General features: G+C 36.1%; 1 protein-coding gene and 1 long non-coding RNA gene across 2 annotated transcripts; both read left to right on the plus strand.

The window, feature by feature from the left end:
• Positions 1 to 8,312: 8,312 nt before the first annotated feature.
• Positions 8,313 to 45,102, plus strand: LOC113175232 (uncharacterized). Its single transcript, XR_003299941.1, has 3 exons — positions 8,313 to 8,392; positions 11,634 to 11,756; positions 45,072 to 45,102. It is a non-coding gene; the product is annotated as an uncharacterized LOC113175232 (long non-coding RNA).
• Positions 45,103 to 45,224: 122 nt separating this feature from the next.
• Zc3h12b (zinc finger CCCH-type containing 12B) lies at positions 45,225 to 59,566 on the plus strand. The gene is made up of 5 exons (XM_026379493.1): positions 45,225 to 45,829; positions 53,484 to 53,623; positions 55,610 to 55,844; positions 56,506 to 56,612; positions 57,741 to 59,566. Exons 1-5 carry the CDS (start codon positions 45,225 to 45,227, stop codon positions 59,159 to 59,161), a joined length of 2,508 nt encoding a protein of 835 aa, XP_026235278.1. The 3' UTR covers positions 59,162 to 59,566.
• Positions 59,567 to 66,330: the final 6,764 nt, after the last annotated feature.

The following is a 66,330-nucleotide window of genomic DNA, read 5'->3' on the forward strand; positions in this document are numbered from 1 at the left end:
AGACATGTGTTTTAGCTCACAGGTTCAATCCATGATCAGTTGGCCCTATCACATTGAGCCTGTTGTGAGGCAAAACATTTTGGCAGAGAGCATGTGATAGAGCAAAACCGCTCACCTCCTGGAAGCTAGAAAACAGAAAAAGATCAGAGTCTCAATATCCCTTTCAAGGGCATGTCCTCAATGACCTAACTTCCTTCCACTAAGCCCACCTCCTAAAGGTTCTTCCATCTCCCAACAGTACCATCAGCTGAGGACCAAGCCATCAACACATGAACTTCTGGGGATGTTTAAGATACAGACCGGGCTGGGGATGTGGCTCAAGCGGTAGCGCGCTCGCCTGGCATACGTGCGGCCTGGTTAGATCCTCAGCACCACATACAAACAAAGATGTTGTGTCCACTGAAAACTAAAAAAAAAAAAAAAAAAAAAAATACTAAAAAATTCTCTCTCCCTTTAAAAAAAAAAAAAAGATACAAACCACATTGGGCATGGTGGCAAATGTATGTAATCCAAGTGATTACTCGGATTTTTTGCTGATATGACCAAAAGAACTAACAATATTAGAAGAGGAAAAGTTTACTTGGGGCTTAGAGTTTCAGAGGTTTCAGTACATAGATGGCAACTCCAATCTTCAGAGCCTGAGATAAGGCAGGACATCATGGCAGAAGAGTACGGTGGAGAAAAGTGGCTCAGGACACTGTACCAGGGAGCAGAGAGCAGGCTATTCCCCCACCACTGTCAAAATATATATCCCAAAGGCATGTCCCCCAAAGACCTACCTCTTCTAGCCATGCCCTACCTCCTACAGTTACTATGCAGTTAATCCCTATCCGTGAATAGGGATTAAAGCTCTCATAACTCAATCATTTTACCTCTAAACTTTCTATCGTTGTCTTACACATGAGTTTTGGGGAACACCTAATAATCTAAACTATAACACCGAGTGACTGTAGAGGCTTAGGTAGGAGGATTACACGTTAGAGGACAGCCTTGGGAAGTTAGCAAGACCCTTTCTCAAAATAAAAATGAAAAGAACTGGATATGGGGCTGGGGTTGTAGCTCAGTGGTAGAGCGCCTGCCTTGCATGTGTGAGGCCCTGGGTTCGGTCCCTAGCACCACGTAAACATAAACAAACAAAAATAAAGATATTGTGCCCATCTACAACTAAAAAAAAAAAAAAAGTTAAAAGAGCTGGATATGTAGCTCAGTGGTAAGTACCCATGGGTTAAATCCCAGTGTCAAAAGAAAAAAATATATATATGAGCCATAACACCTTCCTGGATTTGGTTCCCTTCTAAATTTCAGTTGCATCTTTGAGGAGTTTGAGGATTTTTAACCTGAAATGCCCTTTCAAGGGCATTTAAATATCCCTTTACTTAACTTGAAAGTTAAAGTATTTAACTTGAAAGTTTGAGTTCAAGTTTGGAAAGAGTTTTTCTGCATCTCTCACCCCTTGTTTAATATCAATTTAGTTTTTAAATAAGAATATATGTCTTCCTTCCTATCAGCAAGGCATTCAGTTCAAATTTTTTTCTGTGCTCTCTTCTTCCCTCCCAGGGGCTATTAGTGGTATCTATTCAGGCATAATTGGTTAGGACTGGGGAACAATAGCTAGTATGAAAATGAAGCTAGCCCAGACATAGATCCTACATGTTACCTTAGTTTAAATAAGAACCATGTTTGAACCCCATGATTTCAAAATGTTTTCAATCACCTAATCCATTTAAATCTTAGCATGTGTACTAATATTCATTTATTTGTATTTAAATTTATAAATAATAAAGTTAATTTATAAATGTACATTAATATTTCATACATTCACAAATATGAGTTTATATATGAGTTGTACTATACTAAATATTATGTACATTATGAAACAAAATAAAAATGGTCAAAGGATGATATAAAATGCAAAGTTTTATTGTGAACCTTTGAGTATCCTAGTGGACTACCTTTTAAATCCTACTTTGTAAACTCCTTTTCTAACCAACAATTAACCAACATAAGAATTATTCTCTCTTGGTGAACATAATATTTCTTTTCTTTCTATGAAAATAATTTCTGGCTAGAGCAAAACAAAGGAAACAAGCAGGGAAGGATCAGATAACATAAAGATATAGGGAAGACCAGTAGCATAGAACAAGATCCAGAGGGAGAGAAGAGAGATGGGAAAGGGGAGGAAATGCAGAATAATTTTTTAAAAATTTTGCCATGTGCATATAAAAATATACTACAAGGAATTTCACCTTTATGTAAAACTAGAAAGAACCAATCAAAAATAAATAAATCAGCTGGGTGCAGTTGCACTCACATACGATCCCAGTGACTCTGGAGGTCTGAGGCAGAAGGATTTAGAGTTCAAATTCCAGCCTCAGCAACTTAGGGAGGCACTTAGCAACTCAGGGACACCCTGTCTCTAAATAAATTTTTTTTAAAAAAGGTCTGGAGATATGGCTCAGTGATTAAGCATCCCTGGGTTCACTGTCCAATACCAAATAGATGGATGGATGAATAGATAGATAGATAGATAGATAGATAGATAGATAGATAGAATCAATTGATGAGCAAAATGAAGAGCAGTAGAAGAGAGGAATGAGAATAGGAAGAGGGAAGAGGGGCAGGAGAAAGGGGGAAACATGAACTGAAATTCAGTTCCATGCATGTACAAATTTGTCAAGATGAATCCAACTACTATGTATAACTATAATGCTCTAATTTAAAAAAGAAAAGAAAAAGAAGGATAAAATAGCGTTTGTGCTCCAGTAATAGGGTCAACCTTATGACCTGATTAAAGGTCTGATAAAAAGCTGAAAAAATTAAAAAGTTCTTATAATTTTTCCTGTTTTACCTACTATTTATCAGTGCAACAAGAATATGTGGAGGAGGGGCTGGAGTTGCACCTCAGTGGTAGAGTACTTGCCTCACATATGTAAGGCCCTGAATTTGATCCTTAGCACCACATTTAAAAAAATAAACAAATAAAAATAAAGATATTGTGTCAACCTATAACTAAAAAAACATTTTCAAAAAATAGAATATGTGGAGGGGTTGGGGATATAGCTCAATTGGTAGTGTGCTTGCCTTGCATGCACAAGGCCCTAAGTTCAATTCCCAGCACTACACACACACACATACACACACACACATACACAAATGTGTAAATAAGCACCATATACTGCTGCAAATCTACTTGTGTGTCATCAGTCTTAATATAAAATAGTAACTACTTTCTTAGCACAGCAATTATTCACATGTTAATAATTTTTCTTGATATTTACAAGTATATAAAATTGTGAAAGATTACATGATAAATGTGAAATAAAGTATATTTATTGGCAAGTTTATTAGTTATTTTCTTAAAGCAAATGTAGGAATACTATTACAGAGTGACTAGGTATAGAGTCTGTTTTTTTTTTTTTTCCATATAGGGTTCCATGTCATCCTGAAATAGAATGCTAGCTAATAAAATGTTACACCTGGATTAACATATGAGGTAGGTTCTCATATTATTTCAAAAACCAATTTGGTCTTAAATGTATCCATTTTCTAAATCAACAAACCTCACTATGAAATATGGTCTTCATAGTCACACAAGATTTTATGATTATGCATGCTAGTTAGTTTAAAACAAAAGACCAAATCCTGTATGGTTAAACTGAAGGACTTTGTAAGCAATTCTCAGGCAACTGAAAATTGAGTTGATGTTTCATTTTGATGAGCTGGGGCTCTAATCATTTGAACACGATTTGAGTTAAAGTTGCTTTCTGTTCTTTTCCAATATATTTTGTGCCAGTGAAAATTAAGTCCAGTGACACATCCTGTAGAGTTAGGAGATTACTCATTTTTTCCTGGCCTATATTCTGCTGAGTAAATTAAGTTCAAGATGATTTATAGGGCTAGGGATATACTTCAGTGGAGGAATTCATGCTTAGCCCACAGAGGCCCAGGGTTGAATCCCAGCATTAAAAAAGGATAATTTATAAACTGTTGTTGACCTTCAGGAATTATTTCATTTCATTCTACAATCTCTAAAGTGCTTGCCTCTCCTTATCATATGGGTCTGGACATAATCTAGTTATTAGGACTTGGGACAAGTAAATTGGTCATAACAAATGAAATAAATTGGATTTATATTATTGGTAATCCCCATGCATACACTAATTGTAAAACACTGGATCAAATAACCTATAGGATAGGACTGATCAGAACCTACTTTAAAATTACTGAAAAATGATGCAGTTTTCCTGAAAAGTTAAAGTTGGAGGGGGGTAATTGTCCAGAAAAATTTGAAAACCACTGTTTCCTGCCTGAAAAAAAGGAAAGATAGGGCTAATGGTAAAAGAAAAATTATATATAAATTGAAAATCATCAAAATTAAGGACTTCTGGGGAATGGGGATCAGAGGTAAAATGTTTACCTCACATGCGCGAAGTCCAGGGTTCAATCACCAGCCCTGGAAGAAAAAAAGTAAGAACTTTTGCTCTTCAAAAGACATTGCCAAGAGAATGAAAAGACAAGCCATAGAAAGGGGTGAAATGTTTTAAAGGCACATATCTGATAAGGTATTTCTATTTGGAATATAATTAATAATCAAAACTCAGTAATAGAGGAAGTGGCATCCAGTGGGTACAGATTTCTTTTGAGGATGAAAAAATATCCTTTTGGAATTAAAGGTAATGTTTTCAAAACTGTGAATATACTGTAACTTATAAAAATGTATACCTTCAAATGGATAATTTGACAATATCAATTTTTGCCTATCAAAGAACATTTTTACAATGGCTTTATAGCCAAAAGCAATCTATAGACTGAATGCAATCCCCATCAAAAAGACCAATGAAATTCCCCACAGAGCTAGGAAAAGCAGCTTTTTAGGAAAAAAAATAGCAGTTTTAGGAAAAAACTCAAGGAGGAATAAAAGACCCCAAACAGCCAAAGCAATTCTGAGCAATAAGAACAAGGCTGGAGGCATCACAATACACAACTTCAAGTTATACTCCAGAACTTTAGTAATAAAAAACATGGTATTGGCATAAATACTGGCTTGAGGATCAATAGAATAGAATAGAAAACAAAGAAGCAAATCCATTCAGATATAGTTATCTTGTCCTTGATAAAGATGCCAGAAACATACATTGGAGAAAAGACAGCCTTTTAAACAAATGGTACTGGAAAAACTGAATATACATGGATGGATGAAAATAAATTGTTGTCACCCTGCACAAAGTCCACACAAAGTGGACCAAAGACATAGGAATTAGACCAGAAACTTTGCAACTGATAGAAGAAACCAACACTCCAATATATAGGTGCTGGCAACAACTTCCTCTCTGGGAACCTTTGTAGGAGAATTACATGCAAATTACATGCAAACCATAGCATATGGTTAATATTCACTAATTCTGCTTCTTATTACCCCTCCACAAAGAAGTAACCTAGATAACAAGTTTCAATATATCACTGCTTAATTTAAGGATCATGGTCTCACACGTGATACATGTAAGGAGAGATAATGACCACCTATTTCCTTCATTTTTTTATCACACATTTCCTGGTATATGAGTAATGGCTCCTCTAGGATACATATCCACATTTGTACCATTATGTGGCTCACTCTATCTGCTCCCTCAAAACATTGCTGCCTGTCCTGCTTGCCCATAAATATAAGTGTCAACTCACAGAAATAGCTGCTATTCAGTAATGAGTAACAAAAGAAAAACTTGGAAGGTCAGGAAAATGCTTCCTTCCCTGAGGATCTTATTAGCTAATTAGCAGATATTTATCAAGCATCTACTGTATGTGAGGCTTAAAAAATGGGACATAGGGATGAATAAGTCTCACTCTGTCCTCAAGAAGCTCGGTATAACAGAATGAAAGGTACTAGAAACTTTTTCTTAGTGACTTTCTAGAGGTAAATTGCAATCCTTTATTTGGCTCCATACAGTGTAATCTTACACTAATTACTAAAACAGTAGAATGTGAAGGGGACCTCTCCGGAGCAGATGTAAGTTGACAAGTTCAACCCTTTCATCATCATAGCTATGAGAACTAAGAACTACAAGTAACTAACAGCATGTTTTTTTTTCTGTTATGTCCAGCTCAGATTCTAATGCCTGATGATAATCAATTTCCCCAGAGTAATGATGCCAAATTGGGCAGTAATCCTTTCTAAGATTATATAGGAATATATATATCTATATTAATGCATACAGATATATACAGTATCAACTCCAAACAGCTGCTTATGCTTGAATATGTTTCACATCAATAGAGTGTCATAGGTACATTTACATAAAGCTTCATGTCATTTGTTTGAAATTCACTTATATCTAAATGAACTGGAGAATTTATTCTCTAGTGATTTCAGGCTAAATACTATTGTCAATTTATTCTGTCTTGAGAGAAGGACGTTTATTTGTTTATTTTATGGTTTTATTTTTCCAGACCTAGATAGAATATTTGAAACAGGAAATGGCTTAGTGAATAAACATAAGTCCATACAACTATGTGTCTACATTTAATGCATAAACATCTCAATATATACTAAATCAATGAATGGCAAGAGTGTAAACTGCTTATGTCACTGGTGCTTAGAATTCAGGATTTTATTCTGAGTTGCTATAGGCTCCAGAAGCCTCTTCATTTCTCATTCTGCAGCTATTGCACAGTACATGCAGATGCATGCCTGATGTAAAGTCCTATCCAGTGGTGTGAGACTGATGTCCACTCCTCTGCTCCATTCCCAGTTCAGGAGCCCCTATGTTCTAAGGTGACAGAGGCTGGCCCAGGCTGTTGCCATGGAAACCATTACAGTAAGGGAGGTGAGAGAATGGAGAAGGGACAGAAAGTGCACTAAAGAGAAACAAAATGTCTATTCCTCTTCAGTTGTATTATGTGCAGATTCTAAATCCCAACGTGGCTTATAGTATACCTTCAATACATGTTGGAAAACCAAATGAATGCACCTTCAGAAATCACCCTGAGGGGCTTCCTCCATCATAATAAATAGACTTTTCCAGTATCAATGACTCAGATGTCCTATATTCACACAGTAACCAAGTTTTCCCAAACATGATTAATTACAAATATTCTCTCTCATTATCCTTCTAAACCACCAGAATGTCCCAGAAATTTCAAGTTTTTTAACATACAAGTTATATTTCCTGAATTACATCTGCCATCATTTATTAGATTTTAGGAATTGATTGAGAGTTTGGAAGATATAATCACTATATACTACTAAAGTAGTATTCAAGAAATGGGGAAAATTCCAAAGATAGGGAATAGGAAGAATGATAAGACTGTTTAAAACCTTTGGTAGGCCACACTTTGCACTTCCACCTGGTAAGCATGGTTTGAAACACTTAAATTATAGAGCATCAACTGGTGATTCATTGAAATGATTTATACTGTATTTCACCACATAATTGTCACAAATTCTATGCCAAAATTTTTGCAAAAATAGCAGGTTATGACTATTATGTGAAGCTTTTTAAAACAATTTGCTGGTATTACTTAAAAATCACTTATCTCTAAACTGTTTCATGCAATATAGGAATGCACAGACTATTCATGAATATACATTAATATGGTGGTGATGATTATATGGCAAACTACAGTATTTTAATTAAAAATGGTTTATTCATTTATTTTGAAGAGGTAGAAAACCATGTGTAAAAAGGTTCAAGGCTTTATTTATCCAAGTGTTTTTTAATATGTGTGTATGTTAATATCAACTGTGTAAATTGCACATATTAATTTTATTGGATCACCAATGAACTTATGTATAGAAAAGTTTTCTTAGAGTAGAAATCTGATACTTTTCAAGTGGTTAAAAATTTAAGTTTCTTCTAAATGTAATCTTTTAAGATTTTATGGTCTTATTTTTTTCATGAAAAGTTAATAAGAAGAAATGGTTATAAATAATGTGCAAATTCAGCATAGGGTCTACCTAAAAACACTCTGCTGAATTTGTACATTATTTATAACCATTTCATCTTTTTTCTTTTTAAAGTTGCTTTGTTTATGATCTATATAAATATAATTTATAATTATAAATATAATTTTTGCTATTATTATTTTAGAATGTCTTATCCACAGTTACAAGATAAGTTTTCTTAAGTCTGGGATATTCTTCATATCAGTTTGCATTCAATATTGAAAGAGTCCTATAACTCTTGCCTTCTACTCATGCGACTCTATTGGGATTTCCTTTTCCCAAGGATATGGGCTGTTTTTGATATCTGTGCCTCAGCAAGAGTGGATAAAAGCCATGTTGAAATGGATAAACCACACAAGTAAGAGCTATAGATGTGGACTACAGGCCACTGAAGAAGAACTGAGCTTGCTGAGGATCTATACTATACTTTGGAAATATCTGAGATGTTAAGAGGTGAGTACTTTGGTGGTTGGTGTGTGTGTGTGTGTGTGTGTGTGTGTGTGTGTGTGTGTGTGTGTGTGTTGGAAAGGGTAGACTATAGTGAGAAGATGATCTGTATAATATAATAAGCTTATAAGAAATGTAAGATTTTGGAATTCCAGAAAGGTTCAATTATCAAATAGTAGTGAAAATCAGAAGAAAGAGCTAATAAAATTATCTTCTTAGGTTGAAAACAGGCTTTTGAAATCAGCATAGAAGGGGGTGATTGCAAAATAACTATCATTATTGAGTTTATTGATCAAATACCAAAACTTTATGTTATCCCATTTAATACAGCAATCTTGTGAGGTAGGAATTATCTCCATTTTATACATAGAAACCTATCTTCAATGCCTTTATGGCATTTGCCAGTAAACAGATGGTTCTGGAGACTATATGCTAAGTGAAATAATCCAGTCCCCAAAAAGCCAAGGGTTGAATATTTTCTCTGATATGTGGAAGCTAACTTACAATAAGAGGAAGAGGGGAAGAATAGAAGTTTAGTAGATTAGACAATGGAAAATGGAGAGAAGGGAGAGGGAATAGGAAAAGGAAAGACAGTGGAATGAATCTGACATACTTTTCCTCCATATATATATATGAATGAATACATCACGGTGAATCCCATAATCATGTATGTCCACAAGAATGGGATCCTAACTAGAATAAGATACATTTCATGCTTGTATAATTATATCAAAGTGGATTCTACTGCATGTATAACTAAAAAGAACCAATAAATAATATCCATTAAATGTGAAAAATAAAAAATCTTATATGGGGAAAAATGGGAGTTCATAACCCACTTGAATCAAACTGTGAAATATGATATATTAAGAACAGTGTAATGTTTTGAACTACCAACAATAAAAAAAAAATCTTGAACTTGTTATTTGAATTGCATAAGACCATATAGCTATTAAGTTCATTTTACTTCAGATCCATGTCTCTCTGGATTCTAACACTTATTGAAAATAATATTCAAGAGAAAATTATGACTATATATCTTATTATTTTTATGAAGATTTGTGCTTTTACTTCTTTTTAATTTTTCAGAGAAAGTTTTTCCCTGTGGTATGTTCAGAAAATACATCAGCAACCCCAGTATCTACAACTTGAAAAAAAAAGTACTAGAAAAAAAAAACCCTCCTCAAATGAAAAAAAAAAAAATCTGTCTAGCTGGAGGTGTGGTTCAGCAGTTGCCTAGCCATGCACAAGACCCTGGGTTCAATCTCTAGCATGGCAAAAATCAATAAATAAAAGGGCCATGTATGGTGGTACATGCCTCTAATGCCAACTACTTGGGAAGCTGAGGCAGGATGATCACAAGTTGGAGGCCAGCAAAGGTCTCAAAATACTACATGCTTACATACATAAATACATACTTGCATACATATATACATATATGGTTCTAACATTTTCCTTTTTTCTTCTTCATTTTTCTATACATTACATGAATGGAAACCAGATTTTCCAGAGAAGGTATATAATTTGTAAGTGTAGAAATGAGTCTTCAATTTTAAGATGTTTATTTAGCTAAAAGCAGCAATGCAAAATTTATCCTTACTGACACTTGACTAATATTACGTACTTTTGACAATTGGTTAGTCTAAGGAATTGAAGCCTCTTTTGTTTTGTTTTAAATTTAGAAGTGTTTAGGTAGTTTTGTTACTGGGATGGGGCCTTCTGGGAAACTGAGGTGTGTGATGACCCCCCCTTCAAACCCCAGTTCTTATGATCAAGTCAGAAAGATATCAGACATAGCACTCAGAGAAACAGGCAATTAATTTATCTGAAGGGATGGAAAAGGGGACACTCTCAAGAGAGTGGGTCCTCTCAGAGAGGAAAGGGACACTGTTCCTCTTCTGCACTCCAGTTTTATTGAGGATCCCAGAAGTGTTTCCAGAGGGTCCCACCCAGGTCCATCTCTTGACTTTTTTAAAAATAACATTATTTTAATTAATTAATTAATTTATTTATTTATTTATATGTGGTGCTGAGGATTGAACCCAGTGCCTCATACATATTAGGCAAGTGCTATACCACTGAGCCACAAACCAATACCGATTTCTTGATTTGACTGATAGCAGAATGACTTCAGACTTTCAAGTCCCCACTGTCATAACAACTCTAGGTCATTTTGGCCCATACTGACTGGTTCTAATTGGATTCTTCTTCATAAATTTTTGGAGATTTTTGGTTACTAGAAATAATTGATATCTCCCTGAGTTTCAGGATCTTATCTATAAAAAGGGTCACAAAATTCTCCCCCTTCAGCATAACTTGAGTTCCTTTTATCAACATGATTTCAAGCCTGCATTTCTCCAACAGATAACAGGTAGCTTTCTGAGGAATAGGACATATCCTGTCCACTTAAGCCAGGCAGGACTGCAAGTAAATTGCTTCTTAGAAAACAAAGCATGTAGGAATCAGCACAGTGGGCCCATTTTATAGAATTATTTCCTTAAGCTCATATTACCACTACTTGCATCTGTCTGTCCACAATCAGTTTCAAGAAAAGTTAAGATATAGGTCTGTTTTTATCAAGTTGCAACCCTAAGATTTAGAACAACTTCTCATGACATTTATTAACTTATTTTGTAGTACCAGGATTTGAACCCAGGGGCGCTCAACCACTGATTCACATCCCCAGCCCATTTATTTATTTATTTTTTACTTTAAGAAAGGATATTAGAATAGTTATATAACCTAAAGAAAGGATTGCTTAGGGCCTCACTAAGTTGCTGAGGCTGGCTTGATCTTGTGATCTTCCTGCTTCAGCCTCCTGAGCCACTAGGATTACAAGCATGCACCACTGCATGCAACACACTTATTAACTTCTAATCACATATTTAATAATATTTTTCAGAGTTCATTAAGCATACCATAACTATAGGCAATTGCAAAACATTGACAAGAGCCCTTTATGTGAAGTCAGAGAATCTTAGTTGGAATTGAAGTTTTGTCTCTTACTTAGTGACTATATATTTGGGCAAATATTTTACTTTGTCTGAGCCTCAGTTCTCTCACACATAATATGATAATAATCCTTATGTTCTATGAGTTTTGAGAATAACCTGACATAATAAATATGAAAGTACTTTGTAGACAATTTCCATAGTAATGTGAGGAGACCAGAAGTAAAATAAACAAAAAGTGAATGTGCTAGTAGCTGTGCCAGTTTGGTAACTTATTTTCTCTTTGTTTCTCCCAGCAAGACCAAGGCCTGCATATCCCTAAGAAAGAGTAATGCCCTCCCACCTTGAGCCACATTTCCTGATTCTCCTACCTTTTGCCTCAGGAGCAATGCAGTAGTTGACAACATACTGACAGAAAGGTAAAAGTATATGAAAGACTTGCCTTCTAGGTCATTCTCTTTGAGTAAAGTGATTCCTCCTCAATAATAAGCCTAATAAACACTTCATATCAATATCCTGGTTCAGACAGTGAAGGAAAAGTTAAGGCAGAATGGTAATTTCATAACAAAGCCCAACAGAACCGTGGAGTTAAGGCATTGTAGTAGAGTAGGAAAGGCACTGAACTGGAAGAAAGGGAACCAGAGTTTATACTTCTGATTTCACTACAGAATAATTATATAACCTAAAGAAAGGGTATTTTTCTTTCTTGGCCTCAAAGTTTCACACTATACAGTAGTGTAGAATAGAATAGATTATCTCCAAGGTCTATTCCAACACTGATATTATGTGATTCTATTTTAATTATAATAAAAAGATTTCAACTTTGTAGGCTTTAAGAAGGCATTTTATACCTCAAAAGAAAAAAGGAGGAAAATCACATTAATTATTTCTCTATTGTGAGTTATAATAAGCATTTACTTTCATTAATAACCTTATTGGGGTAAAATTAACATAAATCTTTGCATTTTCTTTTTTAATGTTCATTGTAGCATTTATTGTTTATAATAACCAAGAACACAAAAATACACGGGAATAATATTCAGACATTAAAAAAATAAAGAAATCCTACTGTTTGAGATATCATAGATGAACTTTGGGGGCATGAAATTATCCAGGAAAAAAATTAAACAGTGAAAGCTCTTACTATATGTGAAATATAGAGAACCAGAATCTCATAGAAAAAGAGAATAGAATGGTGGTTGCCAGGGGCTAAATATGGGAAGGAGGAGGTGAATAGGAAAATGTTGGTCAGAGGGTACTCTCAGCTCTGAGAGGGATATGTTAAAGGTTTCTGATGTACAACATGGTGACTATAGTTAATAGTACTTTTTAAAAAATATTATTTATTATTTTTAGTTATACATGAGTAGAATACATTCTACTATATATTTGACATATACACAAAGTGTATAACTTCCCATTTTTTGTGTTTGTACATGATGTCAAGTTACACTCATAGTGTGTTCACATATGAACATAGGAAAATTATATTTGATTCATTCTACCATCTTTCCCATTCCCATCCCACCTCAATCCTTTGCGTTTTCAAAATGTGATTTTTTATTTTGTTTTCTTTCAAAATGGGATCTTCCTATGTTGCTTTGTTTACCTTGAACTCACAATTCTTCCACCTCAGCCTCCCAAGTTTTGGGGATTATAGTCTTGTACCACTGTGCCTGGCTCAGAGTGTTTCAAAAATATAGCAGTTCATATGAGTCCTACAGTAATTAACATTTCATCACATGATGAACTAAAAACTGAGGCTGAAGTTCAAAAGGTTTGCACAGAGTCACAGCTAGTATCTAAAATTAGGAGCTAGAAAACCAATTTCAATCTATCTCTAAGTTCAGTGATTTTCCACTACAGTAATTTACCTAGATGATTTCACCCAAGCTTAAAATACATGGAATTTATCTGGAAAATGAATTAAAACTGAACAGTTGCTATTTTATATGTAGCTATAAGTAAAAATAAGGACAATGTTTATATCTCTTTTAAAAATTCTTCACATTTGAAAGTAGAGCTGTGAACCACATATAAGGAAGTATACAAACAAAACATAAATGTATCAGAGCACTAGGGATTTTAAAAGATTAAAAAACAGCATTTGTAAAGCATTTTAAGATCATTTGAAGAAAGTAGCTACTTAGATATAATATTTAGAGCTATAACCATCAAGCACACAATAGAAAGGGAAATAATAAAGGATGGGATATAAGAAGATGTCTTGATTTAGGGATCATTTAACACATTTGCTATGTTAGTATAGACTTTTTTGTCAACTGCTGCACACCCTATTTTTTTCTTATGCTTCTCCCTTTACCCCCAAAACAAAAATAAGTGCAATCTTCGAGAACTTTAAAGTACACTATCTCTGCATAGATATTAATATAGTGACTGCTTTTCCTGATGTCAGAGCAACCAAAATTCACCTGGAAGATTGTGCCTAGACTTGTTGTTAATAATCACTTTAGAAAATGTATAGTTTCTCTGGTGACTTGCATTAAAATCAAATAAACTCCATGTTCCTGTTTAACAAATAAATTATTTGTTATTATAGAAATCATTCACTTGCTTATTAGCATTTTGAGGTTATAATCAGATCCAGCAAAGGTTTTTGCAATGTAGAATGTATTAGATTCAAAGACACTGGACATAGGCTTGTATTATGAGTCTATATGGAAATGATAAGCCTATATGAAAAAAGCTTAGTATTAAAAAAATGCATCCCAAGTCATTCTAGTCCATGGAAAAGTAGGCATCAAATACTATGGATCCAACTCTGTGAGGAAAGCAATAGAACTTTAAGATATTGTCACTGCCCTCATGGAGCTTGCAGCTTAATTGAGGACACAGAAAGATACCTTATATCCATTTCTTTATTTGATAAGCAAAGCTAGTTTGTGAGGTAGAGAGTGTTATTCTCATTTGCCAATGGGGGTACTGGGGTTTTGAGAATTTAAGTAACTTGTCCAAAAATCACAGCCAATAGGTAGCACGATTGAGATTCAAACCCACTGATGATAAAATATATGCTTTTCTTTGTATTTTGATGCATTGTAATACACAGGAAAAAACTGGCAAAGAAAATATAGCAATTAGGAATACCAACTTGCATTTTTCCAGGGCCTCATGAACACTGGGCAAGCACTCCGTCACTGAACTACATCCCCAGGACAATATAGTATCTTAGTACTAAAATATATACAAGTAACTTATATACAAGTAAATATATACAAGTAAATATATACAAGTAAAATATATACAAGTACAATAGGAATTCAGTGAAAGTTGATGCTAATTCATGTGTATCTTAATCAGTCCGTATTTTCCTAAGACATAGAAAAACATAGTTCCTCAGTTGGTCCTTATAGATTATCTAAATAAAGAAAAAGGTGTGGGAAGAAGAATAAGCTATCTGTGTCTGTTTGTTTATTTATAAAATAGGGATGGTGCCAGTCACCCACAGTACAATTTTTTTTAAGATTGAATAAGATAGCATATATAAAAGCATTTTGTAAATTACCAAGAATTCATTGATGTAAACCATTACTGTTACTTGATGAAGTATGAAAATAAGTATGTATATGATGTGCATACATAGAGTTGACATTGAGAAAGTGCTTAAGCATGAGCAACTCAACTACCACCAAATCAGAGAATTATAAAATCTCAGGGTAAGAGGGGACCTCAAAGGTTATCTAATCTAACTTCCATCTGGAGTTTGTCAAAAGGGGCTGATATATTTTAAGCGAATTTATCTGTATCTTGTTATGGTTGTTTCCCTCCCAAACTCTCTTTATTTTAGTCAATAATCCTACAGATTTTTTCATCAATCTTACAAATTGACTTGCATTTCATATTTTCTTTTATTTTTAAATATTTTAATGTCAACTAAAATAAAACTATAATATTTATTTCAGTGGAAAATCATCATTATTTCAATTAACATCTTCCACAGATATGAGAATCAGAAGACAAAAAACAGTCTGCTTAGTTCTCATTTTTTTTTTCTGAACTGTGCTCTTAAAAGCAGAGTTCAGGGTCTCTGCATTCATAAATAAAACCCTGACTCCTTGGGGAGATATTCTAACACAAAGGACACAAAGAGGAAGGAAGAACTTACAGTTTCATCTTTCGTCTCACTTAATCTAGACGTGAATCTCTATGTAGGTGCTAATTCATCTCAAGGAAGATCTGCCACTTATTTGATAGTAGGTAATCATTTCAAGGTGGTCCTCAGTATAGGAATTAATTGCAAAGGTTATATTAGTCATTTTTCTGCAGCTCAAAACATACTTTTTACAAAACAACAATAATGCAAATAATAGTAAACTAAAACATATAAAGGTCTTTAGATGAGTAAGACACAAGTGACATCTATTTTCTTCTTGATGTTTTTCTGGTTTCCAATTTTTCTATAGTAAGCACATATTATATATTTCTATATATATAATTTTTTTCTTAATTTGTTCTTTTTAGATATACATGACAGTAGAGTGTATTCTGACATATTATACATACATGGAGTGTAACTTCCCATTCTGTGGTTGTATATGATGTGGAGTTACACTGTAGTGTATTCATATATGAACATAGAAAAATTATGTCCAAATTATGTCTTTCTTATTCCCATCCCCACTCCCTTCCCTTCATTCCCCTTTATCTAATCCAATGAACTTCTATTCTTCTCTCCCTCCCCTTATTATGTGTGAATATCAGAGAGAATAATTTTTAAATTATTTATTGAGGTGAAATTTACAATAACATAAAAATAACCATTTCAAAGTGGGCAATTCAGTAGTATTTAGTACATTCACAGTATTATACAACCACTTCTATCTAGTTCATAAAATTCCATCACTCCACTATTAAACTCTTTACCCATTGAGCAGTTTGTCCAATTTCCTACTGCACTTAAACCCTAGCAATTACCAATCTACAATCTGACTCTATGGTTTTATCTAATTTGAATATTTCATGTATGTAAAATCATATGATATGTGATGTTTTTGAATCACTTCAACATCAAAATGTTTTTGAGATTCTTTCAACTTCTAGCATGTATTACTTCATTCCTATTAAATCTAAATAATATACATTTGTGTATCCATTCATTCTTTAACATTAACATTTTGGTTACTTCCACTTTCTAGCTATTTTGAATAATGCTGAAATGAACATGTGTGTTCATGTACTTGTTTAAGTGAACATTTTCAGTTCTTTGGGCTGATATATGTAAGACTAGAATTGTGAGGCTATATGGCAATTCTCTTTTCAATTTTTTTAGAAACCACCAAAATGTTTTCCATACTGACTGCCCAGTAGGATACTATTTTGATTACTTCAGCTTATGCCATATATTTATTTATTTTTAATTTTGAGACAGGGTCTTGCCAAGTTGTTTAGGATCTCTTTAACTTACTGAGGCCGGCCTTGAACTTGCAACCCTCCTGTACAAGAGTACCCTTTTCCCCACATCCTCGCCAGCACTTGTTATTGTTTGACTTCATAATGGCTGCCAATCTTACTGGAGTGAGATGGTATCTTAGGGTAGTTTTGATTTGCATTTCTCTGACTACTAGAGATGGTGAGCATTTTTTCATGTATTTGTTGATTGATTGTATGTCCTCCTCTGAGAAGTGTCTGTTCTCTATAGGTTTAATGCAATGCCAATCAAAATCCCAATGGCATTGCTTGTAGAAATAGATAAAGCAATCATGAAATTCATATGGAAAAATAAAAGACCCAGAATAGCAAAAGCAATTTTGAGCAGGAAGTGTGAATCAGGTGGTATAGCAATACCAGATTTCAAACTATACTACAGAGCAATAGTAGCAAAAACAGCATGGTACTGGTACCAAAACAGGCGGGTGGACCAATGGTACAGAATAGAGGATACAGAGACTAATCCACAAAGTTACAACTATCTTATATTTGATAAAGGGGCTAAAAGCATGCAATGGAGGAAGGATAGCATCTTCAACAAATGGTACTGGGAAAACTGGAAATCCATATGCAACAAAATGAAACTGAATCCCCTCCTCTCACCATGCACAAAAGTGAGCTCAAAATGGATCAAGGACCTTGATATCAAATCAGAGACTCTGCGCCTGATAGAAGAAAAAGTTGGCTCCGATCTACATATTGTGGGGTTGGGCTCCAAATTCCTTAATAGGACACCCATAGCACAAGAGTTAACAGCAAGAATCAACAAATGGGACTTACTTAAACTAAAAAGTTTTTTCACAGCAAAAGAAACAATAAGAGAAGTAAATCGGGAGCCTACATCATGGGAACAAATTTTTACTCCTCACACTTCAGACAGAGCCTTAATATCCAGAGTATACAAAGAACTCAAAAAATTAGACAATAAGACAACAAATAACCCAATCAACAAATGGGCCAAGGACCTGAACAGACGCTTCCCCTGTTTTCTTCTACTAATTTTAAAGGCACAGATCTTATATTGAGGTCTTTGTTTTTGAATTGATTTTTCTTTTACCAGGGATTGAAACCATGGGTACCTAATCACTGAGTCACTTCGTTAAATTTTTAAATTTAGATAGACTCACTAACTTGTTTGCTAAGTTTCTGAGGCTGACTTTGAACTTTTGATCTTTCTGCCTCAGCCTTCTGAGCTGCTGGGATTACAGACATGTACCACCATGCCCAACTTTGAGTTGATTTTTCTATAGGGAGAGATATATAGTCTTTCTTCAGTCTTCTACATGTGGATATCTAGTTCTCCCAACACCATATGTTGGGGAGGCTCACATTTCTCCAGTTTATTTTTTGGCAACCTTGTCAAGAATCAGTTTGCATAGATGTGTGGATTTATTTTTGGTCTTCTCTTATGTTCCATTGGTTTACATACCTGTTTTATGCCGGTATTATACAATTTTTGTTACTATGACTCTACATTTTAAAATAAGATACAGTGAAGCCTCCAACTGTTCTTTTTGCTTACAATTGCTTTGGCTATTCAGGATCTTTTGTCTTTTTTCTAAATTTGTGATGAAAGACATATTTTCATTGGTATTTCATTTAATCTATAGATCATTTTCTTTTATGGCCATTTTAACAATATTAATTCTCCCAATGAACATAAATGGTATTTCCAACTTCTAGTATCTTCCTCAATTTTTTCATCAGTTTTTTGTAATTTTCAATATAGAGGTTTTTATTTTCACCTCCTTTAGTTAGGTATATTCCTAAATATTTTTGAGACTATCATAAATGGTATTTACTTCCTGATTTCTTTCTCAGCAAGTATATTATTAGTATACATAAAATCTACTGATTTTTGTAAGTTGATTTTGTATGCTGCTACTTCACTGACTTTGTTTATCAGTTCTAAGAGTCTTTTGGTGAATATTTAGAATTTTCTATGTAGAATCATATCATCAACAAATGGGGATAACTTGACTTCCACTTTACCTATGTATCCCCTTTTTTCTTTCTTTTGCTTAACTACTCTGTTAAAATTTCTAGTACCATATTGAATAAGACCAATGAGAATGGACACCCTTATTTTGTTCATGATCTTAGAGGAAATGCTTTCAGTTTTCCCCATTCTGTATTCACTATGGATTTGTTATATGTAGCCTTAATTATGTTGACTTATAATCCTTCTAAATACCTCATTTATTCAGGGTTTTTATTATGAAGGGATGTTAAAATTTTTTTCAAAGATGTTTTCTGCATCTATTGAGATGTTATGTGATTTTTAGCCTTGATATTATTATTGGTTTTGTACTGAGGATTCATCCTAGGGGCACTTTGCCACAGAACTACATCCCCAGTTTGCAGTAGATGTGTGGATTTATTTTTGGTCTTCTCTTATGTTCCATTGAACTTATTTATTTATTTAGAAACAAAGTCTCACTAAGTTCCTGAGGCTGGCCTCAAACATATGATTCCCCTGCCTCATCCTCCCAAGTTGCTGGGATTACAGGCATAAACCACCACATCCAGGCTTGATTCTATTTCTATACTGTACTAATTTACAATCCTCCTACCTCAGTGTTTAATCTTTTAAATGTGCTGTTGGATTCAATTTATAAGAATTTTGGTGAGGATATTTTATTGATTCTTTTTAGTTATACATCACAAATAGGATTCATTTTGACATAAATATAAAAGCATGGAATATAATTTGTTCTAATTCAGTCCTCAGTACTTCCCCTTCCCCTCCCTTCCTCCCATCTCCTGTTCCCTTCCCTCTATTCTACTGCCATTTACTTACAGGTTTTTTTTAATTAGTGTCTTTTAGACATACATGATGGTAAACTTCACTGTGGTATAGTCATATATGTACATAAGATTGTTAGGTCATATTCATTCCACTGACTTTCTCTATCCTTTCTTCCTCCCTTCCCTTCATTCCCCTTTGTCTACTCCACTGGTATTTCTTCTGTTCTTTTTCTCACCACCCCCATTTTGGAGTATTTCCACATATCAGAGAAAACATTCAACCTTTGATTTGGGGGAACTGGCTTATTTCACTTAGCATGATGGTCTCCAGTTCCATCAATTTACTGGAAAATATCATAAAGTAATTTTCTTTATGGGTGAGTGATACTCCATTGTGTTTGTGTGTGTGTACAATTTTCTTTACCCATTCATCTGCTGAAGAACACCTAGGTTGGTTCCATAGTTTACCTCTTCTGAATTGTGCTGCTATAAACATTGATGTGGCTGTGTAACTGTAATGTGCGATTTTAAATCCTTTGAATATATACTAAGGAGTCAGATAGCTGGGTCACATGTGGTTCCATTCCTAGTTTTTTGAGAAATCTCCATACTGCTTTCCAGAGTTGTTGCAACAATTTGTAGTCCTACCAACAATGTATAAGGGTACCCTTTTCCTCACATCCTCACCCATATTTGTTGTTACATATATTCTTTTTTTTAAAGAGAGAGAGATAATTATTTTTTAATATTTATTTTTTTTTTTTTTTTTTTAGTTTTCGGTGTACACATCTTTGTTTGTATGTGGTGCTGAGGATCAAACCCGGGCCGCACGCATGCCAGGCGAGTGCGCTACCTCTTGAGCAACATCCCCAGCCCCTACATATATTCTTGATAAATGCCATTCTGACTAGAATGAGATGAATTCTCTATGTAGTTTAAATTTGCATTTCTCTAATTGCTTAAGAGGTTGAACATTTTTTCATATATTTGTGATCATTTGTATTTCTTCTTTTGAGAATTGTCTGTGTAGTTCCTTTGCCCATTTGTTGATTAGGTTATCTGTTTTTGGTATTAAGTTTTCCTGGATATTAATGCATTATCTGTGGAGAAGGTGTCAAAGATTTCTCTCCCATTCTTTTGGTTCTCTCTTCACACTTTTGATTAATTCCTTTGCTATGAAGGAAGCTTTTTAATTTGATGGCATTCCATTTGTTGAATTTTTGAAAATTCTTGTGCTTTAGAAGTCGTATTAAGGAAGTCAGTTTCTAAGCTGACATGTTGGAGTGTTGGGCCTACATTTTCTTCTAGCAGGAACAGGGTTTCTGGTCTAATTCCAAGGTCTTTGATCTACTTGAGTTGAGTTTTGTGTAGAGTGAGAGAGATGGGAGTTAAATTTCATTCTACTACATATGTATTTCCAGTTTTCCCATCATCATTTGTTAAAAAGTCTCTTTTCTCCAATATATTTTTGACACCTTTGTCTAATATCAAATAATTATTTATGTGAGTTTGTCTCTGTGCCTTCTATTCTATTTCACTGGTCTTCCTTTCAATTTTGGGGACAGAAGTATGCTGTTTTGTTACTATAGTTCTGTAGTATAATTGGAGGTCCAGTATTGTAATGTTTCCTGCTTTGCTTTTCTCACTAAGGATTGTTCTTGCTATTCTGGGTCTCGTATTTTTCCAAATGAATTTCATGACTGCTTTTTTTTATTTCAGTGAAGAATGTCACTGGAATTTTTTAAAATGTATTTTTAGATCTTGATAGATGTTTATTTTATTCATTTATTTATATGTGGTGCTGATAATCGAACCCAGTACCTCACACATGCTAGGCAAGTGCTCTATCACTGAGCCACAACCCCAGCCCTGTCAGTGGAATTTTGATGGGAATTGCATTGAATCATATAGCTCTTTAGGTAGTATGGCCATTTTGACAATATTAATTCTGCCTATACAAGAAAATGGGAGGTGTTTCCATCTTCTAAGGTCTTCTTCAATTTCTTTATTTAATGTTCTGCAGTTTTCATTGTAGAGGTCCTTCACTTCTTTTGTTAGATTGATAATCTTATTGAGGACTTTTGCATCTATTATCATTAGGGATATTGGCCTGTAGTTTTCTTTTATTCTTGTGTCCTTATCAAGTTTTGGTAGCATGATAATAGTGGCTTTGTAAAATGAGTTTCCTTCCTTTTCTATTTTATGAAATAGTTTGAGAAGTGTAAATGTTAATTCTTTTTAATGGTCTATTTAAAATTCAGCAGCCATTCTATCTTGTCCTGGGTTTTCACTGTTGGGAAACCTTTTATTACTAATTTAATGTTATTACTTGTTATTGATCTATTTAAGTCTTTTATGTCCCCTTAGTTACCTTTTGTTAAGACATATATGTCCAGAAAGTTTCCCATTTCTCTTAGAAATTCCAATTTATTGGCAGATAGTTTTTCAAAATATTCCCTAACAGCTCTCTGAATTTTCATGGTATTTGTTTAAATGTCTCCCTTTTCACCTCTAATTTCATTTATTTGTATCTTTTATTTCTTTTGGTTGGTTTAAAGGTTTGTCAGTATTATTTATCTTTTTGAAGAATCAATTGTTTTCTTCTGCTATTATTTCATCAAATATATTATCTGAGCCCTCTGCATGTAACTCTTCTTCCTACATTATGCCAACAGTATGGATGTTTGACCTTTTAATGGTATTCCAGAGATCTGTATGTTTCTTCCTTCTCGTTTTTTTCTTTGTTGATGTCTAGTTGCAATATTTTGGCAAAGATCTCTTTAAGCTCCAATATTATTTCTTCTATTTCAACTAGTCTGTTGTTGAGGCTTTCAACTAGTGTTTTTAAATCTCACTTATTGAGCTTTTCATTTCTGAGATTTTTAAATTTTTTTTTAGTTGTTGATGGACATTTATTTATTTATTTATAGGCAGTGCTGAGAATCAAAACCAGTGCCTCACACATGTGAGGCAAGTGCTCTACCACTGAGCTACAACTCTAGCCCTCCAAGATGTTTTTTTTTTTAATTTTTGAAAATTTGTTATAATTAGTCCTCCAAGATTTTTATTTGGCTTTCTCTCAGAAAATATTGTTTCATATCTTACATTATCTTCCTTAATTCATTTAACTGTTTATCTGTATTCTCCTAGATTCCATTGACCTTTTCAAACAATCATTCTTCTTAATTTTTTGTCTGGCATTTCACCCATTTTGATATCTATGGAATCTATTACTATGGCATTATGAACTTTAGGAAATATATTGTGTATTTTTTCATATTTTTTGTGTTTCTATGTTGAGATCAGTGTATCTGTTGAAATGTGTATCTCTTCCACTTTTATATCTTCTTAGTGAGCAGCCTTTCCTGATGATGTATCTTAGAGTATCAGTTTGCTCTGTTAAGTCCAATTGGTCTTCACAGTGTAGATTCCCTGTTGCTTATCTGACTGTGGTTGGTTGGTTTTGACTCAATGCTTACTGTGTTGGAGCCTGAGGAACCTGCTTTTTCTGTCTCACAAAAGTTGGTTCTCTCTGGTGGTTCAGGCAGATATGGTATAGACAGCAGTGTAAATAGAGTGTATCCTCTGTGGTTACTCCTTAAAATGGTATTGGAACTCCCTACCAAGTGACAGGGATTTCCTAAAGTATTGTTGACATTAGTTTTGTTACTTAAAAACAATTCTGGCACTGTCTGCTCTAATTTATGTGAAGGGCCTAGAGCTTTCATCTGCTGTTTAGACACTGCTGTAGATCATGTTGTTTCAATGGGGAGATGCAGGGACTTGAATCACAGCTCTCCTTCTGTGACACTCACATGCAGTGTTGTTGTTATCATCACTGTTAACTCTAATAGGGTATGGGAACAACTAATGCTAAAGACCTTCATAAATGTGGTATTCACATCAGTTGTTATTTCTTTCTGCTGTTGTTGTGAGGGTGAGTAAAATGGGTCACCAAATGTCCCCTAGACATGCACATGGGGACAAATTGTCACCTGGAGCCCTACCCCTTTGTTTTTTCTAAGTTGGGGTATCCACTAAGGTTTGAGCAGGACTAGGTCATGACTGGAGCAAGGTGCAATTCCTCTCAAAAGGGCTGGGAAATATTTTTAGTAGCAGGTCACCTGCCCAACACATGCAAAGTCCCAGACATGTCCCCCAGCATTGTGAAAAAGAAAAACAAACAAAAAGGTAAAATAAATACCAAATGAAAAGACAATAACAGCAGCAGAAATTATAAGGAAGATATAATGTAGAATAAAACAAAGTTAAAAATAATAGAATAAAATTATAATAAAAAGAGTAAAAAGAAGCTAATTAGAAGTTCAAACAAAGAGACAAGAGAGAAAAATGGAAATCCAGTAAAAAGGGAAAAGAGGAATATTAAATGTTAAAAAGAGTCTATAAATATAAAAAAAGAAACAAAAACTGCAGCAACCAAAAAAATGTATTTATGGAAAATAAAGATTCCTCCTAGCTTAGGTACTTGAATGAAGTAAAACATGAGTGGATACAATTTATGCTGATCAAAGCTTCTCTGAGTGTTCATAGGCAGAGTCCCTCCCCAATGGACAAAGCAAAGGTTATGTGTTATTCATTCCACTCTTTTTCGTTTGTTGTGCTCCCTTGGTGATTAGAGGGGGAGATTTATAGCTGAAGCCAGTTGGAATTCCTCTCAGCTGCCTTGCTCACTGGAACTAGCTAACATGGAAAGCAGAATGGCCCACCCAGGTAAAGATTCTGGAGCTTTCTTGGATGTGCCCTCTGAGGGTATGGGAAATGCTGTGTTGTGTTAGCAGTTGAGCCCAGAATGTAAATCTCAATCTAGCAAAGATTCTCTTCAGAGCTTCTAGAGCTATGTGCTTCAAGGGCAGTGGTAACACAGGTGCTACAACTTGTCATTACACAGAATGTAGAACTCCCCAAAGATTTTTCTTTCTGGGGCTTTTTGGGCTGCACACTCTGATGGAGGGCTAATCCTAGGCCTGCGGTATATCCCCAGCCTCCTCTGCAGGTGGAGAGGAGCAATAGAGTCACAAAAGAACTGTACTGGGAAGGGAGTTGCGGCCTCCTCAGTGTGCCACCCTTGATTTTGGTGTTCCCATACTTGGCCATTTGTGAAATCACTAGGGACTGATTCATTCCCCCAGGCTTTGACAGCTGGACTCATAAACCCCTGATTTAAAAGGGAGGTGCCTTCTCTTTTCTTCAACATTACAGACTGGTTTCCCACTGCATAGAACTCTCAGTGGTCCAGTGTCAGAGTCTCTTCCCCAGGGCAAACTGAATTGAAGTGGTTACCTGCTGAGACAAGGGTCCCAGGAAAATGAAGAGGCTTTTGACTACCAGTGTAGTAAGCTCAGACTATAAGACCCCTCTCCAGATGGCTCCCAATTACAGCACTGTGAGAATATGCAAAATACATAGAGATTCTCCAGTACAAGCTGGCTATCCAGATTCCAGTTCTCCTATCTGTGTAGAATATGTCTACATAAATCCTGCTCTAGTGGAGCTCACTGGTGTTCTGTATCCCTCACCTATACCTCCACCATGACGTCCCTGTACTCCTACCTTGCTACCATTTGATCAGTGCTGGGGTGCTCTGTTTCTCCTACTGTTCCATTATCAAAAAATCTCTGGATGCATGCATGAGGCCCTGGGTTCAATCCCCAGAACCACACACAAACAACAACAACAAAAAAAAACTGGGTATCTCTAAGTCTCTCTCTCTCTCTCTACTATTGCATTCCAGCACTCAATCATAGTGACCAGCCTCAACAAGCAGCTACACTTCTGGCTTTCTTTCTTTTCTGTGCTTGCAATCAAACCTAGGTCCTTGAGCCCACTGCTGTACCATAGAGTTACATCTCCAGCCCATTCCTGTTGTTTTCATTCTAGATTGTGGAGAAGCAGGCAAGTGCTGGTGCCTATAATTTGCCATCTTAAATCTCTCATCTCTAATCTTTTATACTATACCATTTGATTTAGTTCTCATTTTCTTTTTTAATATTCTCAGGGTGTTTTGCTGAGAAGTCTGCTTCTAGCTATATTAGAACTTCCTTATAAGTGATTTGCTCCTTTTCTGTTGCTGCTTTGGAATTCTCTTTGTCTTTGATCTTTTGCAGTTCAATTAGAATATGTTTTAAGACATTCTTATATGGATTGAATCTAACTGAAGACCTTTAACCTTCCTGTATCTGTTCATGTATTTTTCTCCAGATACGGAAAATTTTCAGCTATGATTTTGCTAAATAAGCTTTCTATTCCTTTATCTTTTTCACTCCCTCTTTAATTCCAGTGACTCATAAAATTACTCTGTTTATGTTGTCCTATAAATCCTTAAAACTTTCTTTGTTCCTTTTTGTTCTTTCATATTTTTTCTTCTTTAATTTTTTTTACTACCAAGTGATTTCCCTTCTTTAAGCTTACAGATTCTTTCTTCTGTTTGCATTGTTTCATTTTGTTCATTATGTTAATCAACACCAAGATTTCTGTTTAATTTACTATTATTATTATTATTATTTCAATTTGTTAAATTTTTCTGATAACTTTCTGAACTGTTTAGCCATATTTTCTTGAAGTTAAGATACCTCCTTTTAATTCTTTTTCATGTAGTTAATACATCTCTATTTCTTTAAGGTCACTCACTGACACCTTATTTCATCTGTTTGGTCATGTTTTATTTTCCTGATTGTTTTTGATCCTTCTGGTCATGTATCAGTGTTGGTGCATTGAAGGAGGAAGCATTAATTCAAACATTTTCAGCCTGGCTTTATTTGGAGACATTCTTCTACAATGAGCCTGTCTAAAAAATTTTAGGCAAGTCTTCTGTGGTACTCCTTAAGTCCATGACTGTTGCAGCTATCGCAGTGTTACAGGGTACCCTTAGTCCAGAATTACTACAACAAACATGACATCAGTCTATAACATTATAAATTTGGAAGCTGGTACTGTGCCAGGCTGGAACCCAAGCTCCCAGCTGGTGAAATCTGCCTGTCACTATGGTTGATTTTGAGCCCAAGGCCAGTGTAGTCAGTCAGCAACAATATGGCCAGAGCTTGAGTGCATCTCATTGTGGCTTCAAATTGCTATTTCATACTTAGGTGGCCCTAGAGAGTCAGTCTGTGGGTATACTGGTCTGGAGTTAGTGACCCATAGATGTTTGTGTAATTCTAGGTTTTATTGAGGGGACTGATATTGGGTTTCAAAGTAAAGCTCTATGCTTACTTTCCTTACTTCCTTTAGGCAGATCAAAACCCTGACCACACTGTGCTTCATGGGCTTGAGGGTGAGTGGATTGTGACAGGTAATACAAAACTGCCTTTCCTATCTTCTTCAATGTATCTTTTCTTACTGTGATATAAACAGATATTTTGAACCCACATCTGATTTCCTTCTCTCTAATGTAGGTATTTGCATGTAGGAATAGTTGTTCAAACTGATGTTTCTGTGGGGGATGATTGCTGGAGAGTTCTGTTTTGACATCTTGTTCTGCTCTTCCTAATTTTTAGATATTTTCTTAGTGCTTGCCATGGGAATGTCCTCATTATATACGAACAGATACAGGAAGGTTAAAGGTCTTTAATATCCTCAATTTATAATGGTGTCAATTGAATTGATATTAACTTAGCTTTAAAAGCATATAAAATTCTATTTTTATAATGAACTCCTTCTTTATATTGTTGTCACAAGCTTTTTCTGTATACTTTGTATACTCAATAACTTTGTTTTTTTAATTATTTTATGCATTTGTCTTTTTAATCTTATAGAAAATACAATGTAGAGTTACTATCTAACTTCCTTTATTTCAATCTAAAAGACTCCCTATATCATTTCTTCTAGGGCAGTCTACTGGTAGAAAAAACAAAACTCTCTCAGATTTTCTTTTTCTGGAAAGTATTAATTTTTCCTTTAATGTAAAATGATAGTTTTATAGGACATATAATTCTTTAAAAAATATTTTTAGATGTTGATGAACCTTTATTTTATTCATTTATTTATATGTGGTGCTGAGAATTGAACTCAGTGCCTCACACATGTTAGGCAAGCGCTCTGCCACTGAGCCACAACCCTAGCCCAAAGGACATATAATACTTTCTTGATATTCTTTCTTCAGCACTTTATAGCTGACTTCTATTCCATGGTTTCTGATGAGAAATTGGTTATTAACATTACTAAGATCTTCTTTCATGTGATAAGTCACATTTGTCTTGTTGCTTTCAAGGTACTATATCATTGTTTCTCAACAATTTAATTATACTGTGTTTCAATGTGGATCTATTTCAGTGTAATCTTCTTAGAGTTTGTTATGTTTCTTGGATGTGTAAATTCATCATCAAATTTCAAAGTTATTTGGCCATCATCTTTGCAAATACCCTTTCTGTTTTTATTCTCCTTCTGAGGCTTTCATCACTTTATATTAGTCCACTAATTGGTGTCTCACAAGTACCTCAAGGTCTACTTGAATTTCTTTATTCTTTGCTCATTTTGCTCTTCAGAATAAATCATTTTAACTTTTCTATTTTTAAGTTCTTTTATTCTTGCTTCTGCCTACTCAAATGTGCCATTAAGTCACTCAAGTGAATTATTCTTTTCAGCTATCATATTTTCAGCTCTGTAATTTATTATTTGTTTATTTTTTATCTCTGTTTATTTATTGATATCCCCATTTTATATATTATTTTTATACATTATTCTGATTACCTTTACTTTTTGTGCATTCTGTAACAAGGTTCAATCTCCAGCATCAAAAACTGCTAGTTAACCTATTAATATATCTAAAGTGACTGAGAAACTCCAGTCATTAGGAGTGACTAATGTACTCCTAATGTCTAGAGCAATATATGTAATAAATCAAGTGCTTGATAAATACATTTTGAATAAAGAATACTATTAAATGTAATCATTAGTAATAAGAGGTTTCAAAGAAACACATGAAATATCAGGAACACAGATTTATATTAACAACCACAATTTATATGCATATACCCATTTATACCTTTTAGAGCACTTTTGTATTTGTTATTCTATTTGAGGTCATAGACATTCTGTGAGATAAGAAAAACAGTTGTCATTGCCTCCATTTTATAAATTGGATAAAGTCAATGGTTTGCTCCAAGTCATCCAACTAAAAGTTGTAGTGGTAGGCATTATAAGTAAGTCAGCTACAAAATTATTGCTTTTACCTGTAGTCAGAACTTATAATGGGAACTGCAGGCACTGAATTTTGAAACTTAAGTACAATGGGAATAATTGGATCCCAGGGTAGCAGTAGCCAACTGATGGCACTAAACTGCCAATGGTAAGGTGGGTGTGCTTACCATAATGGTAAGAAGAATAAAAGAAACAATCAGAATAGTCTGATTCATTCAGACCTATGGTGTTGACTAGTTAATAATGGCATTCCTAGAAGTGAAATATATAGGAAATTTGTTAAACTCTTACTTGATCTGTATAAACAGAAAACTTGCAGGACAAATGAACAAAATTCTAAATTGAATCACAAAAAAAGAGGTGACAGACCCTCAATCTATTCTCAGACTTGAACCAGTTTGCAGGCCAAGAACCCCTAGAATGTAATGGAGGCCACTGGAGAAAAGAAAATAATCAGACCTTTTTAGGATTAATGGGCATTCATTATGAACTGACACTAATTCCAAGAGACTAAAAAGGTAACTTTGGTCATCAGAGTAGGACCTTATAGAAGTCACATGATCAATGGAGTTTTAGCTTAAGTCCAACCCACAATGGGCTCAGCATGTTCCCGAATAGATCCTGTGATAATTTTCCCTGTTACAGAATGCATAATTGGAATATACATAAGTAGGAGCTGGAAGAATTCTCACATTCGTTCCCTGACCTGTAGAGTAAGGGCTATTATGGTAGGAAAGGCAAAATGGAAACCACTACAACTGCCTTTATCTATAAAAATAGTAAACTCAAAACAATAACTCACCCCTGGGAAAATTTCAGAAAATAGTACCACCACCCCTTGGTTTTTATTAAATGTAATTAATTAAACTCTGCATACTATAAAAATAATTAAACTCTGCATACTATAGAAATTCATATATACTAATGTTTATAGTAGTACAACTCACAATAGCCAGGTTATGGAACCAGCATGGTGTCAACCAATTGATGAATGGATTAAAAATGTGGTATATATGCACAATAAAGTTTTATTCAGCCATAGAGAAAAACAAAATTATGTAATTTGTAGGGAAAAGGATAGAAATGGAGAACATCATGTTAAGAGAAGTAATCAAGCCTCAGAAAGTCAAGGGTTATATATTTCCTCTCATACATGGAAACTAGGGAGAAAAGAGGGGAAAAAGGGGATCTCATGGAGATAGAAGGGAAATCAGTAGGGTAATGGAAGGGTTTGGGGGAGGAAAGCAGGAAGGGCAAGGTAGGAACTGGAGGAAAATTTATCAAATTATACTATGTGCATGACAAAGATCTTACAATGATTCCCAGTATCATGTTTAGAACCAGTTAAAAATCACAATATAAAAAAAATATTGCCACAATAAATGATTTGAAAGATGCACAAGTAGTAATTCTCACCACAACTCATGCAACTGCCCTATTTGGCCTGAGCAAAATTCAGAGGAATCTTGAAGAACAACAGTGAATTCACCCTGTGGACATCAAGATGGCAGAATAGGATTTTCCAGTGTTCCTCTTGAGACTTGCAGCAATATCAATTTAAACAAATATTCATGCATGAAAATACCTCATAAGAGCTAATGTCCAAGTAAGAAATTACAGTACATATGAGTAACACAGAAATAAGATACATTAAACAGAGAAAAAAGAACAGTTTCATCTTACCCATAATATCCCTCCCCTAAGTTCAGGAAATACAGCATGAATAGTGAAGTAAATATTCAACTTTATCTCAAACCCTAGCACCATGTCTGTCCCAGTAGAACCTAGCACCAGGCCAGTCGGACACTATCCTCAGACCAACCCTCCAGGCTTACCCCAGACCAACATCCATGGATCCCAGTTCCATGTCATCCCCCATGGCCCAGTGTTATAGTGGATAAAAGCTCTAGTATGGCTTCCATGTCGGTAGAACTCAGATCCATCCTCATAGACCCAGCCTACAATCAAGTCCCTGTGGCTCCAGGATTGAGGCCAGTCCCTGCAGACCTAGTGCCCATGAAAGCACCTATAGACCTGTCTTTTAGGCTAGACTCTACATACCCAGGGTAGAAGTACCCTAAACTTCAGGTCATCCTCTACAATCCTAGGCTCCAGTGGACCCGGAATCCAGGTTCTGTTCCTGCTTACTCAAAGTTCAGATAATCCCAGTAGACCCTGGTGCAAGCCAGCCCACACAGGCCAAGTGTCCAGAACCACCCACAGATCAAGTCTACAGTCCAACTTGTACAGACCCAAGACCCAGACCAGCCCCCATGGGCTCAGACACCACGACCACCCCAGAGCCAAGATGGTACTCATACCTCAGGGTCCAAACCCATTCCTTTGGACCCAAGCCTAATACCTGTCTCAGCAGGAGGCCAGGCCCCCCACACACACACACACACAGATTCAGGCTCAAGCCCTGCCTTAGCACCAGGTTGGCCCCTGTAGACCTAGGCTTGAGGCTAGTCCTGACATAACCAAACTTCAGGATCATGCCTGTGGATCCATTTGACAGGTGCACCTCAGTAAATCCAGCACACAGGCCAGTTTCAGTGGTCCCAGGTGTCAGGCCCACCCACCTGTTGACTCAGGTATCATGCCAGCCCACTTGAAGACTCCAGAAACAATACTACCTGTGGACCCCAACAGACAGTCTCTCAGGATTTCTGGATGGGTTGGCTGGTGGAGGGCTTTCTCTGCCAAAGCTAATCTGCAAAGATTGGAATATGCCTCTACTTTTTAAAATCCATACACAACAATGCATACCCACAGGATTTTGAATAATGAGGGAAAATGACACCACCAAAGGAACAAAATAAAGCACCAGTATACAACCTTAAATAAATAGAGAGTATCTGGGCATATTGATGTGCACATGTAACCCCACTTAATAGGGAAGCTGGTGCAGGAGGAACACTTGAACCCAGGAGTTCAAGATCAACCTGGGCAACATAATGAGACCCTAGAAGGATGAATAGGAGGACAACAAGGAGGAGTAGATGGAGAATAAGAAGAAATAGAGCTCTATGAACTGCCTAACAATTCATAGTAATCATTGTCAAGAAACTCAGTGAGCTGCAAGAAAACACAGACAACTAGATGAAACAAAGGTAGTAATACATAAACAACATGAATAGGTCAACAGAGATAGAAACCATTAAGAAAAAGAAACAAAAAATTATTGAGAATGACAATGGATTACCATAAACTTAACCAGGTGATAACTTTAATTGCATCTACTATACTAAATGTAGTTTTGTTGCTTGAGAAAATAAACACCTTTGCTATCTAGATATGAGTATTTTGATGTGATAAGTGCCTTTTCCTCCATAGCTATCAATAAAAGCCACCAGAAGAAGTTTCTTTTCAAAAAAATAGCCTCACTGTTCTACCTCAGGTACACATCAACTCACAAGCCCTGTGTCTTCATTTAGTTTTCAGGGATCTTGATTACTTTTTCCTTCCACAAAGTATCACAGTGGTCCATTAAATTGATGACTACACTGATTAGACCTAGTGATCAAGAAGAAACAACTATATTAGACATATTGGTAAGATATTCTTGTGTCACAAAGTAGGAAATAAATATAACTAAAATTCAAGGACTCTACCTTAGAGAAATTTTAAGGGGTCTAATGATGTGGAGCACATTAATCCTTTCTCAGGTGAAAGATATGTTATTGTATTTCCTTAAAACCAACAAATAGACACAACTACTAGTCCTCTTTGGATTTGAGAGGCAACGTATTCCTCATTTTGATGTGCTACTTTGGACCACTTACAATGTGACCCCAACATCTGCTAAATTTGAATGGGCCCAGAAGAAAAGAAAGTTCTGCAACAGCTACAGGCTACTCTGAAAGCTGCTCTGCAACATAGGCTATATTATCCAGCAAATTCTATTGCATTTGTGGTGTCAGTAGCAGATGGGTATGCTTTTTGGAGTCGATAACTACTCTCTATTTGAGAAACAGCTCTTGATACTGGGCCTTTGTAGAGACTTGATAATAAATCATGGGCCACCCAGTTACCATGTGATCTTAGTTTCCCATTATTAATTAGGTGTTATTTGACCCACAAATCCACAAAGTTAAATGTGCATGAGAGCATACCATTATATAATGAAATATATAAGGTATAAGGTATGTGATTGAGAAATTGGTAATAATGAAATATGTTGAAGAGGTATGTGGATAGACCTCTCTGAGTGAACAAAAAATGTGATGCTCCCTATGAATGTTCACCAAAGGGTAACTTCAGGAGAGTAGGACTTTAATTATTAAGTTGATAGGATGACCCATCCTGTGGATACCAGTTAGCCCCTTTACTTAGCCATCTCTGGCATCAGCCAATGGACTCATAAACAAAGTTGCCATGCTCTCAGCTCCAGAGCTCTGCCACTGAGATTCTGTCTATAGTATAAGCAGGCCATAAAATAGATAAATCTTAATCTTTTTCCAAAATGACTGCCTTCATTGGCAACAGTATGTGAAGAACTTTAAATCTGAGGATGTCCTCAAGAGCAGTGAAGGAAATAGAGTGTGTGTTATTCAGACATAAGGAGGAACAAAATTCTGTCATTTACAGGAAAGTGGATGGAACTGGAGGACATCATCTTAAGTAGAATAATCCAGACGTTGAAAGACAAGTATTGGATATTTTCTCTCATATGTGGAAGGAAGAAGAAGAAAAAGAAGAAGGAGAAGGAGAAGGAGAAGAAGAAGACTTAAAAGTAGAAGAGGGATTATTAGACTGGGAAGAGGACAAGAGAGATGGAGGAGGAGAGGGAATTAGAGGGTAGAAGAAGTGTAGATAGACATAATCAACACACAATATGGGTATATATAAATCCCATTAATTTGCGTAATTAAAGTGTGTTCATAATTATAATTTTTAAAAAGAATGGAGGCAGTGAAATTTGTGGTAAAGAGCAATTAAAAGAATCATTAAAGATATAATGAAGCTATAGCCTAGACTCTAGGCCAACTAGCCCACAGAAGAGAACCAGGTAATAAAATATGTTGGTGGAATGCTGTTGGTGTGAGAACAAATATCAAAAACTGATCACAGAAAATTTTCTGTTGTTTTATTAGCTTTAGAGCAGTATGTATCCCAGGGCACTGCTGAAAGCAGTAGAATAAAATTAGTGGAGTCAAATAGCTGGATGTGGTCAGGAAAAGAGAGAAAGAGACCTCTACCTCAGTTATTATCTCAGAATGATTATGGGTAATAGCCCAAATCTGTGCCTCCTTAAAGAGCAATATCAGAGGCTCTTCATTGTGGGAATGGAGGATAGATTCACTAAAATAACTCAGACACTAACTAAATAATCAAATTACAAAACAAACTCTAGTAACAGGAGATAACCAATATTCAGAGTTGGTTCAATATATTATCTAAAAGGTCCAGTTGCCAACCAAAAAAAGTATGAGGCATGCACAGGAACAGGATAGTATGGCCCAAATATCAGAAAAATGGAAGGCAACAAAAATTACCTATAAGAGAACAAGACATTGTTTTTAACATAAAACAATTTCATGGTAACCATTTGTTATAAATTGAATTGTGCCCCCACACACAAATTTCATTTGTTAAATTCCTAATCCTCAGAACCTGTTTGTGACTTTATTTAGAAATAGTTTCATTTCAGATAAAATTAATTAGGTCAAGATAGGATCACACTGGAGTCAGGTGGGTCCCAAATTCAGTATGACTCATTTCCTTATAAAAAAATGAAAGTAGAGGTAGTCACACGGGAAAATGCCATGTGAAGATTGGAGTTATGCCTGCCACAGGCCAAGGAAATATGACAAGCTAGTAAAGCAGCCTAGAACAGATCTTTTCATTTTATCTTCAAAGGGAGAACGATCCTACTGACATTTTGATCTCAAACATCTAGCCTCCAGAACTATGAGACAATTTCTATTATTTAAGCCACTTAGTTTATTGCCATGTGTTATAGCAGCCCCAGAAAACTGATATACCATTATAAATATTTTTAAAGAAGTAGGACTACAGAATAAAGGAAAGTATGGCAATGTTTTATAAAATGGAGAATGTCAATGAAGACAAATTATAAAGTAAAAACAAATGGAAATTAGCAGTTTGAAATTACTATAACTGAAATTTTTAAAATACTAAAAGGAAAAAACATTTGGTCTGAACTACAGAAGACAGAGTTAGCAAATTTGAAAAAAGAATAGAAATTATGCAAACCAAAAAATAAAAAGAAAGAAAGCATGAAGAAAAATTAATGGACCCTTGGAGAAATGTGGGACAACATTAACACACCGATATATACATAGTGCCAGTAGTAGAAGGAAAGATGATAGAAGAAGAAAAAATATTTGAAGAAATAATAGCTAAAAATGCTCTAAATTTATTGTCAATACAATAACCTATAAATCCAGGAAGCTCAATAAAATCCAAGAAGTATAAACACAAATAGAGCCACAAATTAATACATTTAGTTAGTTGAAAGTCAAAGATAAGGAGAAAATCTTGAAAGCTACAAAATAATGACATGAATGACATGGCACTTACAAAAGTATTCTAATAAGACATTATTGTCTTCTCAGCAGAAATAATAGAGGCTATAAGGCAGTAGCATCACATATTGAAATTTCTTGAAAGATAAACAATAAACCAATAACTCTTCATCCACAATTCTCTTGTTTAAAGAAGGCAAAATATACTTTCTCAGATAAACAAAATGCTGAGAAAGTTTCTTATTAGTAAACCCACCTTACAAAAAATATTAAGTTCTTCAACCTGACAGCAAGGGATCACAGATACTAAATGGAATTCATATGACAAAATTACCAGTAAAGTTAATTAATTATAAAATATTAAATGAATGTATATTTCCTCTTTCTTCTCAACTGAGTTAAATATACACAAATAATATGTATAGAATGTATTGTCGAACCTAAAATAAGAAGTATAACACATGTAATATATTTGCCAATAGTAGTACAAAGGAAGTGGATGACAGCAAAGTTATATGGACTATGGGAAATGAATGCAGATAATAAAATAATGATTATAACATGGATTCTTGCATTTGTAACTTTTCTGGATTATGTATATGTACATATATATATATAACATATATGGTGTGTGTATATGCACACTATGCATGTGTGTGTGTGTGTGTGTATATATATATATATATATATCTGTCTATATGAATATATGTATGTGTGTGTGTGTAAAAGGAGAAAAGGAAATATGTCCTGATAAAAGTCAACTCAAAGTGTATCAAAGACCTATAAGTTAGACCAGAATCTCTGAGCCACAAGAAAAGAAAAATAGACTCAACACTCTGATATAAGTCAGCACTGACTTCCTTAGTAAGAGTCCTAAAGCTCAAGAAATAAAACCAAGACATCAAATTAAAAAGTGTTCACAGAGCAAAGAAAATAATGAATAGACTAAAAAGACTGGCTACAGAAGGAGAGAAACTCCTTGCCAGTTACTCTTCCTACAGGGAATTAATATCTAAAGAACAACAACAACAAAAAAAAACCTACCACATCCCCAAGAAAGGATTACAATTTTTTTGTAACAGATTGAATTGGTATAGTTTATTCTTGGTTACCAAAAATATTCATATGCTTAGGAATTTTGAATTGGTGAACATTCATATGTGGAAAAGCATGATGCACACTACAATCTCAATTACACAAAATGGGATGTTGTGTGTGTGTATATATATATATATATATATATATATATATATACACACACACACACAACTTGGAGAGACACATCCAACTAAGTTGTTTGTGACTGGAAGACTTTATTCTTTGTGCTTTTCTTTTTCCTATAATGCACATATTAACTTTTAAAAAATAAAATATATATTTTAAAAAACTTATCACAAAAATACCCAAATAACCCAATCAATAAATGGGTAAATGCAGTAAACAAGATACTTCTTAAAAGAGAAATACAAATGACTACCAAATGCATGAAGAAATGTTCAGCATCCTTAGCAATCAGGGAAATACAAATCAAAATCACACCAAGATTTCATCTCACTTCAGTTAGATTGGCAGCCATCAATAATACAGGTAACAATAGATGCTGGTAGCATGCAGAAGAAAAATACATTTAGACATTGTTGATGGAACAGCAAATTCATACAATTAGACCACTATAGAAGTCAGTATTGAGATTCCCCTCCAAAAATAGGAATGGAATCACCATATAATCCAGCTATTCCATTCCTTGGTATTTATCCAAAAAGAACTAAAATAAACATACTATAGTGATATAAGAATAAAAATGTTTATGGCAGCACAGTTCACAGTAGCCAAGTTATGGAATCAGACTAGCTGTCCATCAGCAGACAATGGATGAAGGAACTGGAGTTTTACTCAGCCATAAAGAAAAATGAACTATGTCATTTTGTGGTAAATGGATGGAACTGAAGAACATTATGCTAAGTGAAATAAGCCAAAATCAGAAAGTCAAGAATTGAATGTTTTCTCTCATATGCTGAACCTAGAGAGAGAAAAGGAATAAAGAATCTCACAAAAACAGAAGGGAGAACAGGGGATGGAGAAGGGATGAGATTGATGAGATTATATGCACGTACAAATATGTCAGAATGAATCCCACTATTGCGTATAATTATAATGTATCAATAAGCCATAAAGTAGCTGGGCACAGTGGTATAAGCCTATAATCTCAGTGGCTCAGGAGGCTGGAGCAGAAGGATCATGAGTTCAAAGCCAGCCTTAGCAAAAGTGAGGCACTAAGCAACTCAATGAGACCCTGTCTCTAAATAAAATGCAAGATAGGGCTGAGGATGTGGCTCAGTGGTCAAGTGCCCCTGATCTCAATTCCTGGTATGCCCCCAAATAAAAAAAATAATTAAACAAAAAAAAAGAATTCTTCAAAGCAATATATATATATATATATATATATATATATTCTTAAAACAAACAATAAAATATCAATTTAAGAACAGTGAAAAAATAATGAAATCTAAATGTCATCTTAAAATATTCAATAAGCGCAAAAGAAAGGCATAAAGGAGAATTGAGTAAGGGAAAAGACATTAAAAATCTATACATAACTGTTTGAGAAAGGAAGTGAATTAGGACTTATGAGCGAATAGTAACCTTTGAGATCCTTCTATGCCCCCTTTCTTTTCTATTCCCATTTGCCCCCTAATACATTTCAAATTTTATCTTGGAGATTTGGGGAGCTTACCAAAATTTGATCAAGCTGGATGTAATATTGCAACTGCTGTATTATTACATGGCTGTAATATTGAACTGCTCCTCAAAACTTTTCTTATCATTTTGTCTTTTAGTCTAATGGTTTGAATATGAAAAAAAAAATAGGTATTCTTTTCCACTTGTTTTGCAAAGAAATCAAATTAAAGATAATCAAGAAGAATCAAACCCAGTGTTGTTAATTTAATGGGATGCTCAGGATGTTTATTGCTATTAAAGTCATTATTAAAGGCACTATTTTTTTCAAATTTACTGTAAGTATAAGATGACACATCCATATTTCCCTGTTGCTTTTTACCAAATGAGTGTTGGGGTGAGGACAGGTTGAACAGAAAGAAAAATAAAGGAGAAGGAGGAGGGAAACGGGGGAGAAGGGAGAGAGAGAAAGAAAGGAACTATACCAATGACTCAGAAGTCAACATGTTCTCTGGAGAAACCCCTTTCATAATCATTCTCCCGCAATCACTAGTGTACAGAGAATACACATTCATTGCACAATTAGCTCTAGCAGAGACCTTCTCCTGCAGCATATGATGTAGCTTCCCCCACATGAATTTCAACTGATCTTTCTCTAGACCTTTTTCATATATATAAAAGAATACAGTTATGTAACCTATAGCATCCTTTTCATTTTAGAATATTAAGCACTGAAAATATTATTGTGTAGTGGAGAATAAACTCAGTATAAATTCAGGTTTCATTTATAAATGTGGTTTGATTCATTTGAACAGAGGGTGTGTTGCAAAGTGTTTTAGATGTGCATGGGCCCTTCCTAATGAAATAAGTGTCAGTAGAAAGTAGTTGGAAAATGAGCACCAACTCCAAAACTGGGTATGATGGATCATTTTTAAAAAATTAGTTGTAGATGGACAGAATACCTTTATTTATTTATTTATTTTAATAAACGTGCTAGGCAAGTGCTGTACTGCTGAGCAGCGCCAGTATAATGGATCTTGAAAACAAATCATTATGTCTATTGTGTTTGAAGTACTAAAAGGATTAGTGGGTAATGAAAATCAGCCTGTCGATCTATAAATATTTTGTGTAAAGCTTCACCATTTGATGTGTGAGTGTAGGATAAGAATTGAGGGAGTTTAATCATGCAAAGCTTTTAGATCTCCTTTGAAATTAAATCCTAGGTTTTAAAGAAGTTCAGTTGTTTTTAGCTCTAGCTGTGACAATTTTGTCTGTGACATGTGTAATATTGAGAATGCATTGAAGATAAAAAAATTAAAAAGGAAAAAAAGAAAAAATCAATTTTGTTTGGATAGTAATATAAAACCAGAAAGGTTACCAAGACTGCTCTCATAGCTAGAGGAAAGTCCCATATTTACAAACTACAGAAAATATGCTATTCCTTAGACTTAATTCTTTGCTAAGTGTTCCTAACTATAATCCACTCAAGATTACACAAACAGGTGGGTGTAGTTTGGGGTTGAAGGAGCAATCAAACAAATATTTTTCTTCTTTATGATATAATTGTTGTCTGTGATTGATTTACTATAAATGAAAATAGGAAGATTTGAATTTTGGATTTTTCAGAGTGCCTTTATGTGAGCCTTTTTAATTTTGAGAATATATAATGTTTTCAACCCCGTTTGCCTCCCAAGCAAAGCCTTAACTTTGTATCTCTCCCTGGGGCTTTTGTGACTTCTTTAGCTGATATGCTTGACACAGGGAATTGAAAGTGGGATATAATCTGAGTTCTGTAGACAATGATGTAGCTCTGTTGATTGAGAGCATTGTGTGCAAGCACTTAGGCAACTCTAAGATGCAATAAAAATATAAATGTTCATATTTTATTACTGTTACTATATTTTCACAAGAACTTATTCTCTTTATCTTTTTTAAAGTAAAATCTGACGACTTGATACAATACAGATCTGTATTTATTCTCTATAAAGCTAATCCTAAAAAGAGTGATCCAGTTTAGAGGGGGGGGGGAGTATTCTAATGAAGACTGAACTATAGCCACTTCTCAATTACCTGAGATGCACCAAAAATTCCATACAGGTCATTCTTTTATATGTGTATTTCTCTAAGGATGGCTTTTATGAAAATATTGCTGCAGTGGGGAGGGGAGGACAGTTAGTCTAAGTAGGTGTTCCTACTCTCTATCAAATATTCATTCCCAGAACCACCTTTTGACCCAGCTCTCCCACTCCTCAGTCTATACCCAAAGGACTTAAAAACAGCATACTACAGGGACACAGCCATATCAATGTTTATAGCAGCACAATTCACAATAGCTAAATTATGGAACCAACTAGATGCCCTTCAGTAGATGAATAGATAGGGAAACTTTGGTATACATACACAATGGAACATTATTAAGAATTAAAAGAGAATAAAGTCATGGGATTTGCAGGTTAATGGATGAAGTTGGAGAATATAAATGCTAAGTGAAGCAAGCCAATCCCAAAAAACGAAAGGCTGAATGTTTTCTTTGATATGAGGATGCTGATTCATAATGGTAATGGGGAGGAGCATGGGAGGAATGGAGGAACTTTAGATGGGGCAAAGGGGTAGGAATGATGGTGGAATGAGTTAGACATCATTACCCTAAGTACATGTATGTAAGACACGAATAGTGTGAAAATACTTCGTGTACAACCAGGTATGAAAAATTGTTCTCTATATGTGTAATATGAAATGAACTGCATTCTGCCATCATGTATAACAAATTAGAATAAATAATTTAATAAAAATACAATATTTAATGGAAAGCCAAAAAATATTCATTCCCTGAACAAGAAGTTCAACCACCAACAGAAAATCAATAATTTTCTATTCTGTTATTGACTTGTCTATTGCCAAGTAATTCTGTCCTATGAAAATTGCTGTTGTGTAATTGTTATTGTTTAAATGTTTTTTAGTTGTCAATAGACCTTTTAAAATTTTATTTATATGTATGCAGTGCTGAGAATCAAACCCTCCCACACTCTAGGCAAGCACTCTACCACTGAGCTACAACCTCAGCCCTATTGTTATTTTTATGAATTGTTTTTTTTTATTAGTTGGGGGCCTTTTGGAACATTACCATTGATTTAGATCAGTAGACATGGTCAGATATTTACATCTCCCTATAAGTTGTCCTTTGATAGATTTTGGAAAGATGAAGTGAAATTTATAGTAGAGCTTGAAGATTGATCTTGGAAAATTGCTCTGTGCAAATGCAAACTGAATGAATTGTGTTTCATACTGAAAGAACTGGGGAAGAGAGAAGAAAGTAGAAGACTAATATATTTTGCTTAGTGGAAATTCTTAAGCAAGTTATAGTCAAGCTCTGTACCTGTAACACATAGTGACAAAGCTGTTAGACTCTTAAAACAAATTATACCCAGTCCTATAATTTTTTTCTGACTAATGTAATTTTCCAAAGAATGCCAATGTTTAACACATTCGTGATTTTTTTTCAACTCAATAACAATGAAAGGTAACAATTCTTTTTAACATCTGTCATAAGTAGTAGCTAGAGCAACATCTTTGAAGCTTTTCTCCCCACGCCCCTTCCTTTTTGGGAAAAAGTGAGTAATATATATATATTTAGTTGTAGTTGGACACAATACCTTTATTTTATTTATTTGTTTTTTATGTGGTGCTGAGGATCAAACCCAGTACCTCACACATTCTAGGCAAGTGCTCTACCGCTGAGCCACAACCCCAGCCCCAAAAGTGAGTGTTTTCTTTAGGATATCCTCAATGTTTTCATTTATCCTTCTCACCAGTGATATTACGCATGAGATATTGACCAACACTCTATATCATTGATCTTTATGTCTTTATAATTTTAAAAATTCCTCTCCACCCAGGAAATTATCATTATTTCCCTTAAGGGTCAACTCATAGTTTCCCATACCTTTTAGCAATTAAATTACTGAGCCACAATATGTAATTATATAAGAATTTGATTATTATATATCTCCATTTACCACCACCATCATTGTAAGTTCCTTGAGGTCAGGATTCTTGTCTGTTTAATATCCCATACCCTAATATTTTGGCACTAAGTAAATAATTTTGTATTTCTTTATATATTTATTTATGAGTCTCAAAATAACTTCAAATATAATATTCTTCTTGAATTGTTCCTAATCTTTTTATCCACCACTCCTACCTCACACCCCACTGAGATATGAGTTTTCACAGTACATGTCAGTGGAAATAGGAAAGTAATTTGGGTAATCAACCATATATCCAGGTATTCTGGGACATCCCCAGTTTATGCCAATTTTCCTGGCATAAATATTTGTAAACACTCCCTTTATTCTCAAAAGTATCTCAGCTTTACCTGTAATTCAGATTTTCACCCTCTATAGAAGCTGTTTCAGTACTTCATAGGGCCACATCTAGCCAATCTTTTTTTTTTTTTTTTTTTTACCATTTTTTTAGTTCTTTGAGGACAGACTCAGTTCTGATTTCTCTTCCTAACCCTGGGGCTTGCCAAAGCGTCTGTCACTCAGTGACAATTCTTTTGAATGAAAAGACATTCTTGCTATCTTGTCCCAAGAAGTTTGCATATAAAACACATACGTGCATGCACACACACACGACACCTATTTGTTTTCAGAAAGATAACCAATATTTTTCTAATAATCTTCTTGCTTACAACTTTAAATTGTAAACACAAGTTTATTTCTGCTAAGTTGTGTATTTCTTTTCTATTTTATTAAGTGGCAAACTTTTGCAATTATAAATAGTGATTTTAATAAGGGTTCTCTATCTTTGTGGGATTTTCCATAAATTTAAATCTCTTATTGTATGTCTTCATAAACATTAGGAAAGTTTTCACACCAATATCAGTGTGTGTTTTGTTTTGCTTCTGGGCACTGGGAATCCAACCCAGGACTTTACTCATGCTAGGCAATCATTCTATCACTGAGCTGCATTCCCATCCCATCAATGCCAAGGTAAATAGAGCTAAGTACTGGATAGTAGATAAGGAGAAAAGTATTCAATGTCCCACTAGCTAAGAGAGATGGAATTTTTCTTTTAAAAGTACCTTTCATTTGCCAAAAGTGTACATAGAATCCTATAAATAGTTGCTTTCAGTGACTTTGCAGCTTTGAGTAAATTTAAGAGGAAAATCTCTGTCCTTTGTACACTAGAAATGATTATTTTGGGGGGTGTACCAGGACTTGAACTCAGCAGCATTCGACCACTAAGCCACATCCTCAGCCCTATTATGTATTTTATTTAGAAACAGGGTCTCACTGAGTTGCTTAGTACCTCGATTTTGCTGAGGCTGGCTTTGAACTTGTAATCCTCTTGCCTCAGCCTCCCAAACTTCTGGGATTACAGGCATGCTCCACTGCACCTGACCAGAAATTATTTTTAAGAGAATAAAATATCAGATAGCAAATGAAGAACTTATTTGGAAATGAACTTAGTAATAAAGATTTATGGAAAAGGAAGAAGGAAATGGGTGAATGTGTTTGGCTAATTCATTAAAGGGATTTTGTTAAGTCAAAAGTAATAGTGTAATCATTACAGAAGTGATTACATGCTGACTGAATGTCAGTTCTGATGTGTCACTTCTATATAAATATATTTCCAAGTGTGACTCCTAAAGTAATCATGCAGTTATCCATGCCATTGTTATAACTATTGGTGGTTTTTTTTTTTTCTTGTAGGCATAAATGGAATTCAGATGTAACTGGAAATTCCCAATATACTGCTTAGGTAGATGACTTGGTTTATAATAATGAGCACAGCTGGTGCCTGAGAATCTTGTCAGTACTTACAGGTCTTCCTCTTTTATATAGATTAAGAACCTACAGGGGTTGGGGATATAGCTCAGTTGGTAGAGTGCTTGCCTTGCATGCACAAGTCCCTGGGTTCAATCCCCAGCACAAAAAAAAAAAAAAAAAAAAAACACGGTGTTTCCTGCACTTTCCTCACTCATCTTATGTAATCCTTACAATTATGTGAGATGGCTATCAATATCCGCATTTCACACACTTGAGAAAACTGATATTCAAAGAGAAGAAAACAGGTTATAATTGAAACCTGCCAAGAAAGATGAGGTAGGTGAGAGGAGTTTGTAAATAAAAGTAGTCCATAATTCTCTTCTGTAATTAATATTCTTTTTAAAATGTTCTGGTTTATCATGAAAGTTGTGTTGGTTTTCTCCTTTTTAAGTGATGGCTTCTTGGTCTATTGCCCAGGCTGGCCCCAAACTCCTGGGTTCAAGCAATCCTTCCTCCTCAACCATCAGACAAGCTGAGACTAAAGGAGTGTACCACTGTAGCCATACAGTTTTCTCCTTTTGTTTACCAATTATAATAAATAAAAGAGGCTGCAGTGGGGTACAGTGGTACATGCCTGTCATCCCAGCTGCTTGGGAGGCTGAGGCAAAGGATCCCAAGCTTAAGACCAGTGGGAAATTTAGCAAGACCCTGTCTCAAAATTAACACTTGTAAAGGGCTGGGGATGTATCTCAGTGGTAGAGTGCTCCTGGGTTCAATAGCCATTATCTCAAAATAAATGAGCAAATAAATAAGACTACATATATATTCGAGAGTATGTGCATACCACCATCTACATCTGGAATATGCCTATTTGTTACCCTTACAGACTACTTCAGTTGTATGAAAACAATTTTAATCATTGTTCAGTCTGTTTAGTTGATGGGATTCCTGATATTTTGCAAAGAGTAATGCTAAATAGGAAATGCTCTTCAGGAGTGGATTTCAGCCTTAGCCAGGGTACGCTGAAGAATCTAGAAACATTTCTCTCGCAGAAAAGAAGAAAAAAGTTTTTCCAAGGAGATACAAACACACACACATGGGCGCGCACAACACACACACACACACACACACACACACGCACACATCCAGAAATACACATACTTTTCACCCTACTGAAATGCAGTGTTTTTCTTTCTCAAACTTGTAGTGACAAATGAAAACTTTAGCTGTATATGTATATGTGGAAATTACAACATTACTGCCAACACTGATATTTTGTCTAGAATTATTAGAATTGAAGACTATTTTTAATGTAAAGCAAGGCTAATCATTGTAAGCAGAAAAATCAAATGACAGAATCTGTAGTTTCTTAGGAAGAAACGTTTCTATTAGATTCTTTTTCAGAAGTTTACTAAAGATGATTGTGGCATGTGTTTATTTGTAGGGACTGGTAACATCTGAACATACCAAACCAAACAGGCAAACTTTTGCACCATTGCAACCACATTTTACCACAGAGGAATGTCACTGTACATGGATTCCAGGCAGGCTAAAAAGAAAAAGAGTTGATTAGACCTCAGACTATCCACTGAACGGGATGACGGCCACAGCTGCAGTGGAGACACCAAAAATGGAGAAGAGTGCCTCCAAGGAAGAGAAGCAGCATCCAAAGCAGGACAGTACCGAGCAGGGCAATAATGATTCTGAAGAGTGGATGAGCTCTGAGAGTGACCCTGAACAGTTGAGCCTTAAGAGCAGCAACAACAGCAGCTGCCAACCTGGAGATGGTCAGCTGAAGAGAAAGGAGATGCCCTCCAAGCCACACCGCCAGCTCTGTCGATCACCCTGCCTGGATCGTCCAAGCTTCTCCCAGAGCAGCATTTTACAGGATGGTAAGCTCGACATAGAGAAGGAATATCAAGCCAAGATGGACTTTGCTCTAAAGCTGGGCTATGCTGAGGAACAGATTCAATCAGTGCTGAATAAACTGGGTCCAGAATCACTTATAAATGATGTATTGGCAGAGCTTGTCAGACTTGGGAACAAAGGTGACTCAGAAGGGCAGGTCAACTTGAGTCTGTTAGTGCCCCGTGGGCCTGGCTCCAGAGAGATTGCAAGCCCTGAATTGTCTCTTGAAGATGAAATAGACAATAGTGACAATTTGAGGCCAATTGTCATTGATGGAAGTAATGTGGCTATGAGGTAAGACTAGTGATTTTTTTTCTCTCTTAAAAAAAAACTGTCCCAAGCTCATATAAATTGTATTCCTTTGAAAAGAAGCCCTTAGTTGTTGTCTGTGTCTTGTAGACAGAGTCTATCATGATGCTGCCCTTGCCTTTTCTCTTTCCTTTGAAATTGCTGCAAATTTATTTTCAGGTGTTTTGAAATCAGCTCTGATAATCAGTGATGCTTCAGAGGAGTCATAGCCCTTTAGCTCTTGGGGTCTGCTGTCACATCCTTATTTAGCTAGACTAATCATCCTGAAATGCTGTCTTCATAATTTCACTTGGAGACTTACTTACTTTCAGCAATGCTCAATTGCTCTTCTGCCAATTTTGGATCCCCTTGTCTGTCTCTGAGACTCCTTATGATCTGACCTTTTCCTCTTCCCATTTGAACACACCTATAATACTTATTGCATTTATATCATCCTTTTTAATGGTCTCCATATAAATTATGCTGATTTCTAGTCCCTTTCCTGATACTCTTATCATTTCCCAACCTAAAAATGACCTCTTTACCTTCATACCCTTCAAGTTGAACCATCTTCACAAAGGTTTTCCTGATTTTTATGATCTCATCAATTATCTCTGAGCTACAATTCCTCCAGTACACTGAAGAATAGACCCAAAAGATGTCCAAAACTTAATCCTTAGAACCTATGAAAACATTATCTTATGTGAGAAAAGGGACTTTGCAGTTACATTTGTGTTAGGATCTTGAGAGAAGGAGATTAATCATCATCAAGGTGAATCAATGTAAGCAGAAGAGGTCTTTATTAGAGGGAGCAGCAGGATAAGAATAAGTAGTAATAGGAGATGCAATGGAGGAAATAAAAATCAATAGTATAAGAAAGGGGCCTAGTAACCAAGGAATGTACATGGCCACCAGGAGCTGAAAAAGACAAGGAGATAGATTCTCCTCTGAGGCCTACAGAAAGAATGCAGCCTTGTCAACATCTTGATTTTAAACTTCTAACCTCTTGAACTATAAGAGAAAAATCAGTATTATTTTAAGCCACTAAGTGCTAAATACTAGCAGCAATGAGATACTAATATAGTACCAATAGTGCCTATATATGTTATTCTGTACTCTTATGTGATTTTTTTTTATTTCATGTCAGAGAGCCTCACTAATCCCTTCTATTTCCCCAGTGAATTGTCATCCAACCTCGGCTTAAAATGCCCAGTGATCAGGATCCTACTACCCATCAGGTCCACCATTGCTTGATGGATTCACTTGCATTCCTTAAATCATACAAAACCAGAACAAAATAAAAGTGTCAGTCTGGAAAGTTTTAAATTATATTACCCCATTGTCTTTGAGGATGTCAGTCTGGAAAGTTTTAAATTATATTATCCCATTGTATTTGAGGGCAAGGAACTTGCTTTATGCATCCCTTATTTTTCCTACAATATGTGGCCCAGTATAGGGTGCTCCTAATGAGGTACAAGAAGTAGAGGTGGAAATTAAGTCTTAAGAATAATACCATTGGGCTGGGGATGTGGCTCAAGCAGTAGCGCGCTCGCCTGGCATGCGTGTGGCCCGGGTTCGATCCTCAGCACCACATACAAAACAAAGATGTTGTGTCTGCCGATAACTAAAAATTAAATATTAAAATTCTCTCTCTCTCTCTCTCTCTCTCTCTCTCTCTCTCTCTCTCTCTCTCTCTCTTTAAAAAAAAAATCATACCATTGGCTGGCATGGTGGCACATGTCTGTAATCCCAGCAGCTCAGGAGGCAGAGGCAGAAGGATTGTGAGTTCAAAGCCAGCTTTAGCAATTTAGTTATGCCCTAAACAATTTAGCGAGAGCCTGTATCAAAAATTAAAAAATAAAAAAAGTCTGGGGATGTTGCCCAGTGGTTAAGACCCTGGGTTCAATCCCCAGTACTGAACAAAAAAAGGAACCATACCATTGCTATATAGAGGAATAAAGCTTGGCAGGCTATCTGGAAGTACATTTTAGTATATAGTCATGTTTAATACACATAGCAACTTTATTCTACAGATTTGAAAACTGAAACTAAAAAGTTTAAATGACCTCTCTTAATGTACATAACTAGTTATTAGCACAGTAATTACTATAACTTAAGACTTCAGGCTTTGGATGAATGAAAGACTGAGATTTATGAAAATCTATTTTATGCCAGGTCGTTTTTTTTAAAGAGAGAGAGAGATAGAATTTTTAATATTTATTTTTTAGTTTTTGGCGGACACAACATCTTTGTTTGTATGTGGTGCTGAGGATCAAACCCGGGCCACACGTATGCCAGGCGAGCGCGCTACCGCTTGAGCCACATCCCCAGCCCTATGCCAGGTCTTTTTGCATATGTAATTTAATCCTCACTGAAAATCCCACCAAAATGGACTAATTCATTTCATTTTTGGAGGTGAGGAGGCTCGGGGTTTAGAAAGATTAAATAACTGTCCAAGGTTATATAGGTAATAAGTATCAAAGCTTAGAATCTGACTCTAATTCTCTTTTGATACAGCATCATGCAGTATTGTGTGGCCATTAATGTTATTAAGAATATTTGGCATTTCTACTAGTAGCAGAGAATACATTTACAGATTTTCTAATTTTTTAATCCTGATGGCATCAACACAAGGTGTATAAAGCAGACAAAACATCATCCCTGTTTTAATGAGGGGAAACCAGAAGCATAGTAACGAGAAAGCTAAATGACCCAAATACAGCACTACAGCAATCAAAATGATGCAGTGGATCAATTAAAAGCAGAGGATGATTTTTTTTACTCAAAAGTGAAAAAAAAAAGAAGTATCTCAGCTCTTCTCCTAGTAGTCATAAGCTAGAGTGATTCTTAAGCTTAATGGGTATATGACCTGCCCAACTCAATCTCTACCCACACCAGACCACCCAGAACACCAGAGACTGGGCCTATTTCCCAAAACCTGCCCTTCTTAATGGGTTTTGTGTTTTAGAGTTGGAGATAAAAAGAAACCAGGTTTCTTAGGGATTTTGACTTCATGGTGATATAAGATTTTCCTTGTTCAGTGATCCCTGAGGATGAAGGACATTCTATAGTTACTTTGTTTGGAAAGAATAGTGAAGAGATTAATTACATAGGTAATTAGTTTGAACATATCTAGTCTGTGCCGGTAGCAAATTATGCCTTGATGTGTTGCTTTGCTAAATTAAAGGTACTTCACATGAGTTTAATAAAGCAAAAAAAATTACTACTCAACTTTACTTTAATAGCATATTAAGACAGTACATAGTGGACCACATGATTTCTTTAGTTGCCAACTATGAGCTGGGCATCATGGCACATACTGAATTCCCAGCTACCTAGGAGGATAAGGCTGGAAGATCAAAAATTCAAGGCCAACCTGGGAATTAGTAAGACCCTGTCTCAAAATAATTTTTTTTTAAAAAAGAGCCAGTGATGTAGCTCGTTGATGGAATGCTTGCCTCTCATGTGTGAGACCCACAACTCAATAATCTGTACTAGGAAAAAAGAAGTGTTGCCAAATCTGTCCTTGTTAGTGTCTTTCTTATCTGGCCAGGTTACTTACCTACAGATCCCACTTATTCTCCAATCACATTTCACATGGTCAAAGTTCAGTGCTATAATCCACTTATGAATTCAGTACTGTTCTTAATCTAGTTTTCCCCATTAGCTGGCTATAGCTTTACCATGAGATTTGTATTTCTTACACAAATTACATGTTAACATCTGTTGTTCCTCAGCATGTTGGATAAGCCTATGTTAAAATTATGATACTTTGTTTGCCATTGATGGCATTTGTTTAACATTTGAAATGGTGTACCTGTGATTCACATACTGTGAATATGCTAAGATATGTGCTAAGATCCTAAAGGGTACATTCATTCTGAGAGCTGTTTCCTTTGGGAGAAAAAATCCAATTCAGAGGAATTGGACTTTGAAATGTAAATGGCACTGGATTCTTTGTTAAGTCTGAAAGAAGCTCAAATATTTGAACCCTACCAAAAAATTGCAAGGGAGAAGCCAGCTATGCAGAATTTTGCTTGATAGCCTGGATCATGATATGTTCCTAAAGCAGTTTACAAGAAAAAGTAAGGAGTAGTTTCACCAAGATTCAAGTTTCACTGTGACTGCAGGTTCTGAGCTTTTTAGCCTTTTTAAATTGCAAAATGACCTTTTATATGTTTGGGCAAAAATGGGTTATCTTGCAAGCATTACTTTATTGCTTTCTTTTAAAAAATAAATCCATTCCTTAAACATTCATTGGGCATTAAACTTTACATACTGAACTCTTTTGTAGGTCTTCCTTGCTACTTTGATTAATATTACCTTCTGATTCTTACTGGGCATTTCACAGTATGTATCATGGAATGCTCAGTATGTACTCATGGAATGCTCCAATGGCATGATTTTTAACAATTCTCAGTATGTAAAGAAATTGATATAAAAATCAAATGTATCAAAAATACTGGCAGTGTTGTTTCTGGGTGGTAGTAAAACAGTTGGATCTTCAGGGTTTTCTTTATATTTTATACATTTTCCACATTCTATGCCATAAGCATATACATTTCTAATGATAAAATATTTAAAACAAAGAATTTGGAAGTATAAAATATAAAGTTGCAGTATTCAAGAAAAAAAGTTATTCTTGTATTTATTTCTGGAGATAAACAATGTTTAAAACAAGATTATAGTACTGCAAAGCCAAACAAAATGAAATTTCATCCCCTTCCTCTAAATTCCCTTTCTAATGATACTTTTGGTCATTTTCCCAAGTTCTGGTTTTTATTTTTCTTCCAGTACTGGGAATTGAACCCCATGCTTTGCACATGCTAGGCAAATGTTCTGCTACTGAGCTACATCCCCAGCTCTTTTTAAAAATCAATTCCCTGTCTTTTTATTAGTTCCTTTTAGTTATGCATAATATTGGGGGAACCAAGAAATGAATCTGACCAAACTTTACTATGCACATATATGAAAATATCACAGTGAATGTCACTTTTATGCAAACCATAATGTACTAATTTTTAAAATACTACAAATAGATAGAATAAATATCAGTAGATTAGAGGAAAGGGAACAAAGGGAGGGAGGGGGGAGAGAAAGGGAAAGTACTAGGGATTGATGTGGAGCAAATTATATTCCATCCTCAAGCAATGAATGTTGAAATGAACTCAGCTCTTTTTTTAAATTTTATTGTGAGACAGAGTCTTGCTAAATTGCCCTGATTAGCCTTGAACTTTTAATCTTCCTGCCTCTGCCCCAGTAGCTGGGATGACAGGTGTGCAAATTCACACATGGCTCCTTTGTTATTCTTTATATTTACCATCACTATAGTGGGGAAAACTCACAACTTCCCTATCTGTCTGTTTCATGTTGGATTTATCCAATATTAACCCTATAAATGCTGGGATTTCTCATTAAACAATTTTTAGAAGCAATCAATGGTAGCTGTTTCCAAAGCTGCCTTGGAGTGTATTGGCAGTTAAATGTACCCCCATTTTTCCTTAAATATTTTTGACTTTGAGTAGAGTAATATAATTGCTCTGTGGTAGTCACTGAGTACTTTTAAGATGGCTAACATATGCTTAGAAATGTTAACCAAATCAGTTAATAAATTTTTGCAATGTGCCAAAAAAGTGATAAAATAATGGGAAGTCTTGCAGTGCATGTATTCATGAGGCTCATGAGATTATATGTGAATTCACCCAAAGGGAAAAATATGTGTAATTAGAGCTAATTTCTGTTGGAGCTGAGTATAAGAGTGCCAATGAGAAAGAGAAGAATCTAACATGAGAGGACCCATCATATTGTCTTTTTAAAAAAATAATGTTGATACTAGTCTCTGGATTTTTAACATTTATTTAGTTGTAGATGAACACACAATATCTTTATTTTTATGTGTTGCTGAGGATCAAACCCTGTGCCTCACACATGCAAGGCAAGTGCTTTACCACTGAGCTACACCCCCAGCCCCGCCCCCATCATATTGTCTTAATGTGCCTACCAACAAAACAGTTCTTGTCTCTTGATTAGTCTTGTTTAACAAACAACATCCACTTGATTTTGATAGAATTGGTGCTTGTATGTCAATTTGTTTTTCCACTGGAGCATGTTAATTAACTATAATTTAGCGTGATTTATGTATATGTTAGAGCACCTGATACCATGCTAAGGGATCATCATTTTTACAGCCAAACTAGACACAAAACTGGTACACAATTTTTGAGTTTTGAAGATGGTGGCAATAGATACTATGCATCTTTTCCCTATTTTTCTGCTAATTTTCCTTCTTCCAATTTCCATTCAGATGAATTCTGTGTGGCCTTTTAAATTTGAACAATGTTTATTCCTATAAGTAATTGTGATAGAATTTCATCTCTTATTATATCATTTCTGGTTATAAAAGAGTGCTTGGTTTTTTGAGGGAATTTTAGAATTAGGGAAATAAAATAAGTCACTAATAAACATCTAACACATAATGACAATTAATGTTTTATGTATCTCTTTCTAGTATTTTTCTAAGTTTATATATGGATTTTTTTCTGCAAAATTGGTATTACAAAATGGGCACTGTGGCACTTGTCTATAGACCTGACTACTCAGGAGCCTAAGACAGGAAGATTGCTTGAGCCCAGGAGTTCAAGGCCAACCTATGCAACACAGCAAGACCCCATCTCAAAAAAAAAAAAAAAAATTAAGAACATACTCATATGTAATCTCAACGCCATATATCCTTTCTTTTTTTATAGAATTTTATTGTTTTTCTTATACCTTAAATTTTTCAAAAATATTATTTTTAGTGCTTTACATTTAATTAAGCGAATATAAGTGATAAACATTTTCTGTCAATATTTATGTATGTATCCTTTTTCTGTCATGTTATTTTTAAGCTTAATAACTCATCTCCCAACTAATCCTCCATGTAACCCTCTGGTAAAGCCTCCACTATTTTTCCATCTGTTTGAATATCTGAATCTTTGGGAAAAGTTGGCAGTAGAAATAGAGAGAAAATGAAAACAATAATAGGCAATGGTCACCAAGGCTACTACAGGAGTTTTTATTAACCATCTGTGGCCTTCTGTGAAGTTTATAATGTGGAAATATTTGTGACAATTTAATTTTTAAAAGTTTGATTTGTTCTTTTAAAAATACATTCTTTGGGGCTGGGGTTGTGGCTCAGTGGTAGAGTACTCACCTAGCCCATGTGAGGCACTGGGTTTGATCCTCAACAGCACATAAAAATAAATAAAGTCATTGTATCCATATACAGCTAAAAATATTTTAAAAATACATTCTTTGGACTATAATGTTAATCCCAGCAATTTAGGGGACTGAGACAGAAGGATCACAAGTTCAAGGCGCTGTCTCAAAGTAAAAAATAAATTAAAAAGGTCTGGGGGTATAGCTTAGTGGCAAAGCTCAGTTGTAACATCCCCAGTACCCAAAAAATTGTTGTGAAACAAAAAAATATAATTTTTGGCATCATCAAGGAATAAAAAAATATGTGTTGTTAATCCCTTGATGTTAATCCCTTGGGCTTTTCAGTGTTTGTTTGTTTGTTTGTTTGTTTTGTTTTTTGTTTGTTTGGGGGTTTTGTTTTTATTTTTTGTTTTTTCTATCTGTTGTTAATCCTCTTTCCTCTTATTCTCTATTTTTTCTAAAGTCATGGGAATAAAGAAGAGTTCTCCTGTAGAGGAATACAACTTGCTGTGGATTGGTTTCTAGAAAAAGGCCACAAGGATATCACTGTATTTGTGCCTGCTTGGAGAAAGGAGCAATCCCGCCCTGATGCACCAATTACAGGTATTATTTCAAATAAGACATTTCTTGTCATCTATAGGCAAAGCTAGCAAGAGAGTTTAGAGAGAGGCTGATGGTCCCAATTTAGATTAATATTTTTCTAAGTTGTTAAGTATACTTTAAATGTCTCTTCTTAAGTATATTTCTTAAACACTCACTAGATTTATTTGTATTTTTCATTTATTGCAGGACTAGGGATCAAACCCAGAGCCGCACATATGCTAGGCAAGTGCTCTACCACTGATCCACATTCCCACCCTTTAAGGGTAGTTTTGATAAAGTGATCCATATAAAACCATCATTGTTTAGTGGCATGTAGTAGTTAGAGATAACTTCAATTCAGCAAACAATAAAGCTCATAGTTGAAAACCAAGAGTGCTTTTCTATTTGATCGTAGACTTAAGACTACAGAGGTATGAATCTGATTATAAACATGACTGAAATTTTCAAAAAACTAAAGAAACCATGAGAGACAATGGATCTCATACTGTACCAGAGTAGTGATTATGGGATTGCAAAGTAGGAGGTAGAAAGTCCCAAGACAGAACCAACTTATCCATGAAGCATAGTAAGCTGAAAGCCTAGGGCTGATGATATTTCTAAAGTTCCACAAAAATATTTTTATTTTGACATCAAAAGAAAAAATGAATATGATATTGGATGTATAATAATATAACTGAATTATAGTTGACTTTATACCAATGTAGTTCTAAGATTAAATTTGGGGGCTGGGGATGTAGCTCAGTGGTAGAGTGCTTGCCTAGCATGCACAAGGCCCTGGGATCAATCCCCAGTACCAACAAAAATTTAAAATAAACTGAAATTTTTAATATTTCTTTATGGAGAATGGAGTTCATGAAGGCAAAAGTGCCCAAGGTCTTCAAAAGTATAAATGTAGTCTTCTTAATGGCAGTAAAGTGTTACTATGTTCATTTACAATGATAAATGCAGTCAAAAATTCCTTACAGAATTTGAGAGCATATAGACCGCAGTCCAGTGAGCATTAGGTCTTGCCCATTGTGCCTAATGAGAAATTCCAGTGAATAGCTGTCTGATCTGTGTGTGGAGCTGTCTGCTATCTGCTGAACAGGCTTCCAAGCCTCAGTCTGAGATCATGTACTGGCCCTACTCAAGCCCAACTAAAAAGCTTTCTCTCCTCAGCAATCAAAATTCCAAAAAGAAAGGGGGTCAGTACTCAAATCCTATAGCCTGATTTTCCACCTGAGTTTTGTCCTTCCTTCAAGCAGAAGCCAAAAATGTAAATCCTTAGGATTGATGCTTTACTTTCCTCCTGACAGACATACCCTCAACTACTGCCCTGTTTTCTTCATCAGCCCAAAAGCTAATGCTGGGGTAGGGGGTATAGCTTGATAGTAGAGTACTTGCCTAGAGGTTTGAGGACCAGGGTTTGATTTCCAGAAACACACACACACACACACACACACACACACACACACACACACAATAGAGGCTGATCCTTCAGCTAAAGTGCAAAATGCTAGGATAGCCAAGTGCAGTAGCACATGCCTGTAATCCCAGCAACTTGGGAGGCTGAGGCAGGAAGATCCCAAGTCGAAGTACAGCTGCAGAAACTTACCAAGGTCCTGTCTCAAAATAAAAAGTAAGAAAGGACTGGGGATGTTGCTCAGTGGTAGAAGCAACCCTGGGTTCAATCCCCAGTATGACCAAAAAAAAAAAGAAAAAAGAAAGAAGAATGTAGGATATCAATCAGTGTTACTACTCATTCTTCATGGTAGTTTTAAAAAATTAAATGTGACTGAATCCAGTTCCTTCATTCTATCTGAAGGTGACTTTATCTAAGGTCACAATTCAATTTTGATATCATGGCCAGAAATTGAGCCCACTTGCTGTCTTAAGGATAAATAGCGTATTCATCTAACTCTTTTATTTGTAATTGTAATATGGGGATAATGGTGTTAAGTTCCAAACATGATTTCTATTCTGTGGCATATAATCATATTTCAACAGATCAAGATATTCTACGTAAACTGGAGAAGGAAAAGATTCTTGTCTTCACACCATCCCGAAGGGTCCAGGGCAGAAGGGTTGTCTGCTATGATGACCGGTTCATAGTCAAATTGGCTTTTGATTCTGACGGCATCATTGTATCCAATGATAACTACAGAGACCTTCAAGTTGAAAAGCCAGAATGGAAGAAGTTTATAGAGGAGCGGTTGCTGATGTATTCTTTTGTGAATGACAAGTGCGTTTTGTTCCAATAGGCTCTGAATAGCCTATATCCAAGTTACTAGTAGATTTCATTTCATTTCAATATACATTTATTGAACACTTATTGTGTACCATGCATGATGCTGGTTGCCATGGAGATAAAAGACTAAATGAAAAACAGGACTCCCACCCAAGGGGCTCAAAGTATAGTGGAAAAGACAAAGAAAAAGGCCACCCAATGTGTTGTGATAAGCACTACAGTAAACTTTTATTTTTAATTTGTCCATGTGAAGTGATAAGAGAAAGCTTCCTAGGGAAGATAACATTTGAAATGAAGTTTACAGATAGAGGAGGGAGGGCTGCTGGACACAACAGATGTAGAGAACAATATGAATAAAGCTATGAAGGAGTGAACATGGGTGGCATGTAGGGGGAACCCAGCAGATATGCCAGTATGGTTGGAACATATAATCCATGGAAGAATGATGCATAGGGAAAAATTATCCTTTCTATGTGATCCAGTAGGAATGAAAGGCAGAAATGCTGGGTCAACAAAAGATAGACTTGAGGCAGGAAGGACAGTTAGAAGGCTGTCACAATAGAACAGAGAAGAGGTAATGAAGGTCTGAAATTCCCATAAGAGGTAGCATAGGGACAGAAGGAAAGACATTCACCCATTGCTTGCTTGCTTTCAGATTTATGCCTCCAGATGATCCTTTAGGACGTCATGGACCAAGCCTTGAAAATTTCTTAAGAAAGAGACCTGTCGTTCCCGAGCATAAGAAGCAACCATGTCCTTATGGTGAGTACCTATATGCAGAACTGAGCTCTGTTCTAAGGGAAACATAAGAACTCTATGAATACTTTTCTTTTCCAGATTTCCCTTTCAAATGGGAAATCTTGGCTTGTCCATTTTCTGTGAGATAAAGTTCTTATCTTCTTGTACTCTCAGTTAAGCATTTAAAGAAAAACCTTAGAAACTGTTTGAGGAAAAGGAAACCAGAATTGAAGGGAAAACTAGTTGCCACTCATTAAAATAACACATGTGCTTTAGTGCTTAAGGACCAAACATTGTTGTGGGGAGCAGAGAAATGCAGAAACCTACCTGACTTCCTGAATCAGAAAAGGCAATACCAAATTGGGTTTGGCCCAAGAAGAACATATCTCTCAGGCAGGTTACTGAACCTTCTGTCAATTAGGAAAACCCTGTTCTTCTGATCTGTGCTTTCCAGTTGCCAAAAACTTTATTATCATTGGTTTTTCTATTTTTTAGTACAGTTTTCTACAGTATATTTGTACTTTACCCAAGTCCCTCTGATACAAAGTATATGAGCCTAACTGTAACATGGCCTGCTTGGTCTGTTTTCTCTTTGTTTGGGGGGTGAGCATTTTGGTTTTTTCCTCAACATTTAAATCACAGAGTATTTCCACACCCTGTAACTCTTCATTACAATGATCTTATAATAGAGACATAATTATGAAGCTTGTTTACAGAAGAGGAAAATGAGGCTCAGGGGGAAAGTATCGTTTACTAAGGTCACACGGCCCAGTGAGGAATATGGCTATAATTGAAACTTGGGTTCTACTAGCCTCCAATCCTGTGTTCTTTGTACTGTATCATACTGCCTTCCTTTACTCTAGGCTGCCTCAGCATGCAGATTATCCCTAGGCCAAGTTGCACATTACCAGAAATGCAAGACTATTCAACTGCTCAGCTGATTCCTCCCCAGCTTTTCACTTGCTCCCTCTCATTTCAGTGTGTGATGCTCCTTGGTGTTGTCTGTCTCTCATCTTTGTGGACAGTTAATTTTCTGCCTTAACCTCAAAGTGTCTGATCATAACCTGGGTGACCAGTTTATTACAACAGTTTCTGGCACAGAGGGTTACACTACTATGAGAGAGAGTCTTAACCCAAGGCATTATTTTTCAGGCAAAAAATGCACCTACGGCCACAAGTGCAAATACTACCATCCGGAGCGGGCCAACCAACCCCAGCGTTCGGTGGCTGATGAGCTCCGCATCAGTGCCAAACTATCCACAGTGAAAACCATGAGCGAAGGCACCCTAGCCAAGTGTGGTACAGGGATGTCTAGCGCCAAAGGTGAGATAACCTCAGAGGTCAAACGTGTGGCCCCCAAGCGCCAATCAGATCCCAGCATCCGGTCTGTGGCTGTGGAGCCTGAGGAATGGCTGTCCATTGCCCGTAAGCCTGAGGCCAGCTCTGTCCCCTCACTTGTGACCGCCCTAAGTGTTCCCACAATCCCACCCCCCAAAAGCCATGCAGTGGGTGCACTCAACACCCGTTCGGCCAGCAGCCCAGTGCCAGGATCCTCTCATTTCCCCCACCAGAAGGCCTCATTGGAGCACATGGCCAGCATGCAGTACCCCCCTATCCTGGTTACCAACAGCCATGGGACCCCTATTAACTATGCTGAGCAATACCCAAAGTTTGAGTCCATGGGGGACCATGGCTACTATTCGATGTTAGGCGACTTCTCCAAACTGAACATCAACAGCATGCACAATCGAGAGTACTACATGGCTGAAGCAGACCGGGGGGTGTATGCTCGGAATCCCAATCTCTGTCCTGACAGCCGCATGAGCCATACCAGGAACGACAACTATTCCTCTTACAACAACCTGTACTTGGCTGTAGCTGATGCCCATCCTGAAGGCAGTTTGAAGCTGCACCGCTCAGCATCTCAGAACCGTCTTCAGCCCTTTTCTCATGGTTACCATGAAGCCTTAACGAGAGTGCAGAGCTATGGCCCAGAGGATTCCAAGCAAGCCCCCCACAAGCAATCAGTTCCCCACTTAGCTCTGCATGCCCAGCTCCCAGCAACTGGAGCACGATCCAGCTGTCCTGGAGACTACCCCATGCCTCCTAATATCCATCCTGGGGCAACTTCACAGTCAGGCCGTGCCCTGGTGATGACACGGATGGACAGCATTTCTGATTCTCGCCTCTATGAGAGCAACCCCATGAGGCAAAGACGACCTCCTCTGTGCCGTGAACAGCATGCCAGCTGGGACCCGCTGCCCTGTGCAACTGACTCCTATGGCTACCACTCCTATCCCTTAAGTAACAGCCTCATGCAACCATGTTATGAGCCAGTCATGGTACGGAGCGTGCCTGAAAAGATGGAGCAGCTTTGGAGGAATCCTTGGGTTGGAATGTGCAATGATTCCAGGGAGCATATGATCCCAGAGCACCAATTTCAGACCTACAAAAACCTCTGCAATATTTTCCCTTCTAACATCGTTCTTGCAGTGATGGAGAAGAATCCCCATACAGCAGATGCCCAGCAACTGGCAGCCTTGATTGTTGCCAAGCTTAGGGCTGCACGTTGACGTGACAAAGGACTTGTTCCTTTATATACATATGAATATTAATGCTAATAATACACTAATACTATAATCATAGTAACTAATAATTTGCATTGCGCTTTAAAAGTTAGGAGTGTTTACATCATTTAAGCGCATACCGACCCTGTGAGGTAGGTTTTACTATAGAGAAGGCAGCTGAAACTCAGTGAGATTAAGTGACCTACCAAGGTCATGCTGCTAGCAAATGACCAAGTCAAGACACACACCCAAGTCCTTTGACTCCAAGTCCCCTGTCCTTTGCACTGCACCATGCAGGTAATGGAGGACAAAACCCAAGGGGAAAGGCCTAAATGCAAGAAGCCCCAAGGGATTCCATTACCAGTGTTTTCAAAGTACGGATAATATATCCAATTTGAAGAGCAAAAGCATCAGGATCAGATCATATGTTGAATTAACCTTTTATGTTTTTTAAATAGAAACATTTAAATATATTTAAAAGTAAACACATACTTTATTGCATGGATATTTGCTCATTCACTCTCTTTATTAATGAAATTATAAGGTCACATTGAATCTTCTAGAGCTATATTTAAAGCCTACTATTAGCAATTATATTGCATGTATGAATGTATATATTTGATTTTTGATGTGTATGTGTGTATCTCTGGTATAAATTTTTATATAGTGATGAGAAGGTAGACTGTACATAGTCCTTAGTCTACAGCTGTATAGATCATGAATCTGACTTGATGATTTTGTCACATTTCATAGTTTCAACTAGATTGAAAAGTAAAATTAAATGCCAATATTTGAACATTGCTTTCTTAGGCACCAGAGTGAACCAGCTATATTTCCTTTGCACTTTTTACTTGCCAATGTTTATTAACAGTTCTTAACTTCCAAGTCTCTTCACCTCAACAAATTAGGGGACAGGTTGCAGCCTTCTGCAGAGGAGATATTGGATAAGCTCAAGTTCCACACATAGTATATGTGTACTACACAGCGCAGAAGAGTCTGACCAGAACTAAGGGACTTACTTCCAGAGTCCACTCCCCTTATCCCAGGAGAGATGGCCAAACCCATGTGGCATTAAACGATGAATACAAAAGCTTCACACAAGGAGGGACTAATGGATGCTTTTTGGACTTCTGACCTATGCAGTATTCAACATCACAGGATAAAATGTAATGGAAGACAGTGCATAGCCATGTAATCCACTTTCTCCTGCTGTTCACCCTTTGGGCAATAAGGTCTATCATTGGTAGAGCAGAATTTCTTTAGGAAACAAACCAGGGGATTTTCTAAGTGGAAAAAGACAGCTTCTAAAGGGGATGCTGCATTTTTGCTAATTGCTGGCTCAGTTATGCACTTCAAATCCATGCAAAGAGGGTGCACTTGCCATTAGATAATTCTTAGATGCATCAATAAAGAAGATGACTTTGGGGTTGGGTGGCACCATTTGCGCAATTTGTATCTTGCTCAGGGTGGGAACCTTTGTAGCTAAATGCCTCTAGAAGAGGTGTTTATTGGTTTTTTTTAAGCTGCACTAAATGAACCCCCTTTTTGAATCCACTGTATATTTTAACATTTTGAACCATGACCAGCTCACTATTTCTTGAGCTGGAAATTGCTAACTTCTATGGTCGTTTTTTCATGAAAGTTGAGAAGGCCTGGCCTTGGCCTTTTGTTTCTTCATGAGAAGGTGTGACACTGCCTATAAATGTTTCTTACTGTGAAACACTCCGAATGTGAGGCTGTAGTCAGGGTTGTTTCTGGTAGTTTGACAATGGCTTGCATGCTGCTTTCTGTCTCTGTCCAAGTTGATCAACACTGCATCTTAACCAATGCTTTATTCACTTAACCACAGCTTCACATTCATCTCCTACCCTCTAATCTTCCCATCCCCCAGCATACTGATTAAATGTAAAAGTATTTTTCAATCAGATAGGTCCCCAGAGAGTGACAGTTGCCACTGCAGACCTTGCTATTTCATACACCACCACTTCATACCCTCAACTTCTTGGACCTTCTAAATCTGCCCCATGTCTAAATCAGGGTATTTGACAATCTCAGATTATCACAATGCCTTTGTGCTAGTTCATCTTCCTACCAAAAATCATGAATGGCACTGCAGTATCCACTAGCTGCACAATTGACAGGGAAGCACAAGATTAATCTTGTCAGCTGCAATTCATCTTGAACATGTTCATATTTAGTACTCAAAATAATTGTAAGCTCCTCCCAATACAGGAAATATTTTTAAGGAAGCATATGTATTTCTTATTTCCTAAAAACAATTGTCATTTTTCTCCTTTCATAAAATGTGTATGAACCAAAGTGGCTAGGAGCAATGCCTCAAAAAACCAGAAATGACCTTTTGTTGATACAAATTGTATCTCTTTTTTTTCCTGACTGTATAGAAACAAATGTACAAAACTCATCTTAAACTAGGTTTGGTACTGAATTTTCACCGTGATATCTGTGGCACTGTGTGTCACAGGGAAGTAACCCAGGGGTCGTGAGGGAGCTTTTATTTCCAAAGGGCAGTAGTAGTAGTAGACAATTTTTCAAGGCCTCTTTATTATTAGGTGCACAGCTATTGTGTGTCCAATTTCAAGCATTATATTGCGTAAGTTCTCTTTAGGCTATTTAATGTGTCCTTGAAAAGGGAATTTTGTGTAAAAAGTGTCAATGTTAGTGAATCATCTGCAAGAATCTATAATGGAGCTGTACAACTATGAATGCGCAAATCCAAGCTTGGCTCTTAGTTAAATTATAGTAGAGTGACATTTTCTTTATATTGGAGGTCTGCATACTTCTCGACTTTTCCATTTCTGTCTATAATTATAAAAACAGCAAATAACAAAGAGCATTGGGACCCCCTTGGCTCCCTTGATAATAACAGCCTCTTTCATGGGGCTAAGCATGTGTCCTTCAGGATACTTACCTCCAAGCACTTAGCAGGGGTTACTGCACAGTGTTTTGTGTGATTTTCAAGAAACAGTATATTTTGCAAGAGGTGCTTTGTAATTTAAATTCTCTCACTGATTTTTCTGACCTCATAGCAAGTCTGTGCCTGTTCAGGCCTTAGATTTTTGTACATTCTGTGACTTTTTTTTTCCTTTTGTGACTTTGTTGTTGTTTTCATTTTGACCTTAGGATAAATGTGACCCTGGAGTAGCATGGTCAATTCAGGGTACCCTTTCTATAAGACAGCTCAAAGAGTAGGAGCCTTTTCAAATGTAACATTGAACCATTGCACTCTCTTAAGGTGCCAGGTATAGAAGGGAGAATGATAGATATGACAGATGCCTTATGGAAATGGTCTACAAAACTTTTCTTCTTCGAAATAATGAAACACACAGCATGGTTTTCTCCACTCCCTCTTTCTTCCTACCCCCTGCTAGTTTTTAGGAGAATACTTCTCTAAAATTCATTTTTTCTATTTTGGAATAAATCATCTTTATATAGGAATTCAATCATTGATGTCCATTAACCTTTGTCACTGAGTTTTCTTCTAACACGGAAGAGTTCATTTTGAGAGGCGCTCAGTTACCATTCTATCTATGTTGTAAGTATGGGACTTTGTACAAAATGCCCTTTTTGAGGGCCAACAATTTCAATACACTTTGTTTTACTCTGTGAACCAGGTCTGGATCTGCACAGGGAAAGTAATGCCGAGCTGTCCAAAGAGCCCTGCTCAGGTCTCCTCCTAACCTTTTTCTGCCTTCCCCAAGTTTGCTTCTCCTCAGGTCTGATACTGAGGAGTGCATAGTCTTCAACTGAAAAGGCACTAGTTAGTTATCATTGGAAACCAAACCAGTACATTTCTGGAACCTGCTTATCTAAAGTAGTCAATGCCTTTGTAAAGACTCAGCATATTCAATATCTATTGTATTATAGCTAGCTATATACATAGGCAGATTGACTATTTTTAGTCCTGGTTTGTGTATCATTGAGCTATAGTAGTTTGCTTTATCCATTTGTGGGATTAAACAATACTGTTTAATGGTTGTAAACTTTTATAAAACCTCTTTGGGTTTCTTGTTTGACCCAAACATAATGTAAGTCTCAATGACAAAATACACAGAGCCAACAAGAGGTGAGTGAAATATATCCCTTCCCCAGTTTTGTCTGCCCCTATAATGCATGTGCAGTGCTTCATAATATGTTCTCATTAGCATGAATATGCTATGACTATTTCATAAGGTTTCAATTTGTTTCACCTATGATTGTGATGGAAAATGCTATATTGTTGACAACAATGAACTGTAACCACTCTTATTTATTGCATAAACTATTTGTCTATTAATCACTAAGGACTCTTTCTTTAAGAACATTAATGACAAAAACCATACCACATAAACATATGTATGTATATATTCCAGTTTGTTTGTAAAGTATGAAATTTCTGTCCCTGTGACCTGCATCTTGAGATACATCTGATTTTTACCACAGTAAGCATGGTCCCTCTAACTGTGGAAGTCCAACACAGTTCCTAGACTAACATTAGATTATATGCTATTTGTTTAAATAACCATGCTGTTTCTCAAGTCCTTCAGACTTTGCCCTTCCTTTACTCCTTATTCTTATTAGTAAAGTTTTGTCATTGAAGACCCAATACTAATATCACCCCCTCAAACAAGCTTTTCACAGGGCAGTGCTGGCTTCTACTGCTGGGTTAAAAGCAGGCTCAGCTCAGACTTATTTCTGTATATTGCCTATAGTTTCTCCCTGAATTGCTTCACATCCTCAGAGACATCATCTACTGAGCCTTAACCAGAATATCAGAGCCAAAGGGGGCAAATCACCTAACTGAAGGAGCTCAGGTGCATCAACCTCTTCTCAGGTTATTGTGCAGAAAATGAGACTTCAAGAGCACTGAAGAGATTTGACGGAGGATGAACAAGAATCAGTAGTAAATGGCAGGACCAGATATCCACAAACTAATAACTTCCAAGCCACTAAGCCCTTGGTAACAGGTTGTCCTCTCTTCCTTCAGACCTTCCTGGTGCCTCCTACCCATTCCCCATCCCACCCCAGGTCAGTCTCATTCTAAATGCAGAGGTGACTACAAGTGCTATAGTGGAGCCCAGCACTAGGGGCCTTTGCAAGGGACTATTGGTGAATTCGAAAATCTCGTTTTAAAATCATACTACATGAAAATAAGAGTACAACTTTCCCCAGCCTCTTTTTTGTTTGTTTGTTTTTTGCTGCCTCCTCTAACATTCCTCAGGCATACCTGTATCAAGTTCTTAGTACCAAATAATAGCCTGACCTATACATAGCTAGAAGAGGAAGAAAGAGTTCCTGTCCTGAGGAACTTTAACTCTGGTGGGGGAATGAAGTATGCTCAAAGAATAAATTAATACATAAAGACTTCCTGAGCAAGATAGGGAGAGTGGATCTGATTAAACCACAATATATGCATGTTTGGAAATGTCACATTGAAACCTATTAATTGGTAAAATTAATATGGCTCAATAATTATTTTTAAAAAGACTTTCTCAGAGGAGAGTGGCAGCATGAATATGGGAAGACTGTTAAAAACAATAAGAATTCCAAGAGGGGACAATTCAATGTTCAGTGCTTCTTCCCTAATCACATGTGGAAAATCAACTGATCTGGCCAAATCACTTTCTAGATCACCTTTCTGGCCTCATGACCTACCAAGCCACATCACCATGTTCCAATTATCCTGGACCCTGCTATAGTGTCCCAACCATGCTGTTTCTCAAGTCCTTCAGACTTTGCCCTTCCTTTACTCATTATTCTTGTTAGTAAAGTTCTGCCATTGAAAACCCAATACTAATATCACCCCCTCAAACAAGCTTTTCCACCTCCTGGTCCAGACATTTTAATCCTTTCACAGTGGGCCTTGCAGGACTCTTGAACAGTAATATTTTAGCAATTATCACTTCATTGCAAATTTTGTTGGAACACAGTCTATACCACAAAATGGGGGGTAAGAAACATATTCATCTATAACAATTTATTTCCTGCTGGATGGGGTCTCTCAATTCTGTTGTTGACTAATCTATGCTCCATTTCCTTGACACACATCACTGTTAAATGGATGCAGTTCAAAGACTTTTCTAATCAGTCTCTGATCTCTAATTAGAAGGAAAAGGTCCAAGAGCATACTAAGTTTGTTTCATGGCAACTGCATACCCCCACCCCAACATCCACCATGTGAAGTCCTTCAACCTGACCTCTTAACTCCCAGGTTTAAGAAAGACAACTCTCTCTGGACCTGCACTAGAAATGAACTCATGTAATCTGATCATTATCTTTAGATGAGTCTTTGAGGGCCAGAGGAAAGCATTATCCAGCATTCTATGGGGACTTGAGACCTGAGTTCAAGACTCACTAACCCTGGCATAAATCCACACCACTCACACATAAAAAGCATGATACACATTAGAGAGCACTTTCAATCCTACTGTGTTTTGACATTTACAAGTCCATAAGGCAAATACTACCCTTCTTCTACAGATGAAGAAACTGTAATCAAAGGTTGCTCTCATTAAGCAGTGGAGCTTGCCTGGAACCCAGATCTTTGAGCAGCTTTTTCCACTTTCCAAGTATATCTGAAACTTTTGTGTACATCAGAATTACCTGAAGGATCTGTCAAACTACAGAGATTGTACCCTCAGGAGTGGGGTCCAAATATTTTCATTCCTAACAAAAACCCAGATGATGCTGACATTGTTTAAAAAAAACAAACTGATCTATACCAACCTAGTAACTGCTTTATGGCCATGGGCAAATAATTTCCCCTTCTATCTCAATGCACTTAAAATAAGGAGGCTAAACTAGAACCATGATTTCCAAACCTTATTTTAACAACAAAGCCATCTTTCAAAAATAATAACATGTAGAATCCAAATACATACCATAGTAAATAAAGTCAGGACTCTGGTGAAGCAGTGGTGGGGAAACTGAGAACTCACAGCACCCATTTCCCCAGACGCTGAGATACCTAACAGAATACATTTTCAAATCCCTTTCTTAGATGGTATTTGAGGGCTCTTCTACCTATGACATTCCAGTATACTAGAAAACTTAGCCCTTGCTATAGTGAGGAAAGAGAAACTTTGCATTAACCAGTATACAAGAGTGCACTGCCCATATCTAGTTCTTGGGTCCATACAGGAAAGGAAAGCTTAACTCTGTTGGGTTGGTAGATTCAT

The sequence above is a fragment of the Urocitellus parryii genome, chromosome X (genome assembly GCF_045843805.1).
Source record: "Urocitellus parryii isolate mUroPar1 chromosome X, mUroPar1.hap1, whole genome shotgun sequence".
Lineage (NCBI taxonomy): Eukaryota > Metazoa > Chordata > Mammalia > Rodentia > Sciuridae > Urocitellus > Urocitellus parryii.

Excerpts from the sequence above, each read along its gene's own strand:
- Zc3h12b (XM_026379493.1), top strand. The coding sequence starts at position 45,225 with ATGACGGCCACAGCTGCAGTGGAGACACCAAAAATGGAGAAGAGTGCC. Across the intron at positions 55,845-56,505 it reads TATTCTTTTGTGAATGACAA|ATTTATGCCTCCAGATGATC; the intron begins GTGCGTTTTGTT and ends GCTTGCTTTCAG. Across the intron at positions 56,613-57,740 it reads GAAGCAACCATGTCCTTATG|GCAAAAAATGCACCTACGGC; the intron begins GTGAGTACCTAT and ends ATTATTTTTCAG.